General features: G+C 42.5%; 2 protein-coding genes across 5 annotated transcripts in view; one reads left to right on the top strand and one right to left on the bottom strand.

The window, feature by feature from the left end:
• Nucleotides 1-22,551: 22,551 nt before the first annotated feature.
• Nucleotides 22,552-47,633, bottom strand: fam81b (family with sequence similarity 81 member B). The gene is made up of 9 exons (XM_014160867.3): nucleotides 47,563-47,633; nucleotides 47,199-47,272; nucleotides 42,948-43,155; nucleotides 41,534-41,652; nucleotides 30,818-30,947; nucleotides 29,688-29,794; nucleotides 26,810-26,945; nucleotides 26,537-26,732; nucleotides 22,552-23,892 (listed from the first exon to the last, which is right to left on the bottom strand). The coding sequence occupies exons 2-9, from the start codon at nucleotides 47,240-47,242 to the stop codon at nucleotides 23,759-23,761; spliced, it is 1,074 nt and encodes a 357-aa protein (XP_014016342.2). The 5' UTR covers nucleotides 47,243-47,272; nucleotides 47,563-47,633; the 3' UTR covers nucleotides 22,552-23,758.
• A 3,204-nt stretch (nucleotides 47,634-50,837) lies between these two features.
• The window catches only part of LOC106580145 (multiple C2 and transmembrane domain-containing protein 1-like), a 225,241-nt gene continuing 203,989 nt past the window's right edge, over nucleotides 50,838-72,089 (top strand). For 2 of the 4 annotated variants that reach the window (XM_045704317.2, XM_014160868.3), the window contains exon 1: nucleotides 50,839-51,741. In XM_045704317.2, coding sequence (XP_045560273.2) covers nucleotides 51,229-51,741 — 513 coding nt within the window. In that variant the 5' untranslated portion in view covers nucleotides 50,839-51,228. Of the gene's footprint in view, nucleotides 51,742-72,089 lie in introns of all 4 variants that reach the window. The other 2 variants (XM_014160872.3, XM_014160870.3) reach the window with 2 other exon arrangements.

The raw sequence follows: 72,089 nt of genomic DNA, 5'->3' as shown, positions 1-72,089 counted from the left end.
GGGCTACAAGCCAGTTCGTGACAAGTGGGAGCGTTTCGTGACAAGTGAGAGCTCGTCCGGGATATTGAAGGTAGGTTTCTCACGTTGTGGTACGAGTCATCCGGGATCATAAGGTTGGTTCCTAGACATTTTGGTGTTTAGTATTTTGTTGCATTATGATGGGTTAATGCTTAATGGAATGCGCTTTGGTTGGTATTCACGGCATATTCGTATTAGTGTTTGGTATAGTGCCTTAGATACGTATCAGTGATTTTGGTTGTCTGGTGACATCATCAACAAAGGCATTGCCTGGTAGAGTATGGCAGTGGGCCTAATACTAGTGCCGTTGGGCTTACTGGTATGGGTATTGTGTTTGGGAGAAAACGTGGAGTTAATGTTTGAAAACTCAGTAGGTGCTTTGTTTGCATCTTTTGTTACAGCTTTTTTCTGTTGTAAGGTATGGTAGGCCCAGTGTTGGTCGCCTTTGTTTGGTAAACGTGCCACAATGATGGATAGTTGGTTGTGTGTTGCATTGGAGAGTACATTGGTTAGTTTCCAGGCCCCTGCACAGGCTGCAAACTCTTGCTCTACTAGCTGTTGGGACATCGGTCTGAGGTGAATACAATCTGCTGTGTACCTCAGTGGGAGATATGAGTAGGGTAGTGCCATTTGCTACCTGGAGCTTTAGCCTTTCTTTTTTTCCCTTGATAGGCTTATCGAGGTGTTTCCCTTTGGAATACGTTGGGCATGGTTATTTTTGTGTGGTGTCCATGGACTGAGCAGTTGTCTCGGTGGCACATCCGTGGCTTGGGGGGAATCTGCCAGCGTGCTGGGGGGTTTTTCCTTGCCAGCGGGCTACAGTGCGTAATTACCCACCCCCACCGCGAATCCACACAACGACTAGGGTTGAGTTATTGTAGGATTTGGGGAAGGCTCCATTGATATCATCTCTCTTCTGTGGTGTCCAGTGTGATTGGCATTTCTCTTTTTGTGGTCTGGTGTGCTCAGCAGAGGGAAAGAGCGAGATAATGTTTTGGGGGTATTTACTTGTGACTATGGTGTCTAATGTAGACGAGATCATCCGCTTTCCATCAGAGGAACTGTTAGAATTATGTGCTAAGGAACAACTGTTGAAGATCGCTGATCACTACCAGGTTGAACGTCCCAAAAATTCTGTTAGGTTGATATTGAAGGCCAATCTGATGGAGAGTGGTATTCTTGAAGTTACCTCTGGGGCAGCCTCTGTCGAGGACTCGCCATCTCCCAGTTTCGTTTCAATCTGTTAGCCCTAGTAGTCTTTATTTTGAACAACAGAAATAATTGCTTCTGTTAAAACTGGAGCATGATCGTGAGAATGCTTGTGTTAAGCTGGAGATAGAGCATGATCGTGTAAAGTATGAAAAATAATTGGTATTTAAACAGGATTTGAAATCAAGTTGTAACAAAAGCGGCTAGAGTTGGTTAGGGAAGGAAAGCTCTCAGGGGAGAGTTTGCTCTCAGAAGGTGACCCAGATTTACCTAGGGGTCGCTCCTCTCTCAGTCGTGCCCCAGACTCATTTGATATTGTTTGAAACTTACGGTTGTCGCCAAACTTTTATAAAAATGACCCTGAGACGTTCTCTTCATTGTTTGAGCATGTTGCTGATGCTAGCAGTTGGCCTGATACTGACCGCGCTTTAAAATTGTCTTACTCCTCTGTGCAACAAGATCCTGCAATAGACCTGAACACCAGATTATTAAAGGTTAGATACCCTATGATAATTTACAGTAAATGTAGACTTCAAACCGTATTTCCATAAGCCAATGTCACACAAGCAAATGACCGCACAGGATGACCAATGAACCGTCTACATCAACACACTGTATTACATGTTTCTCATTTGAGAAGTTTTGCACAACAACAGATTTTTTGACTTGGTGTTTGTAACTTATGGGATATGTATCATTTGATATCCATCAAGGCTTAAAAGAGAACACACTCAAGGGGGCACTTCTACACTCTTAGAAAAAAGGGTTATTTGGCTCTCCCCAACTTTTTGATTCCAGGTAGAACCCTTTTGGGTTCCATGTAGCCCCCTCTGTGAAAAGGGTTCTACATGAAACCCAAAAGGGTTCTACCTGGAACCAAAACACTTCTACCTGGAACCAAGAAGGGTTATTGAAAGGGTTCTCCTATGGGGACAGCCGAAGAACCCTTTTAGCTTCTCGATACACTCTTATATCTAAAAACAAGTGCTAAGACTCTCCTACTGCAGAAATAGCCTATCCCAGAATATAAAGGCTTTCTTTTTCCAGGAGGAAACCCTTACCCTTATTTATGATTCTTGTATGCTAGTCCCCATTTGACCTCCCTCGTGGGAAGAAAAAAGACATGCAAAAGGTAGGTTGTGTAGTCCTACAGTAGGGATCAAATAACTCTCTCCTTAATGACAAACAGCCTCTACCAACCACTTACCCATTGGAAGTCTTGTTTGACATTTGTTTGAAATAAATACAGCAATGTGAACAGATGTATAATTCAAGCTGTAAACCTCTCACTCTCTTTAAACCAGGCTGTCAGTAAATCGGTTATTTTGTTTATTCAGGACATTATGGACTGTTTAGCTTGACATTTTCAAATCTGTCCATTAGTTTATTCTACTGAAGTGAGTCATGTTAACCTCTGTCATGAGATCTGGCGAGGATGTTGAGTACTGATGGAGGATTGTATATTACATCTTCTTTTTGTATTGCTCTAGTCATAAAATAGAAAATGTTAGTATACTGCTCAAAAAAATAAAGGGAACACTTAAACAACACATCCTAGATCTGAATGAAAGAAATAATCTTATTAAATACTTTTTTCTTTACATAGTTGAATGTGCTGACAACAAAATCATACAAAAATAATCAATGGAAATCCAATTTATCAACCCATGGAGGTCTGGGTTTGGAGTCACACTCAAAATTAAAGTGGAAAACCACACTACAGGCTGATCCAACTTTGATGTAATGTCCTTAAAACAAGTCAAAATGAGGCTCAGTAGTGTGTGGCCTCCATGTGCCTGTATGACCTCCCTACAACGCCTGGGCATGCTCCTGATGAGGTGGCGGATGGTCTTCTGAGGGATCTCCTCCCAGACCTGGACTAAAGCATCTGCCAAATCCTGGACAGTCTGTGGTGCAACGTGGCGTTGGTGGATGGAGCGAGACATGATGTCCCAGATGTGCTCAATTGGATTCAGGTCTGGGGAACGGGCGGGCCAGTCCATAGCATCAATGCCTTCCTCTTGCAGGAACTGCTGACACACTCCAGCCACATGAGGTCTAGCATTGTCTTGCATTAGGAGGAACCCAGGGCCAACCGCACCAGCATATGGTCTCACAAGGGGTCTGAGGATCTCATCTCGGTACCTAATGGCAGTCAGGCTACCTCTGGCGAGCACATGGAGGGCTGTGCGGCCCCCCAAAGAAATGCCACCCCACACCATGACTGACCCACCGCCAAACCGGTCATGCTGGAGGATGTTGCAGGCAGCAGAACGTTCTCCACGGCGTCTCCAGACTCTGTCACGTCTGTCACATGTGCTCAGTGTGAACCTGCTTTCATCTGTGAAGAGCACAGTGTGCCAGTGGCGAATTTGCCAATCTTGGTGTTCTCTGGCAAATGCCAAACGTCCTGCACGGTGTTGGGCTGTAAGCACAACCCCCACCTGTGGACATCGGGCCCTCATACCACCCTCATGGAGTCTGTTTCTGACCATTTGAGCAGACACATGCACATTTGTGGCATTTTGCAGGGCTCTGGCAGTGCTCCTCCTGCTCCTCCTTGCACAAAGGCGGAGGTAGCGGTCCTGCTGCTGGGTTGTTGCCACCTATTGTCTATTCCATTTGCACAACGGCATGTGAAATGTTTTGTCAATCAGTGCTGCTTCCTAAGTGGACAGTTTGATTTCACAGAAGCGTGATTGACTTGGAGTTACATTGTGTTGTTTAAGTGTTCCCTTTATTTTTTTGAGCAGTGTATTTTATTCAAGGCGTATCAATACTACCGCACTGCATCCCATCTATACACAGTCCCAAAATTAAATAAGTTTGGTCAGATAGAGTAGCATTACGCTTTTGGAGAGAACTATCACTCACGGATTGGACCAGTAGGTCTTTGTTGACCGTGTCTTTCCATCTTCCCCATGTCGCTCTGTGACATATCGTGTGCGCAAGCCCATGGAACAGTACCAAGGTCCATGACAGCGGCAGGAAGCCGAGAGAGAGGGATCAAATCAATCCCTCAAATAATCTCACAAATTATTCCCATTTGCTGGGTTCAAAGGTGCCTGTCACTACCATTAGAAACTACTAGATATGTGTTTCATGTGACAAATATTTCTCGTAATTTTAGCTTGCTTATCTTTTCATTACAAATTTTTATGGCATAGGACTCAATTCAATCCGTAATGCATAAGATCTGTGCTGTCGCATGGTTTACATTTTAAAGGTAATTTCCGATTGACCCGACGTATGCTGCGTTTACTGTAAGGACCGACGCTGGAGTAGATGAGCAGGTACAGAAAGTCAAACATTTAATTGGAACAGACATCGAAACAAGACAGGAACAGTGTCAGCACACGGGTATACAAGGACATATGACAATCAATGCTGAAGTGGGGGAACAGACAGATTTAGGGGAGGTAATGACAGAAGTGATTGAGTCCAGGTGAGTCCAATAATCGCTGCTGCGGGTGACGGGGGAAGGCAGGTGTGCGTAATGATTGTGTCAGGAGTGCATAATGCTGGGGAGCAGGGGAAGAGCGGGAGCAGGAGTGACAGTACCGGCTTGTCCAGCGCCCGTGCCTCGGCCAGGTGGGACGCCGAGTGGTGCCCCTAGAGGGGGGGTACTGTCAGAGGTGATTGAGTCCAGGTGAGTCCAATAATGATGGGGAAGGCAGGTGTGTGTAATGATGGCGACAGGTGTGCATAATGTTGGGAAGCAGGCATGACAGTACCCCCCCCCCCCCCCCCCCCCCCCCTACCTGGGCGAGCCTGACGGGCCAGACGAGGCACGGGTGCTGGACAAGCCGGCTGGGCGTGAAATCCCGATGAACCGGCAGAGGTGTGAGAGCCTGGCGAGCCGGCTGAGGCATAGGAGCCTGACGATTCAGCTGAGGCATGAAGGCCTGTCGATCCCGCTGAGGCGTGGGAGCCCGATGATCCGGCGGAGGTGTAGCAGCCTGACGAGCCGGCTGGGTGTAAAAACCTGACGATCCAGCTGAGGCCTGACGTGGGATGGGCGCCTTCTGAGCCAACCGGGGCAAGAAACCTCTCGAGCCAGTTATGGCGTGACAGCCCGACGAGCTGGCTTAGGCACCCCCGGTTCCCCCAGACCCGACGTCACCGCCAACCGGAAAGCCAGCACTCCCCAATGCTTCGTTTGGTGCCTTCTGCATTCTGTAAGGACCGACGCTGGAGTAGAGAAACAGGTATGGGGAGTCAGACATTTAATTGGAACAGACATGGAAACAAGACAGGAACCGCATCAGCACACGGGTATACAAGGACATATGATAATCAATGCTGAAGTGGGGAACTGAGTGGGGAACAGACAGATATAGGGGAGGTAATGACAGAGGTGATTGAGTCCAATAATCACTGATACGCGTGACGGGGGAAGGCAGGTGTGCGTAATGCTGGGAAGACTGGTGCCCTCAAGTGCCAGGGGGGAAGAGCGAGAGCAGGCGTGACAGTTTACCATGAATGCACAAACTCAGAAACATTGCCTTTAAATGTCAATTGCGCTATAACTGCTGATCTTCTGCGCTACGGATTGAATCGACCCCTAATACTTTATTTGTATTTTTATCACTAACAATATCAGAAGCATTTCAGGAGGAGAAATCTATGAATCTACAATTGGACTGTTGGATCTGTGTGTAGGAGAGTGGTGGATCTGAACTTTTCTCCTCAATCATAACCGCATAGCATCGAGCAGTTAGGTTAGGGTGGGCCGAAGTACTGTAAATGCAAATACCTTACAAAATCAACTGTCTGTAAAGATCAGAGGTACTATGATCTCTCCAGACTAGCAGATGAACAACTTGTACAGGCGAAACAACCAGAACCACTTTGATATTCTGTTCATATCATAGGTAATGTTCTGTCTCACAATAATCCTTCCTACAAAAGGTGAGCAAAACGGTCACTGATAAAGGACATGTTGAGGTTTATTGCTGATTCAAAGCAGGCCTATCCGTAAATTAGCAACTTGTGGATTTCTTTTTTATCTGTGAGTCAGTCAACATAAAATAGCTAGGCCTGCAATGCTTCACCTTGGCAAAACAAGGCCAAGAGGATTTCTAATAAACTATATGTGACGACCGGCTCAAATCGGTCTTATGTAGCAAAATTTGAAATGATGTTTTTTACATTGGATAAAAGTGGAGACTCAAAATGGTATATAATACACTACAGTTGAGGAACAGTGGGAAAGTAATTTTGCTTTGAAAGTTGATAAACTTGAAACTCACTTTTGAATGTTTTGGTACTACCACTGGAGAGCCCTTCTTTGTCTACACCCATTCAGCATCGTTCACACTCTCTTAAGCTTTAGCCCCACCCATCTCTTTAAGGGTTGATCCGAGCATTCTGTACTAACAACTGCAGCCAAGCACCACTTGCTAGCTACTTCCAGACACACATTTTTATATTTTTTATTTAACTAGATAAGTCAGTTAAGAACAAATTCTTATTTACAATGATAGCCTACCAATAGGTGGGGGCTGGGATTAAAAATAAAATTAAAATAAAAAACTACAACTATCAGTGAGAGTGTTCATGATTGAGTCTTAGAATGAAGAGACGGAGATTAAACTGTCCAGTTTGAGTGTTTGTTGCAGCTCGTTCCAGTCGCTAGCTGCAGTGAACTGAAAAGAGGAGTGACCCAGGGATGTGTGTGCTTTGGGGACCTTTAACAGAAAGTGACTGGCAGACCAGGTGTTGGATGTGAAGGATGAGGGCTGCAGTAGGTATCTCAGATAGGGGTGAGAGGGTTTATAAATAAGCATCAACCAGTGGGTCTTGCGATGGGTATACAGAGATGACCAGTTTGGTAAAGAACATCTAGCCGCTCTGTAATCTAGCATGGGTAAAATGGTCATCTGAATCAAGGTTGGTTTGGCAGCTGGGGTGAAAGAGGAGCGATTACGATAGAGTAAACCAAGTCTAGATTTAACCTTAGCCTGCAGCTTTGATATGTGCTGAGAGAAGGACAGTGTACCGTCTAGCCATACTCCCAAGTACTTGTATGAGGTGACTACCTCAAGCTCTAAACCCTCAGAGGTAGTAATCACACCTGTGGGGAGAGGGCCATTATTCTTACCAAACCACATGACCTTTGCTTTGGAGGTGTTCAGAACAATGTTAAGGGCAGAGAAAGCTTGTTGGACACTGAGAAAGCTTTGTTGTAGAGCGTTTAACCCAAAATCTGGGGAGGGGCCAGTATAAGACTGTATCATCTGCATATAAATGGATGAGAGAGCTTCCTACTGCCTGAGCTATGTTGTTAATGTAAATTTGAGAAGCGCATCGGGCCTAGGATTGAGCCTAGGGTTACATTATCAAAAGCTTTGGCCAAGTCAATAAAAATAGCAGCACAACATTGCTTAGAATCAAGGGCAATGCTGACATCATTGATGACCTTTAAGGTTGCAGTGACATATCCATAACCTGAGCGGACGCCAGATTGCATACCAGAGAGAATACTATAGACATCAAGAAAGCCAGTCAGTTATTATTGACAAGTTATCCAACAATTTTGATAAACAGGGCAAAATAGAAATTGGCCTATAATAGTTAGGATCAGCTTGATCTCCCCTTTTAATAAAAGGACACACTGTGGCAGCCTTCCAAGCAATGGGAACCTTCCCAAAGAGGAGAGACAGGCTTGGCGATGATAGGGGCAGCAACCTTAAAGAAGAAAGGGTCTAAACCATCTGACCCAGATGTTTTTTGGGGGTCAAGTTTAGGGAGCATCTTTAGCACCTCGGACTCAGTGACCGCCTGCGGGGAGAAACTTTGTAGCACCGGCAGGGGAAAAAGAGTGAAGAGCAATTGGGCTAGTCACATTAGAAGGGCTGGGAGATGAGGAAATGTTGGAGGTGCAAGGAGGCATGGCTGAGTCAAATAGGAATCTGACTTAATGAAATGGTGATTAAAGAGCTCAGCCATTTGCTCCTTGTCATAAACAACCATCAACATGAAGTCACTAACTTTAGCCTTCCAGATAGCCTGAGTGCACGTATTTCTCATTTGCCTGAACGAGAGCCAGTCAGCCTGAGTATGCATGTGCCGAGCCTTTTGGCAAATGGAATTCTTGAGGTGGAGTAACTCTGCAAGATCACGGTCGAATCAGGGGCTGAACCTGTTTTTAAATGTCATTTTCTTTATGGGGGCATGTTTGTACATCTCCTTAGCCCCTTCAAGACTGTTGGAAGAGCATTCCAGGGGAAGTTGATTGAGAGAATGACAAGAGTGTGCAACGCTGTCATCAAGGCATAGGCTGGCTATTTGAATAATCTCAAAAATAAAATATATTTTGATTTGTTTAACACTTTTTGGGTTACTACATGATTCCATATGTTTTATTACATTGTTTTGACGTATTCACGATTATTCTACAATGTTGGAAATAGTAAAAATAAAGAAAGACACTGAGTAAGTGTTCTAAAACAGTAGTGACCAGTCGTGTATGTTAACATGGGTAATGGCATTTTAATTAGCCAGTGATTTTCTTTTCATTAGGCTGGATTTACTCAGAGAGGAATTCAGGACAGCCTGCTAAGGCTGGGTCCAGGAAGAGTCAGCACAAAACACCAGGAGAAACTAGGAGCCTCTCTTTTTCTTTATTTTTAAGCCTTGAGACAAAAGAGAGATGGATTGTGTATGTGTGCCATTCCTAGGGTGAATTGGCAAGACAATGTATTTATGTGCCTTTGGATGGGGTATGGTAGTAGGTGCCAAGCACACTGGTTTGACTGTGTCAAGAACTGCAACGCTGCTGGGTTTTTCACACTTAACAGCTTCCTGTGTGTATCAAGAATGGTTCACCACCCAATGGACATCCAGCCAACTTGACACAACTGTGGGAAGCATTGGAGTCAACATGGGCCAGCATCCTGTGGAACGCTTTCGACACCTTGTAGAGTCCATGCACAAATTAATTAAGGCTGCTGGGAGGTTAAAAGGGGGTGCAACTCAATATTAATATTTTGTACACTCACTGTACGCAGCAATTTCTTTGCATCGAATTTCATTTCCTGAACAAAGGCAGTGACAGAAATGAATAATGACCACAGTACAAAATGGAGAGGCAGAGTCAAAAGGCTAATAGGGATAAATTGCTCAGGCAATTACGATTAGTCACTGGTCAGATCCTAGCCAAAGCCACTCTGGCCCAGTCCATCAGCAGAATGGCCATAATGTGAAACACATTTAAATATCAACAATACTGCCACAGCAGAATATATTTTGAGTAGCACTTGATATACATCATCAATATTCGATCTGGTTGGCAGAGAGAGGCAGAAAGAAATAGAGAGGAGCGGCTGCATCAACGATACTCCGACTCACCTTCATGCTTGCTTCAACCGAGAGTTGCACATGTGTCAGGGCAGCAGCAACACAGGTAGTCTAAACCTTAGCTAACCACCATATACTAAAATATCCACACAAGCCACTAGCCAGGAAACCATATATTAGTTAAAGGATTATGAATATGATTTAAGAGCATTGAAAATCACCATTTTGAGCAGCTGCACCCTGAAAGGTCTGTGCACAACCCTGGTCTGGACTGATATAAATTAAGTCATTTTGACCAAAGTTTACCTCATGAAAGCCAATGCTTTATCGCCATCCAGTGGTTTTGTTGGGAACCTCAGTCTGTCCCCATCTCCATGTCAATGCAGTTGTGGACACTGCTATATCAAAGATGGTTTAGTAAGAAGATATGTAGAAACAGTTTTTAGGATGTCATACCAAGCATCCTTTTGATATTTGATTTTTCATTTTAAGACCCCTAAGTATTACAATAATATATGAAACAATTATTAGTATTATTACATATTTTGTATCTATATTTTTTTACCCAATTTCATGATATCTGTAGTTACATCACTGAAACTCCCGAACGGACTCAGGGGAGGCGAAGGTCGAGAGCCATGCGTCCTCCGAAACACGACCCAAGCCACACTGCTTCTTGACACACTGCTCGCTTAACTCGGAAGCCAGTCGCACCAATGTTTCAGAGGAAACACTGTACAACTGGCGACAAGTGTGCATGCGCCCCGCCCACAACAAGGAGTTGCTAGAGCGTGATGGGACAAGGACATCCCGGCTGTCCAAACCCTCCCCTAACCCGGACGACACTGGGCAAATGGTGAGCCGGCTGCGACAGCCTGGGATCGAACCCGGATCTGTCGTGACGCATCTAGCACTGTGATGCAGTGCCTTAGATCGCTGCGCCACTCAGGAGTCATAAAACAATTATTCGATGAAAAATAATGATTTTTGTCACTAAACAGTGTCCGTATATACACTACCGTTCAAAAGTTTGGGGTCACTTAGAAATGTCCTTGTTTTTGAAAGAAAAGCACATTTTTTGTCCATTAAAATAACATCAAATTGATCAGAAATACAGTGTAGACATTGTTAATGTTGTAAATGACTATTGTAGCTGGAAACATCTGATATACTCCCCATTATAGCTACTGTTGTATCAATATGTTTTGACCATGACAGGTCAGTTTGCTCAATTTCCACATTATTTCTTACAATATTTAATTGAGGTTTAGGGTTTAGTGAAGGATTTGTCCCAAATACAATGCTTTTAGTTTTTGAAATATTTATGACTATCTTATTCCTTGCCACCCACTCTGAAACTAACTGCAACTCTTTGTTAAGTGTTGCAGTCATTTCAGTCGCTGTCGTAGCTGACATGTATAGAGTTGAGTCATCCGCATGTCATTAGTAAAGATTGAAAAAGTGATAGGCCTACACAGCAGCCCTGGGGATTTCCTGAATCTACCTGGATTATGTTGGAAAGCCTTCCATGAAATAACACCCTTTGTGTTCTGTTAGACAGGTACCTCTTTATCCACAATATAGCAGGGGGTGTAAAGCCATAACACATATGTTTTTCCAGCAGCAGACTATTATCAATAATGTCAAAAGCCGCACTGAAGTCTAACAAAACAGCCCCCACAATCTTTCTTTCATCAATTTCTCTTAGCCAATCATCAGTCATTTGTGTAAATTCTGTGCTTGCTGAATGTCCTTCCCTATAAGCATGCTGAAAGTTTGTTGTCAGTTTGTTTACTGTAAAATAGCATTGTATCTGGTGAAACACATTTTTTTCCAAAAGTTTACTAAGGGTTGGTAACAGGCTGATTGGTTGGCTATTTGTTTTACCCTTTATTTAACTAGGCAAGTCAGTTAAGAACAAATTCTTATTTTCAATGACACTCTAACCACTAGGCTACCTGCTGCCTCAGGTAGCCTATTTGAGCCAGTAAAGGGGGTTTTACTATTCTTGGGTAGCGGAATGACTTTTGCTTCCCTCCAAGCCTGGGGGCACACACATTCTAGTAGGCTTAAATAAAAAATATGTCAAATAGGAGTGGCAATATCGGTCGCTATTATCCTCAGTAATTTTCCATCCAAGTTGTCAGACCAGACCCCGGTGGCTTGTCATTGTTGATAGACACCAATCATTTTCTCACCTCTTCCACAATCACTTTACGGAATGCAAAATTACAATGCTTGTTTTTCATAATTTGGTCAGATATACTTGGATGTGTAGTGTCAGCGTTTGTTGATGGCATGGCATGCCTAAGTTTGCTAATCTTGTCAATGAAAAAATCATTTAAGTAGTTGGCAATATCAGTTGGTTTTGTGATGAATGAGCCATCTGATTCAATGAATGATGGAGCTGAGTTTGCCTTTTTTCCCAAAATGTAATTTAAGGTGCTACAAAGCTATTTACTATTGTTCTTTATGTCATTTATCTTTGTTTCATAGTGTAGTTTCTTCTTCTTTTTATTCAGTTTTGTCACATGAATTCTCAAATTTCAGTATGTTTGCCAATCAGTTGTGCAGCCAGACTTATTAGCCAGTCCTTTTGCCTCATCCCTCTCAACCATACGATTTTTCAATTCCTCATCAATCCAAGGGGATTCAACAGTTTTTACAGCAATTTTCTTAATGGGTGCATGAGTATTAGTAACTGGAATAAGCAATTTAATAAATGTGTCAAGAACATTGTCTGTTTGCTCCTCTTTACACACCACGGACCAACAAATATTCTTTACATCAACAACATAGGAATCATTACAAAACGTATTGTATGACCTCTTATACACTATATTAGGCCCAGCCTTTGGATCTTTGGTTTTCCTAGATATGGCTACTACATTGTGATCACTGCGTCCGATGGATTTGGATACTGCTTTCAAACAAATCTCTGCAGCATTAGTAAAGATATGATCAATACATGTTGATGATTTCATTCCTGTGATGTTCATAACTACCCTGGTAGGTTGACTGTTAAGCTGATGTCACAGGTCAGGGTTTCTTCCTGGAATGTACTATCTGTGGTTGCCACTAGAGAGCACCGTTGGGTTTCCTCTAGTATCCAGGTGATCCTGATTTGGGCTTATTGGGATCACCTGCTGGATGACTATTTAGGTTCCTCTGTGGACTGGGCCAGTTGCTCAGGTCTCATGTTTTGGTCAGTGTTCTCGTGTGCCCTTGTGTTGTTGTTTTGCTATGAAAACCTTAATTAAATATTCTGGATTTACCCTTACCGCTGTGTTTCTCTGCGCCTGGGTCCAAGTTCGTGCTAGCACTATTGTCACACCTGAACCACGTCGCAAGCACTAGTTACAGTTTGAAGCTTTCTTTTGAGTGGGCAGCCTGATGAAAGCCAGTCAATATTTAAATCACCCAGAAAGTAAACCTCTTTATTGACATCACAAACATTATCAATGTTATCCAGATACTGACTGTTAGCACTTGGTGGTCTATAGCAGCTTCCCACCAGAATGGGCTTTAGGTGAGGCAGATGAACCTGCAGCCATATTGCTTCAACAGTATTTAACATGATATCCTCTCTAATCTTTACTGGTGCTGAATATATACACTGCTCAAAAAAATAAAGGGAACACTTAAACAACACATCCTAGATCTGAATGAAATAAATGCTCTTATTAAATACTTTTTTCATTACAAAGTTGACTGTGCTGACAACAAAATCACACACATATAATCAATGGAAATCCAATTTATCAACCCATGGAGGTCTAGATTGGGAGTCACACTCAAAATTAAAGTGGAAAACCACACTACAGGCTGATTCAACTTTGATGTAATGTCCTTAAAACAAGTCAAAATGAGGCTCAGTAGTGTGTGTGGCCTCCACGTGCCTGTATGACCTCCCTACAACGCCTGGGCATGCTCCTGATGAGGTGGCGGATGGTCTTCTGAGGGATCTCCTCCCAGACCTGGACTAAAGCATCCGCCAACTCCTGGACAGTCTGTGGTGCAACGTGACGTTGGTGGATGGAGCAAGACATGATGTCCCAGATGTGCTCAATTGGATTCAGGTCTGGGGAACGGGCGGGCCAGTCTATAGCATCAATGCCTTCCTCTTGCAGGAACTGCTGACACACTCCAGCCACATGAGGTCTAGCATTGTCTTGCATTAGGAGGAACCCAGGGCCAACCGCACCAGCATATGGTCTCACAAGGGGTCTGAGGATCTCATCTCGGTACCTAATGGCAGTCAGGCTACCTCTGGCGAGCACACGGAGGGCTGTGCGGCCCCCCAAAGAAATGCCACCCCACACCATGACTGACCCACCGCCAAACCGGTCATGCTGGAAGATGTTGCAGGCAGCAGAAAGTTCTCCACGGCGTCTCCAGACTCTGTCACGTCTGTCACGTGCTCAGTGTGGACCTGCTTTCATCTGTGAAGAGCACAGGGCGCCAGTGGCGAATTTTCCAATCTTGGTGTGCTCTGGCAAATGCCAAACGTCCTGCACGGTGTTGGGCTGTAAGCACAACCCCCACCTGTGGACGTCGGGCCCTCATACCACCCTCATGGAGTCTGTTTCTGACCATTTGAGCAGACATATGCACATTTGTGGCCTGCTGGAGGTCATTTTGCAGGGCTCTGGCAGTGCTCCTCCTGCTCCTCCTTGCACAAAGGCGGAGGTAGCGGTCCTGCTGCTGGGTTGTTGCCCTCCTACGGCCTCCTCCATGTCTCCTGATGTACTGGCCTGTCTCCTGGTAGCGCCTCCATGCTCTAGACACTACGCTGACAGACACAGCAAACCTTCTTGCCACAGCTCGCATTGATGTGCCATCCTGGATGAGCTGCACTACCTGAGCCACTTGTGTGGGTTGTAGACTCTGTCTCATGCTACCACTAGAGTGAAAGCACCGCCAGTATTCAAAAGTGACCAAAACATCAGCCAGGAAGCATAGGAACTGAGAAGTGGTCTGTGGTCACCACCTGCTGAACCACTCCTTTATTGGGGGTGTCTTGCTTATTGCCTACAATTTCCACCTGTTGTCTATTCCATTTGCACAACAGCATGTGAAATGTATTGTCAATCAGTGTTGCTTCCTAAGTGGACAGTGTGATTTCACAGAAGTGTGATTGACTTGGAGTTACATTGTGTTGTTTAAGTGTTCCCTTTATTTTTTTGAGTAGTGTATAAAGCAACACATCCACCATTGGCATTTATATGTTTTCTGTAAATGTTATAACCTTGCATTGCTACCACTGTATCATCAAATGTATTATCTAAGTGAGTTTCAGAGATAGTCAGAATATGAATGTCATCTGTTACTAGCAAATTATTGTTTTCATGAACCTTTTCATGAACCATGAACATATCACTTTTCTTCTGGGTTGCTTACTTGTTTTTATTGCTTTACTCGGACACTTAGCAGCAGTAGATGTGCTCATGTTCTTTTTGCTAGTGCAGGGTGAGCTGCACACAGTGGACTTCCTCCTAGGGCACACCAGCTCAGTGCTAACAGTATAAATCGGGTTCGTAGGCACATGATTACTGCATACAATAGATGTAAGATCAGCAGAGGCATTCAGAGCAGCTAAAGGGACATAAATTATGTTACTTATATTGTGTTTACCGACACCCCAGGTGTAATAATTTTGGTTTTGACATTTACTTTCGCTCCTGGATAGGACATTGTTTTTACACTAGTAACGGTCACCTTTCTTACCATGGAGCTGTCCAAAATCACGGCTGGCGAGAAGGACGAGGAAAGCCGCCCACTCCCACGCTTCACAAGATTCAGGCCTCCGACAGATGGAAAGGCCCCATCTCGATCCAGAGCAGGGACGGAAGGTTGCCAATGTCGACTTCGAAATCATAGTAGTAGGCACTGCGGCCGCAGACACAGGCAACCCCAGCGACGAAGGTGCAGGAAGTTCAGGCTCCAGGACGGCGAAACTATTCGTTGTTAGTATCCCCTCCTGGCCTCTCGTTGGGAGTGTAGACTGCTTTGCGGGAGGTCGCTGTCTTTGGCTTTGTGCTCCTTCGACTCCGCTATCAGAAGGAAGCGCTCCGGGCAACACAGGCCAGTCATATAATGACAAACTACAAAGCAGAGATGCATCCAACGAGGGCGAACACCGTCCAGCCACCGGCGTAGAAAATGTAAACATTCCATTCTGCGTTTTCCCGTTTCTTACGTAGGCTGACGACCTGTGTGATCAAGGAAGCCACCTCAAGCCTATAATCCTTGCCGCATTGGAACTCTGAGTGATCCGGTTTGTCCCGAAACAAGGCGTAATAGATACAGCTCCTACAGCGCTGGAACCGTTCATTTATTTCTGCAGACAAAGAGGGCTGCATTGCAAAACTCATCAGGTACCAACTTCGTTAGCTTGATGGCTAGCAGCTTGGCGTCTCTGTCAAGCAGGCTTCCGGGACAAGAAATAGCAGTCCTAGCTCTTAAAGCTAACAGTGTCGTGGAATCTACGCAAAAACAAGTTCTGTATTTGTATTTAATGAACAGCGGTTTTGTTTTAATAAAAAAAAATCTCAAACTGAGTGTTTTCCAGCATACAATGTTCAGCTGCGCACTCTGATGGTGAACAGTGGTTGCTCAACCAAACGTTTTGAGATTATGCAGACCAGCGCAAGGGGGAGTTAGATTACTCATTATGCTTTTGGGTCCCAAGGCGCTAATTTGTCTCTAACTGACCATGTATGGGCGACATCAACCAAATAGAAACTGAAAATTGTGTACGAACTGAATGATGAGGATGAAGAAGGTGAATGAATTTAGAACAATAGTCTAAGAATTGCTATTCCTCTGTCCTACACGCGCACAACCCGGAAAAATACTTATTTTTTTGTTACTACTCGTCAGTATTACTAAAACTGTTGTTACACTAAGGTTTTTATTCTAAGAGAAACAAAAATGTTCAATTATATTCCATGATATTCTTAAGATATATATGTTGACTGAATATAAGCAAGTGATGTCTGCTAAATAATCAAGTTGGTGGCATAGTCATATAGCCTCGGCACCTACATAAAGCTGAGTGACTCACTCATTCATGGCTTTGGATCAAAATAAATAAGTACCAACATTCTTTCTGTTAGACATGTTTTGGTTATCCTGACTTGTACACCATGTATTATAGTCTCTAAAATGAAAAATATTACCACCGTCTCTTGCGCATGTCATTTTCCATATGGATCCATAACAAATTACTATGGCAATAAATATCATTGAATGACAGAAATATTGGAACAAAGTAGGCCAATGAAGGTAAACAAATTGTATTTTACTGGAAAATACTCTTTCAAAATTAATGGAAGAGGCAAGTGGAAGGGGAAAAAGAGGTGAAGACAACGCTGCTCTGAGACAAGAATGGGGGCTGGTCTTGATAAATCAATGAGACTTTTTATTTTCACTGAATCTCCGTTTGGATATTGGTTAGACTACAATTAGGGTGTGGAAATGTTAGGATTATTTTGCTCTTACTGCAATACATTATGAGCCGGAAATGAGAGGATCACCAAAAATAAAGGTATTTTGGTTTCACTGCATTTTCTTAAAAACAAAATGATGTATATAGCTTACTGTATAATAAAATTGATAATTGTGTACTAAAAACTTGAATGTTGAACACCAGGGTTGTGGGTTCGTTTCCCATGGGGGGCCAGCACAGAAAAAAATTTATGAAATTGTATGAAATGTATGCATTCACTACTGTAAGTCGCTCTGGATAAGAGCGTCTGCTAAATGACTAAAATGTAAATGTAATGTAAATGTAATGTGTTTTTGTAGAGTATACAACCATGCCAACAACCATCCGTGGAGATCAGTGGACAAGGGCTGGACAACGAGCCGCACCGGAAAAAACGCATGGATCCACAGAATACCAACAGGGATGAATCCCAAGGCAAATGTGACTTCTTCATCAACATCTTTATGCTTTCGTTAATAAAATTATGCAAATACTCTCGCCAGCTTTGACCCATGCCTGGGCCTGCAAGACGCAAATTTGTTTGTCAGACAAATCATTGGGTCGAAACTACAGAACACACATGGTTAATGTTCTGGAAAAAACACACACACGTTGATCAATTGCCTGTGAATCTAAAGCCACAGATAATCTTGTGCCATTCTAAGGTAGGCTATATTTTCCATAAAATCTTATCAGGCCTACTTATTGCATCTGTTTTCTAGCAATAAAGTAAATGATCAAGTTTAATATTCATTAAGTCACAGCATAAAATAAACGTGAGCCTACACAAATGTGGACTATATAATCAAATTAAATAAGCTAGTCAAAACCCTGTCTTTATTCTTCTCCATAATTACTTTTATTCAAGACAAAATACAACCAGTTCTCACATTTTCCGACAGGAAAAACAGACTTGGTCAGAAACAGTAACTAATTGTAGCTGACTGATTCTCAAGACCCAGCCAAACAAATGCAGAATAACATTCAATACACAAACTTAGGCTACATAAAATAACCTGGTAGGCCTACCCTGTAGCAAACAAAATTATTTGCATAGGCCATAACTGTTTAACTTGTAGCTTCAAAACCGGCTGAATTCAGTTCAGCATAAATGAGTAAAGCTTTGCCACAGACATTTTTTTGTATGAATTAAATCAGGTAGGCCTACCCGTAGCTCAAAAGTTTGAGCCAATTTTGTTACTGTATTAACTGCATTTCAAGGTTGTGTGTACATGCGCTTTGAATTCATGGCGACTATAAATACGGTTGGCTACAACTGTAATGGTTGTCGTATATACTGGACCAAGGCGCAGCGGGTTGAGTGCTCATTATAACGTTTATTAGAGACACGTAAGAAACAAAACAAGAAAACGATTGAACGCACAGTATTGCAGGCTACAAACACAGCAGTGCAAAAACAACTTCCCACAAAACCCATTACAAAAACACCCCTCTATATAGGACCTTCAATCAGAGGCAACGAAGAACAGCTGCCTCCAATTGAAGGTCAAACCAATAACCCTAAACATAGAACTAGAAAGACTATACCAGAACATAGAAATATACTAACATAGAACATAACCAACAACCCCGGAACACTAAACAAACACCCCTCTACATAAACACATAGCCCAACAAACCCCGAAACACTCTAAACAAATACCCCCTGCCACGTCCTGACCAAACTACAATAACAAATAACCCCTTATACTGGTCAGGACGTGACAACGACGCACACCCTGAGCATTCATCATGCCGATAGAGAAGGCCTGTATGAACAGACATTTCATTTAGCTGTTTCTCGCAATGATTTATCCCATTTATAATGGAGTGGGTGGGAAATCCTCTTCCCTCCCTCAAACCCTAGGTTAGAGGTGCTACAAGCAACTCTGGGAGAGCTAGGACCAGATAGCAGCCTGCCAGCTAAGACAGGTTAACATTGACTTAATGTAAAAGTTTGGATTTTCACTGGCATATGAAGACTAACCCCCAAAACGATGGGTTAATGATACTAGAGCTGGTTTCACATGTAAGCATTCACTAATAGGAAACCAAGTCAGTTAGGAGACTCAAGACTAGTATACACCCAGCAGAGTAATTTACATGCAAGTTGACAACTGTGATATGTTAGCACTGACACCATTATCCCCAATTCTAGCGACATTCTCATGTACCAACCCCAAACACTCAGTTCTACAACCAGAACCCATTGCACATAATTTGATGCTAAAACAAGTAGGATGCTACTAGCATAAATTGACCTTCACTGAGCAAACGTAGCTTGAATCAAATGGTCATTTAAACACCTTGACCCCTTTGTCTAAACTGGTTAAAGTAAACTCAGCAAAAAAAGAAACGTCCTCTCACTGTCAATGCGTTTCTTTTCAGCAAACTTAACGTGTAAATATTTGTATGAACATAAGATTCAACAACTGAGACATAAAATGAACAAGTTCCACAGACATGTGACTAACAGAAATTGAATAATGTGTCCCTGAACAAAGGGGGGGGGGGGGGTCAAAATCAAAGTATCAGTCAGTTTCTGGTGTGGCCACCAGCTGCATTAAGTACTGCAGTGCAGCTCCTCCTCATGGACTGCACCAGATTTGCCAGTTATTGCTGTGAGATGTTACCCCACTCTTCCACCAAGGCACCTGCAAGTTCCTGGACATTTCTGGGGGGAATGGCCCTAGCCCTCACCCTCCGATCCAACAGGTCCCAGACGTGCTCAATGGGATTGAGATCCGGGCTCTTTGCTGGCCATGGCAGAATACTGACATTCTTGTCTTGCAGGAAATCATGCACAGAACGAGCAGTATGGCTGGTGTCATTGTCATGCTGGAGGGTCATGTCAGGATGAGCCTGCAGGAAGGGTACCACATGCGGGAGGAAGATGCCTTCCCTGTAACGCACAGCATTGAGATTGCCTGCAATGACAAGCTCAGTCCGATGATGCTGGGACACACCGCCCCACACCAAAAAAGTGGTCAGATGAAGGAGATGCTGAGCTACAGGACTGTTTTGCTAGCAGACTGGATTCTTCCGATGGCATTGAGGAGTACACCACATCATACGTACATACCACAACCAGAAGTCATGGATTACAGGCAACATCCGCACTGAGCTAAAGGGTAGAGCTGCCGCTTACAAGGAGTAGGACTCTAACCCGGAAGCTTATAAGAAATCCCGCTATGCCCTCCAACGAACTATCAAACAGCCAAAGCATCAATATAGGACTAAGATCAAATCACGGCAAGTGGTAGCGGAGCGCCAAGTCTTGGTTCAAAAGGCTCCTTATAACAGCTTCTACCCCCAAGCCATAAGACCGCTGAACAATTCATCAAATGGCCAGCCGAACTATTTACATTGACCCCCCTCCCCCCATTTGTTTTTACACTGCTGCTACTCACTGTTTATTATCTATGCATAGTCACTTTACCCCTACCTACATGTACAAATTACCTCGACTACTCTTTACCCCCACACATTGACTCGGTACCGGTACCCCCTGTACACATGTTATTTTGTTTTTTATTACATTTTTTACTTTAGTTTATTTGGTAAATATTTTCTTAACTCCATTTCTTGAACTGCATTGTTGGTTAAGGGCTTGTAAGTAAGCATTTCACGGTAAGGTCTACACCTGTTGTATTCGTCGCATGTGCCAAATACAATTTGATTTGATTTCAAACTGAAGCGCAGCAAGACAATGATCCAAAACACACAATCAAGTCTACATGAAAATGGCTAATAAAAGTTATGGAATGGCCCAGTCAAAGTCCAGACCTAATCCCAATTGAGATGTTGTTGCAGGACTTGAAATGAGCAGTTCATGCTTGAAAATTCACACTGAGCTAAAGCAGTTCTGCATGGAAAAGTGGGCCAAAGTTCCTTCACAGCGACATGAGAGACTGATCAACAACAAAGGTGGCACAACCAGTTATTGAGTGTAAGGGGGCATGCACCAAGTACAACAGGTGTAGACCTTACCGTGAAATGCTGACTTACAAGCCCTTAACCAACAATAGTTTAAAAAAATTGAGTTAAGAAAATATTTACTAAATACACTAAAGTTTAAAAAAAGTAACACGATAAAATTGTCACACCCTGATCTGCGTCACCTGTCTTTGTGATTGATTCCTCCCCCTTCCAGGTCTCGCCCATCTTCCCCATTATCCCCTGTGTATTTATACCTGTGTTCTCTGTTTGTCTGTTGCCAGTTCATTTTGTTCATTCATACCTATCAGCGTTTTTACCCTTGTTTCTGTCTTGTCTATAGTGCTTGTTTTTAAGTTTTCCCGGTTTTGACCTTTCTACCAGCCCTTACCCTGACCTGCCTACCGCCCCATACCTTTGCCCCACTAATCTGGATTACCAACCTCTGCCTGCCCTGACCCTGAGCCTGTCTACCGTCCTGTACCTTTGCCCTGCTACTCTGGATTACCAACCTCTGCCTGACCTGACTCTGAGCCTGCCTGTCGTCCTGTACCTTGGACTGCCCGTGTTCGAATGAATAAACTTTTGTTACTTCGACATTGTCTGCACCTGGGTCTTAGCTTCAAATGTGTTAAAAAATAACAATAACATTAAATAAATTAAATAAGTACAGTACCAGTAAAAGGTCTGGACTCCTACTTATTCTAGGGTTTTTCTTTGTAATATAATAGTGAAGACATCAAAACTTTGAAATAACACATGGAATCATGTAGTAACCAAAAAAGTGTTAAACAAATACAAATATATTTTATATTTGAGATTCTTCAAAGTAGCCACCCGTTGCCTTGATGACAGCTTTGCACATTCTTGGCATTCTCTAAACCAGCTTTATGAGGAATGCTTTTCCAACAGTCTTGAAGGAGTTCCTACATATGCTGAGCACTTGTTGGCTGCTTTACCTTCACTCTGCGGTCCAACTCATCCCAAACCTTCTCATTTGGGTTGAGGTCGGGTGATTGAAGAGGCCAGGTCATCTGATGCAGCACTCCATCACTCTCCTTCTTGGTCAAATAGCCCTTACGCAGCCTGGATGTGTATTTTTGGTCATTGTACTGTTGAAAAACAAATGATAGTCCCACTAAGCGCAAACCAGATGGGATGCTGTATTGCTGTAGAATGTTGTGGTAGCCATGCTGGTTAAGTGTGCCATGAATTCTAAATAAATCACTGACAGTATCTCCCACAAAGCATCACCAAATACTTATTTCCCTCATTAAAATGCAAATCATTTTATAAAATTTTTTGACATGCGTTTTTCTGGATTTTTTTGTTGTTATTCTGTCTCTCACTGTTCAAAGAAACCTACCATTAAAATTATAGACTGATCATTTCTTTGTCAGTGGACAAACGTACAAAATCAGCAGGGGATCAAATACTTTTTTCCCTCACTGTATGTGTTATTTAATAGTTTTGATGTCTTCACTATTATTCTACAATGTTGAAAATAGTACATCTAAAGAAAACCCCGTAATTGAGTAGGTGTGTGTCACGGTTGTCGTCGGTGCAGGAGGACCAAAACACAGCAGGTAAGTGCAGGCTCATCTTGACGTTTATTTATTTTCAAAATTAATACCAAAATAACAAAACACTAGAATGAACGAACAACAACAAACAGTCTGGCAAAGCATAAGGCTCAACACAGAACAATCACCCACAAATAACAAACAAACACACCCTCATATATGGGACTCTCAATCAAAGGCAGATAGACAACACCTGCCTTCAACTGAGAGTCCCAACCCCAATTAACCAAACATAGAAACAGACATACTAGACTAAACATAGAATACCTGAAAACCAAATAGTGCCCAAAAACCCCGGAATACTTAAACCAAATGCCCCTTCAACAAAACACACCACCCCGAACCACATAAAATGAATACCCTCTGCCACGTCCTGACCAAACTACAATACCAATTAACCTTATACTGGCCAGGACGTGACAGTGTGCCCAAACTTTTGACTGGTACTGTATGTCATTGTTGTGTCATTTGTTCACTCAGGTTCCCTTTATCTAATATTAGGTTTTGGTTGAAGATCTTGGAATATTCAGTATTAAAAATATGCAAAATTAGAGATTTGACAGGGGGCAAATACTTTTGCACAGCACTGTACATCCTGAAATGCAAGATACACAGCAGTGAAAACTTGAACCAGTTGCATTTACAACTAGAGCAGGCTAGACGTTTGTGCAGGTGATTCCCAGAGACAATTCGTAGACAACAATAGATTGTTGCAACAGTTGCAACTAGGCTTGCGACTGTAACAACTCTTTCCTTGACATAGGAGCTGGAAGTGAGATGCATTATGCTGAAATATAGTGCTGTAATAATATGAAATACTATACCCTTCAGCTCTTGACACAGTACCTGAACAAGAAATTCTGGCATTTTGAGATGACAGGTGGATTTGGAAATAAATTCTCATGCTTGATTGTGTCAATATTAATTACTAAGTTGTACTTTCATGATGAACTTTATTAATTTCAGATGAGATATAATAACATCAAGATTTTCTTCAGATTAACTACATTCTATTTTTGATATTAAATCAGTGATTTGAAAAGGTTTCAAAGTGAAAGCATTCCATAATAATTCCTGATGTGTAGCACACTTTAATATACCATGTGGATCTCAGTAATCATGGACTTCTGTGTCATTCAAGATCATATACAATTTTGAGTGTGAAATTTCATTACTGGTCTGTGTAACGATGCAGTACCATACTCCAGTATGACCTGTGGTGTCACACATCTCTCAGCTCCACCATCTTCCTGCGGATTTGTTTGATGTCCTTTTGCAGCTTCTCCTTGTCCAGCCGGGCTTTGGTGTCACCGATCTGCCTCAGCGAGTCTATGGCATCATGGATAGACTGGAACCCTGGCCGTCAGAGAGGAGGGGGATAAGGAGAGTCAATCCCTGCAACTTCACTTACAGCCTTGTAGACTCTCCTATAGGCTCTGCTTTACTGCTGCTGCTGCTGTGTGTTGAACATTAAGAACCTTGTCAATTATGCACTGTCCTCCCCTCTCTTTTCTCTTCCTTTCCTCTGAAGACAGAGTGAACGATTGAGGGGTCTGAAGCGCTAGCCTTGCAGCCTTATTAAAGCTGAGACTGAGGCGTGATTCATCCCTGGGTTTATTGCTAGTTTTATTTACTGAGCTGTCCCCTCGCCTTTTTCACGAGGGTTTCAGAAGCCCTGCAGAGTGAAGGCCTTAGAGCCAACATCAGCTCCTTGGGGAAATTAACTAGAAATTGGAATCAGAAAATTGGCATTAGATGTCAACCCAACAACAGACTGCCGTGCTTACGTCCGCCCCATGACTTATTAACGGAGAGATAGGGACATAGATAACATCGCCAACTCCATGCTTGAAGGCTTGGTGGAAGGGCCTGTTGTTACATTTTCATTTGTTTACTTCCATTGGTTTCTTTTTATTTTGTTGTCATGTCACATCGAGTGGATCGATTTGACTAGACCCTGTTTATGGAAACCCCAATAAATCAATAAATATTTCACGTTTGACTTGTCTCATGAAAGACGATGTTTGTCACTGCTGTAACTATGCTTCAATAGTGGGCTCATTATCTACAGTGGGGGAAAAAAGTATTTGATCCCCTGCTGATTTTGTACGTTTGCCCACTGACAAAGAAAGGATCAGTCTATAATTTTAATGGTAGGTTTATTTGAACAGTGAGAGACAGAATAACAACAAAAATATCCAGAAGAACGCATGTCAGAAATGTTATAAATTGATTTGCATTTTAATGAGGGAAATAAGTATTTGACCCCCTCTCAATCAGAAAGATTTCTGGCTCCCAGGTGTCTTTTATAAAGGTAACGAGCTGAGATTAGGAGCACACTCTTAAAGGGAGTGCTCCTAACCACAGCTTAATACCTGTAAAAAAGACACCTGTCCACAGAAGCAATCAATCAACCAGATTCCAAACTCTCCACCATGGCCAAGACCAAAGAGCTCTCCAAGGATGTCAGGGACAAGATTGTAGACCTACACAAGGCTGGAATGGGCTACAAGACCATCGCCAAGCAGCTTGGTGAGAAGGTGACAACATTTGGTGTGATTATTCGCAAATGGAAGAAACACAAAAGAACTGTCAATCTCCCTCGGCCTGGGGCTCCATGCAAGAGCTCACCTCGTGGAGTTGCAATGATCATGAGAACGGTGAGGAATCAGCCCAGAACTACACGGGAGGATCTTGTCAATGATCTCAAGGCAGCTGGGACCATAGTCACCAAGAAAACAATTGGTAACACACTACGCCGTGAAGGACTGAAATCCTGCAGCGCCCGCAAGGTCCCCCTGCTCAAGAATACATATACATGCCCGTCTGAAGTTTGCCAATGAACATCTGAATGACTCAGAGGACAACTGGTGAAAGTCTTGTGGTCAGATGAGACCAAAATGGAGCTCTTTGACATCAACTCAACTCGCCGTGTTTGGAGGAGGAGGAATGCTGCCTATGACCCCAAGAACACCATATCCACCGTCAAACATGGAGGTGGAAACATTATGCTTTGGGGGTGTTTTTCTGCTAAGGGGACAGGACAACTTCACCGCATCAAAGGGACGATGGACAGGGCCATGTACCATCAAATCTTGGGTGAGAACCTCATTCCCTCAGCCAGGGCATTGAAAATGGGTCGTGGATGGGTATTCCAGCATGACAATGACCCAAAACACACGGCCAAGGCAACAAAGGAGTGGCTCAAGAAGAAGCACATTAAGGTCCTGGAGTGACCTAGCCAGTCTCCAGACCTTAAACCCATAGAAAATCTGTGGAGGGAGCTGAAGGTTCGTGTTGCCAAACACCAGCCTTGAAACCTTTATGACTTGGAGAAGATCTGCAAAGAGGAGTGGGACAAAATCCATCCTGAGATGTGTGCAAACCTGGTGGCCAACTACAAGAAACGTCTGACCTCTGTGATTGCCAACAAGGGTTTGGCCACCAAGTACTAAGTCATGTTTTGCAGAGGGGTCAAATACTTATTTCCCTCATTAAAATACAAATCATTTTATAACATTTTTGACATGCGTTTTTCTGGATTTTTTTGTTGTTATTCTGTCTCTCACTGTTCAAATAAACCTACTATTAAAATTATAGACTGATAATTTCTTTAAGTGGGCAAACGTACAAAATCAGCAGGGGATCAAATACTTTTTTCCCCCATTGTATCTGCTCCAAAAGGCACCATTCTCAATTAGTTTCTGAGCTCAGGTGGCACTTATCAAGCTTACTTAATTAGAACAGGCCCAAACAACTGTGAGGGGTGTAATTTAAATTTGCCAAAGAAATACAAGCTGAGAGCTCATTGCGAATGTAGGCCATTGGATCTAGGTCTTTAATGCACCTGCCCAGTTGTCCTATTTATCGTTCCTTCGCTGATCCCTATTGTGACAGTCATCCACGCCTTATATAAGTTATACCGAATACCCAGAGATTTTCCTGGTAAAGGTCTACTGTCTCTGGTATTGACAGTGTTAGTGAGGGTGTAAGTAGCGACCTGACTGGTAGTCCTGTTTGATCAGCTGCAGCTCTTCCCAGAGGCTGGTCTCCAATGTGTTGATCCTACTGTGGAGTTTACTCTTCGAGTGCTTCACCCTGTCTGCCTGGTGCTCCTGTTCCAGCTGGATCTCTGCTCTCTCCACACGGACTGACAGCAGCCTGAACTGCTCACTGAGCCTCCCATCCGCCTCCACCTGCACACACCGACATGCCTTACCATACTCCAGCATACAAACTGACACACACACACACACACATATATGCATTCTACCATTTTGTCCTGCAGTAGCGACCGTAGCACCTCACTGCCATGTCTATGTGTCTGTGCTGAGCTGCTTAGCTGTTGCTCTGTCCACATCCTGAGTCTGTCTGTGTCCTCCCTCGCCTCCCTTACCACACCAGAGCTCCTGTAGGAGGAATATATATGTTATTGATCTTATATCCACATGCAACTGGGTAGAGATTGTTGAGGATTGTGAACTATCATATACACCTCACAAGAGTCACCTCTGACAGTCTGGTTAAGGATGGAGTACTGAGAAATTTACCTAAACGTTTGCACAACTATCTCAATAGTCTATCTCAGATTCAGGGTGTCAAGAATGTTCAGCATCTCACTTCTTATTAACTGAGTATGTTTCTATAGCAGGCCCTGCAGTCAGATGGGAGGAGGAGGTACCCTAAACTATATTCTCTTGGGTAGTAATGCCAGTGACCTTCTCAGCAACAGCACACTCTGTTTTGTTTGGTCTGCAAGCCAAGCACTTCTCTACCGCACTCAAATGCTGCCTCTCCATTAGAAGTCCACAGCCAGGCTTTCCCCATTGGAGAGGAGAGACTCGAGACAGCCATCTGTCCACACTAATCTTAAATAGCAGAGGAAAGTCCCAAAAACAGCGCGGTGAAAGTTGCCACCTTGGATATGCCGAGTTAGCTTCCCACAAAGACTTTCTGCAAGTTTTAGCACAATATACTCGATTACTCATTAATAATTGCCTCAAGGGTGTGACGTTATGTCTTAACCCCTTAGCTTCTCAAATACAGCATTTCCTCTTGACAGAGTTTCAGTGAGGCAGCATCTAGGGTGGGTATTAGCGCTCTGTGGTTTGTGTACCTGCGTGTGTGTGTGGGTGCTGCATGCTTGTAGCAACACACATGCCACGCCCACTTGACGATCTCTCCTTTTCAACCATCTAGTTCCTGTGTTTGAGGAGTGCAAAATCCACTTGCCACTTACATTTCACTGGATTGTTTGCGTTCATTTTACTCTGGCTACTCTTTCCCACTCTTGCTTGTGCCGTTTGTTTCCATTAACGTAATGACCGAGGAAACGTTTGTAATGACCTGTCAAACGCACTTAGGTAATGGCTGAAATGGGATCAATTAAATACATTGGCTTTCCATTGCATCTATAAGAGCGCTGATGCTTGTCAGCGATTTAACACATTGTCTAGAGACATTTTCTGCACAATTTAAAAAAGTAATGATTTAATACAGTTGTAATGTTTACAAATTAGATGCGCTGAAATATGTATTAATTTATTCATGTATGCAACTACACCTAGTGTATATATGTGCAATTCCACGGGCCAGCATCCTTGTGGAACGCTTTCGACACCTTGTAGAGTCCATACCCCGATGAATTGAGGCTGTCCTTACCAAAAGAGTGTACAAGTCAATATTAGGAAGGTGTTCCTAATATTCGGATGGGGCCACAGTGTCTTCTGATCCTTCCTGTCTCAGCCTCCAGTATTTATGCTGCAGTAGTTTATGTGTCGGGGGGCTAGGGTCAGTCTGTTACATCTGGAGTATTTCTCTTGTCTTATCCGGTGTCCTGTGTGAATTTAAATATGCTCTCTCTAATTCTCTCTTTCTTTCTTTCTTTCTCTCGGAGGACCTGAGCCCTAGGACCATGCCTCAGGACTACCTGGCATGATGACTCCTTGCTGTCCCCAGTCCACCTGGCCATGCTGCTGCTCCAGTTTCAACTGTTCTGCCTGCGGCTATGGAACCCTGACCTGTTCACCGGACGTGCTTGTTGCACCCTCGACAACTACTATGATTATTCTTATTTGACCATGCTGGTCATTTATGAACATTTTAACATCTTGACCATGTTCTGTTATAATATCCACCCGGCACAGCCAGAAGAGGACTGGCCACCCCTCATAGCCTGGTTCCTCTCTAGGTTTCTTCCTAGGTTTTTGGCCTTTCTAGGGAGTTTTTCCTAGGGAGTTTTTCCTAGCCACCATGCTTCTTTCACATGCATTGCTTGCTGTTTGGGGTTTTAGGCTGGGTTTCTGTACAGCACTTTGAGATATCAGCTGATGTACGAAGGGCTATATAAATAAATTTGATTTGATTTGATTCCTAATGTTTTGTACACTCAGTGGATTTGAGCGCATTATAAGAAAAAAGTAACATTATACAATAAATGTAATACCTGAATTCCCACCAAAATGCCTGAACTTCATTCATTATTTGTCCTTGCCAGTAAAATGTTTTGTGCTATACTGTAATTTAGCCATCTGATGGATTATAGTTTGGAGTATCTTTATCCACTGTACAACTTGCATTCATTAAAATTGTAATTTTTTTTACCTCTTACAACTCTCAATGACCGTTGTTAGTGCGTGTGTGTGTCTGTGTGTCTGTTTGTGTGCATGCGTGTGTGTGGTTTGAAGGGGCTAGGCTGTGCAACAGGATGTGCTTAAACTATTCATTACCTGTTCCTGGGGCCAGGCCATGATGGATTAGATACAGATTGATTACCTGCTTGGGTCAGATCTTAGTGTTTCCATTGTAAAAAACAGGTGGATTCAACATTGAATAATGATTTTGCCTCACCACTTACAATGGCAAAGGTAGTGCATTTCACAAGGAAAGAAGAGAGCTATCTCTTATATTGCCTATGAACAATAAGCATGTAGGACCAAGCTCCCTTGATGTAGGGGCTTTGACCTAGTACCTTCATGGTGCTACTACATGATGTACTGTTATATTCTGTGGCATAGAATACAGCATAGGTACTAGTATTCGTACCCCCTCCCCCCACAAATAGTATGATTAAGTTGTCTCTCTACAGACTTTTAAAGGTCAGTGTCTAGGTTGTGTGTTAAAGGGGGTTACTGTAATAGCACAAGACACACTTGGCCTCCAGGAGCTTGATTTGGCTGTGCAGGTCAGTCCAGCTGTTTCTCTGGCCGTGGGTCTGCTCCACCAGCAACACCTCCAGTCTGCTAACTGCCTGAGACAGCTGCACACACACACACACACACACACACACACACACACACACACACACACACACACACACACACACACACACACACACACACACACACACACACACATATTTTAAATACTTGATTTGAATCCACCAATCAAATTTACATTAAAAAAGGATCCATACATTTAAAGGTCCTTGTATGCATGGACACTCCAGACACACAGGAAGGCAGGCAAACAGACAGGCAGTGTAAACAGTCAACTCAGCCTCAAACCTGGCCCCTGTGTGACATACACATGAAGAGTTTATTTCCAAAATGCTATATTCCATATTCGCTATATTCTGTGTTGATGTGTGTGAAAAATATTACTGTTCTCAGATTTTTTGTTCATAGATTTTAGATGTGTACGAAAACAAAAAAAATGATAAAGGTTATACATCCATTGTTTAGCTGGACATCAAAACTAAATGTTTTACATAAAGATCTCATATTACTGTATTGAATTAATATTATAATCGGTTTTTATATTGATGTCACAAATGTATCATTTGTAGAAGAAAAAAAATATGATGTAGTAATTTGTTACCTTTGACTGTGTAAAACCTAGCAGTACTACTTATTTATCTGAGAGTGAGGCGGATATACTGTATAGCAAAAAAACATTATTAAAATGAACACAACTTGATCAACACAATGTGCAATTCACTGGCTAGATGCAATCATAACTGAGGCTGTTTTTGGCTCTAAAGCCTTCACGTGTTTGTCAACCCCAGGCCCCAATTCTCTAATACACTTATTTTATGAGAATTAGAGAATTGTGGCCTGGAGTAATATCCTTTTTCACTCTTCGTCAATTACAAAAGTCCAATCAGTTTTAACTGCAGCTGTCATACCTACTATCTACTGTATGTATTCAGCGAGAGGCAATGTTGGTTCCATCAGTAAAGGAAGCTAAAATGAAAGTGAGATTCCTTTATGCATCTTGTTGTGAAGTGCTTGGTCAGGTTGAGTCTGACCAAAAAGCAGTCCAGTTGTTCAGAACCCCTAACCTTGATGTCCATCTCTCTCAGTCGCTCTCCCAGACCTGACTTGACCTCTGACAGCTCTTGTTGGAGCCTGGCGATTTCATGTGCCCTGTCGCTCACGTCACCTGACAGCTTGGCAATGCTGGCGTCACACCTGAGAGTGAGACAGGGAAAGATGGCTGTCTTTACCATTACAGTACAACACACTTCCACCTGGCTTGACCATCTCTGGGAAGTTTGGGTGTGAAATTGGGTGTCAAATGAAAGCTAAAAGTCTATATTTTTGAGAAATTAAGTTATATATGCAGTACAAGTCAAAGGTTTGGACACACCTACTCATTCAAGGGTTTTCTTTATTTGTACTATTTTCTACATTGTAGAATAATAGCGAAGACATCAAAACTATGAAATAACACATATGGAATCATGTAGAAACAAAAAAGTATTAAACAAATCAAAATGTATTTCATATTTGAGATTCTTCAAAGTAGCCACCATTTGCCTTGATGACAGCTTTTCACACTCTTGGCATTCTCTCAACCAGCTTCATGAGTTAGTCACCTAGAATGCATTTCAATTAACAGGTGTGCCTTGTTAAAAGTTAATTTGTGTAATTTCTTTGCTTCTTAATTCATTTGAGCCAATCAGTTGGTTGTGACAAGGTAGGGGTGCTATACAGAAGATAGCCCTATTTGGTAAAAGACCAATTCCATATTATGACAAGAATAGCTCAAACAAGCAAAGAGAAACAACACTCCATCATTACTTTAAGACATGAAGGTCAGTCAATATGGAACATTTCAAGAACTTTGAAGGTTTCTTCAGAGGAGACTGCGTGAATCAGGCCTTCATGGTTTTCTTCTGCAAAGAAACCACTACTTAAGGACACCAATACGAAGAAGAGACTTTCTTGGGCCAAGAAATACGAGCAATGGACATTAGACCGGTGGAAATATGTCCTTTGGTCTGATGAGTCATAATTTGAGATTTCTGGTTCCAACCGCCGTGTCTTTGTGAGACGCAGAGTAGGTGAACGGATGATCTCCGCATGTGTAGTTCCACCGTGAAGCATGGAAGAGGAGGTGTGATGTGTGGGGGTGCTTAGCTGGTGACACTGTCTGTGATTTATTTAGAATTCAAGACACACTTAACCAGCAAGTTAATAACCTGTTAATTCATATGCCTTGCGACAGCGAAAAAAAAAATGTATGAAATGTATGCATTCACTACTGTAAGTCTCTCAGGATAAGAGCGTCTGTTAAATGACTAAAATGTAAATGTAAAATGTGATATATAGTCCTAAAGGCCGAGACAATAAGACACAGTTGCAGAATAAATTCAACCACACCTTTCATTATCACAAAACCAGATAGCAACCTCTGTCCAGTGAAGTCCACAAAGCATATTACATGTACAGTAACAGACCAATAGCATGGTCAAGCAAGTTAATGTTTCTGCCATTTTTAGACGACTAAACAACTATTGATTTAAAACAACAAAGAGGTACCGCAAGTCACAAAGTAAATATGAACTGCCTCCACTATTCCAGCAACATTTCAACATCAAATCACCTCTGCTTAGTCTAATACAGTGACAACTAAAAGATACCAAAAACAATTTAGTCCAATCAACGTAAGCTAAATATGATGTGGCTGTTCATGGTTCTTATTTCTGTGTGCGTGTGTGTGCGTGTGCGTTCCTGCAAATAGAATAACATGTTGACTCACCCTACTTGTAGAGAAACACCAATGTCATCCTCCTCTCTTTCATGTTGACGAAACGGTCTACCACTCTGTCATTCAGTACACGCTTTTATTTTTTGTTGTCCTAGGCTACCTGGCTAAAAAAATCTTGCTCTCTAGCCTAACTTCCATTCATGAGCAACGTTAGTGTCACATCTGCTCCTGCAATGCCCTCTACTGCTAATTCTGTGTCTCCTTGAACTGCCGCCACTCCCCCAGTACTCTCTCCCTCTTCCTCTCGCTCGCTCGCTCTCTGTGTATGTGTGATTGTGTGGGAAGAGACAGGTGTGCTGGAGTCAGAGCAGATCCCCACCAGCTGCAACATGTTCCATAATCAAGACCTCTACTCAGCCCTGCCACTGCCACTTCCACACTGCCAGATCGTAATCTCTGCTCAGTCAGTCTACGTTTCGAGCCGGTTGTTACTATTCAGATCCTGTTGTGCCCGTTTCCCTGCCTGACGCTGTTTTCCTCTCCGCTACAGTTCTGCCCGCTCTGACTCTGGTCCCTGTCTCCTGTCCCACATCTTGTCATCCTGCTACTCTGTCCTGGATTCCCCACTCTACTACTCCCTTGGATTCCCCCCCGGACCTGCTTACCCTGTCTCAACCCCTCTCGCTCCAGCCTAAGCCTCAGCACCTGGTTTCCAGAAACCCGCCCGAGCTTCCCCTGACCTGCACTCAATCTTCCCCCTGTGTTCCAATAAATACCTTGGTTACTTCATCCCCGTCTCCTCTTCTCGTCTGCTCTTGGGTTCACCTGTTCCACTCCGCATAACAGTTAGCTAGTTAACATTAGCCTTCTACGTCTAGATACATATTGGACTTCCATCCTCTCAGGCCAGGGGCACAACAATGTATGAATCAATGGTTGGATCAGAATCGCAGTTATAATCATTGGCCAGTACAGAGAATTATGTAAAACCACAAGTCCAAATCCCTATCTCCATCCATGGCTAATTTAGGAAAGGGCCAATTTTAGATAGCTGGCTAGCTAGCCACCGGAAGACGACAACACAACGAGATGCAACAATTCAAGTTTTTCTGTCAATGAAGTATGCTCTCAATGGGATTTGATAGTGACACCAAATCCAAGCTGGCTTCCCTTGACACTTTTTTGGGGTGCGCCAGGACCATTCACAGTTGAGCTCGCTCAGTTTAGCTCAACACCGATTGGCACATTTTTTTTAATACTTTTTGTCAAGGAAGGCCAGATGCTCATTGGCTTCCCTTGCCTTAAATGCTTCAGGTAGCAACAATGTCAGAGAAAGCAGAAAAGGCGGAATGATCCAAGATGCCGTATTGAACACAGCAGTGTAGATCACCTCAAGATAAAAAGTAATATTCAATATCAGTAAGACTAAATATTAGCACTTCACAAACTGGTGGGTAATAACCTTCAATCTGGATAACAACACAAAACAACTCATAAGACTAGAGAAATCTATCAACAATATTACAAAAACAAGTAACACCCAAACATGGACAGTAAAACAGGGGAACCAATCTCAAAACAAAAATGTGAATCTTCTACAGACACAGACGAATTCATCTTTTCACCACCGGGAATGGTAAAGGTCGAAACCGATCTGTTAAAATCACTAAATGACAAACTGGGCATACTTGAACTAGTCAGTAAGGAGATAAAAGAGTTGAAGTCAAGCTTCGAGATGAGTGACGAAAAATCTTCGACATTGGAGAAAGATACAAACAAGCTAAGAGGGACAGTCAATAAGATTGAAACCGATGTTAATGAACTTAAAAAGGAGAACATCATTCTGAGAGAAGCCTTACTTGACATACAGACTACAGTAGATCCATGAGAGAAAATCTGGTACTTACAGGTATCCAAGGGAAAGAAGGAGAAGTTCCTGAATGTGTAGTTAGAGAGTTCCTCCTTACAGCGCTTCAGATCCCAACCAAAGCTATCGACAAAATCCAACTTGAACGTGTACACCGTTTCGGACAGCGAGGGCAGAGTTATGAACGCCCAATCGTTGCCAAATGTGCTTTCTTTAAAGATAAAATAATGGTTAAAAGCAAGGGTAAAAGACTTGCTGGCACGAAAATAGACATGAATGCTCAGTTCCCGAAGGAAATTGCAGAACTTTGCAAAGTTCTATTCTAAAAATTACAAAGTTCTCATAGAGGAAGCGAATAATGGAACACACAATACTAGCCATGGTAGGGATTGTAATAGTACAAAAAAACAGATAGAAAAGCAATCTTCAAATATAACTAATTAGAACACAAAAGTACTAATTCAACATGGTGTAGATAGAAACACAGTAGACAAGGCACAGTATGTAGGTATGTGTGGATGTATTGTGATGGTAGGTGTTGTGTGTTTTTTGGTGCTTGGGAAAGTGTGGCGTTAAGTGAGTGAGAAAGAAAATGGTATGTACATATGTATGTCTGTGAGCAGGGGCTGTGAGTGAGCTTTCAATTTTGTGCAGATGAAGGATATACATTTTAGAATGATTTATACATCTAATTTATTTATTTATTGTCCTATCATGGTGGAATTGCATTTGAAAATAAATTATACATTTAATTTATTTATTTACTGTCCTATCAGGGTGGACCGACATTTTTAAAATAAATTATACATCTAATTTATTTATTTATGATCCTGTCTTGATGGAACGGTCCACAACCCTATACTAAAGAGAAGTCCTTATCTGTTTTATGGGCCTGCTGTAAGCTGCCTGTGTGCAGCCAAAATGCGGTCAGAGACCTAGAGCAGCACTGCCCCCTCAAGATTCTGAACCTGCCTGGCAGGGTTGGTCCTGCAAAGCCAGAGCCCCCTGATGGGAGAGCATAATATACAAGTCAATTCTCAAAGCTGCTAATGAGAACCTTGACGACCTTGTACGATTCTGGTGGGGTGCCCCCACCCAGGCAGTGGCAGTGCTGGCAACACTAACTGTAGTAACCCATGGGGGGGGGGTCACACTCTGACATTCAGAGAGGGGGCATATTATTAGAGGTAACATAAACTGCCTACATTACCACAAATATTAATTGATAATTATGTAACTTAAGATAAACAGGATTTTTTAAATATATATATATATATATTTTTAATAGATATATATAATACAAATCGAGGTGAGGGCGATGGATCTGCTTCTGTTCTGTGGGTGGCACTATGTGCTCTTTTCGAAGGATGGGTCCCGGAGAGATGAGATCCAGGCCATGGGATCCAATGGGTGGTCTGCCGGCCATTGGGATGACAACCCAACTCGGGATGAGTAGGGGTTTTAACGAGTGGAATAGTGGGGAGCAATTGGAGGATTACTTAGTAGCAATGCAAATATCATGGTACAGCTATATAGACACTCAATCATCATGTTACTTTTTAATGGTACATTTACAAACATACACTACCGTTCAAAAGTTTGGGGTCACTTAGAAATGTCCTTGTTTTCCATGAAAACATAAATGAAATGAGTTGCAAAACAAATAGGAAATATAGTCAAGACGTTGACAAGGTCATAAATAATGATTTTTAATTGAAATAATAATTGTTCCTTCAAACTTTGCTTCGTCAAAGAATCCTCCATTTGCAGCAATAACAGCCTTTCAGACCTTTGGCATGTCAATTTGTTGAGGTAATCTGAATAGATTTCACTCCATGCTTCCTGAAGCACCTCCCGCAAATTGGATTGGCTTGATGGGCACTTCTTACATACCATACGGTCAAGCTTCTCCCACAACAGCTCTATAGGGTTGAGATCCGATAACCGTGCTGGCCACTCCATTATTGACAGAATACCAGCTGACTGCTTCTTCCCTAAAGAGTTGTTGCATAGTTTGAGCTGTGTTTTGTGTCATTGTCCTGTTGTAGGAGGAAATTGGCTCCATTTAAGCGCCGTCCACAGGGTATGGCATGGCGTTACAAAATGGAGTGATAGCCTTCCTTCTTCAAGATCCCTTTTACCCTGTACAAATATCACACTTTACCACCACAAAAGCACCCCCAGACCATCACATTGCCTCCACCATGCTTGACAGATGGTGTCAAGCACTCCTCCAGCATCTTTTCATTTTTTTTGACCAGTCTGAGAAATGGCTTTTTCTTTGCAACTCTGCCTAAAAGGCTAGCAACCCGGAGTCGCCTCTTCACTGTTGATGTTGAGACTGGTGTTTTGCAGGTACTATTTAATGAAGCTGCCAATTGAGGACTTGTGAGGCGTCTATTTCTCAAACTAGACATTAAAATGTAATTGTACTCTTGCTCAGTTGTGCATCAGGGCCTCTCACTGCTCTTTCTATTCTGGTTAGAGCCAGTTTGCGCTGTTCTGTGAAGGGAGTAATACACAGCGTTGTACGAGATCTTCAGTTTCTTGGCAATTTCTCGCATGGAATAGCCTTCATTTCTCAGAACAAGAATAGACTGACAAATTTCAGAAGAAAGGTCTTTGTTTGCTGATGCTCCGGGTACTCAACTAGTCTAAAGAAGGCCAGTTTTATTGCTTCTTTAATCAGTACAACAGTTTTAAGCTGTGCTAACATAATTGCAAAAGGGTTTTCTAATGATCAATTAGCCTTTTAAAATGATAAACTTGGATTAGCTAACACAACGTGCCATTGGAACACAGGAGTGATGGTTGCTGTTAATGGTCCTCTGTACACCGATGTAGATATTCCATAAAAAATCTGCCGTTTCCAGCAACAATAGTCATTTACAACATTAACAATGTCTACACTGTATTTCTGATCAATTTGATGTTATTTTAATGGACAATAAATGTTATTTTCTTTCAAAAACAAGGACATTTCTAAGTGAGCCCAAACTTTTGAACGGTAGTGTATATATATATATAGATATATATATTTACAAAAAATATATATGGGGATTGGAAATGATGCAGACAATTACATTGAAAAAACTATGTCATACTTGTTTGGGCCAGACAGCATCAGATAGATGGCACTGTTTCCCTTGCTCGGATGCTTTCTCCTGTGTGACACATTCAGCGTCTTGCTAATCGATGGAACATTATGAAACACAGAGAGACGAAATATCAATATAATTTTTTTTTACTTCTTGGTACATTGTTTGGGGAAGCCTAGCTTTCCTTGGTATCCATGAATACATGCCACTGAAAGTCTATGTTTCAGTAAAGTAAAGTAATAATACGTTGAGTAAAGTTCAGTACAGTCCTGTGCTGTACTGTACAGTAGAATAGAGTAGAATACAGTATAAGGTACTGTATTGTATTGAACAATACTCTACTGTACTCTACTCTACTATTCTGTACTATACTGTACTGTACTCTATTGAGCTGTACTTTGATGTCCAAACTTGTGAACTATAGACGTCTATGATTGGTTCAGATTTGGTCCGGTGCGGACCAACCAATTTTGGTATTTTGTGGGTGGAGTTCAGTAAAATAATAGCCAGTGTGTAGAATAATACTCAAATATGCAAATGAGGATATCGCATATTTCATGTTTTGAATACACATTTCAGAATGGATAACCCCAAGTGTTTCACCATGCGACAGATAATAATCAACAACGCGGGGGAAAACATTGAATTGTTCACATGAATCTTTATGTTCACAAGGCACCTTTTGAACACTGATGTAAAGCCAACTCAAATTGACTCACAGCAGCTCCTTTACAGTAGTGTCTGACTCAGTGGAGGCTCCTCAGAGGAGGAAGGGAGGGACCATCCATCCACCTCAGTGAATTTAATAAAAATAACAATTGTGAAACATAAAAAAGTTATATTTTTTAGATAAAACTATACTAAATATATTCACGTCACCAAATAATTGATTTAATCACACTGTTTTGCAATGAAGGTCTACAGTAGCCTCAACAGCACTCTGTAGGGTAGCACCATGGTGTAGCCGGAGGACAGCTAGCTTCCGTCCTCTGGGTACATTGACTACAATACAAAAGGAGCCTTGTGGTTCTCACCCCCTTCCACAGACTTCCACAGTAATTATGATAACTTCCAGAGTACGTCCTCCAACCTATTAGTGTCACGTCCTGACCCTAGTAAGATGTAATTTTCTATAGTAGAGTAGGTCAGGGCGTGACAGGGGGTGTTTTGGGTTGTTCTATGTTTTCTATTTCTATGTTTAAGTTCTAGTTTTTCAATTTCTATGTTGGGGTTGTTTGGGTTGATCTCCAATTGGAGGCAGATGATCCTCGTTGCCTCTGATTGGAGATCATATTTAAGTAGGGGTTTTTCTTCCTGGGTTTTGTGGGTAGTTGTTTTCTGTTTAATGTATGTCACCTGACGGAACCGTTGTCGGTCATTTTGTTGTTTTGTTAAAAAGTATATTAATTAAAAGTAAATATGTGCACTCTACACGCTGCGCCTTGGTCCCCTTAATACGACCCGCGTTACAGAACTACCCACCATGATTGGATCAAGCGGCGTGCCCGGGCAGAAATGGACACCTGGTCACATAAGGAGTGGATTGAGAGGAGAGACTGGACTTGGGGCCAGGTAATCGAGCGATATCAGAGCCTACCTGGGAAGAACGAGAGGCAGCCCCCAAAAATGTTTTGGGGGGGCACATGGGTAGTTTGGCTGGGCCAGGACTGGGACCTGAGCCAATTCCCCATGCTTTTTGTGGTAAGCATGTGCATGCCTCTCGCACTCTCTCTCCAGTGTGCCTCCATAGCACAGTACGTCCTGTGCCTGCTTTGAGCACTCGGTCCTCAGTGCGTCTCCTCAGTCCGGTGAGACCGGTTCCTGCTCCACGTAGAAAGCCTCCAGTGATAATCGATGGTCCGACGCCTGTAGAGATGATCCATGGCACTAAGCCTCTAGTGATGATCCATGGTCCGGAGCCTGTAGGGATATTCCATGGCACGAAGCCTGAAGAGGTAATCCATGGCCCGGAACCTGAAGAAATAATCATAGGCAAAAAGCCTGTAGGGATTATAAATGGTCCGGAGCCTGTAGGGATAAACCATGGCACGAAGCCTGTAGGAATTATCCATGGCCCGGCACCTGTTGAGATAATCCATGGTAAGAAGCCTCCAGTGATGATCCTTGGCGCGGAACCTGTAGAGATGATCCATGGCATGGAGCTAGCAGCAACGGTCACTAGTCCGGAACCTATTATGACGCCTCCCAGTCCGGAGCCTCCGGCGACGCTTTTCCGTCCAGAGCCTCCGGCGACGCTCTTCAGCCCGGAGCCTCCGGCGACGCTCTGCAGCCCGACGCTCTGCAGCCCGGAGCCTCCGGCAACGGTCTGCAGCCCGGAGCCTCCGGCAGCGGCCTGCAGCCCGATTTCTATGTTGGGGTTGTTTGGGTTGATGTCCAATTGGAGGCAGCTGATCCTCGTTGCCTCTGATTGGAGATCATATTTAAGTAGGGGTTTTTCTTCCTGGGTTTTGTGGGTAGTTGTTTTCTGTTTAGTATATGTCACCTGACGGAACCGTTGTCGGTCGTTTTGTTTAAAAGTATATTCATTAAAAGTAAATATGAGCACTCTACACTCTGCGCCTTGGTCCCCTTTATACGACCCGCGTTACAATTAAACCTTTCAGCATGAACTGACATGCTGTCCACCCAATCAAAGGATTAGAGAATGAATCTAGTAAAAGCGGGGATAAACATATCTGAATTTGTCCAATAGAAACTCTAGTTTGCAACTGTTAGACTAATGATTACACCCTAGATCAGCTAGATGCAGGCAAGAGTGTGCAGGGCGGTATTGAATATGTCAATGTCTGTCACCTTGATTACTCAAATTTCTCTTGACCTGTATACCTATGTTTTAAACTTTCATTCATAGGCTAGGTTATAGCAACCTCATGATGGGTACAGGAAAAATGTGAGTATCACATAGTAGCCTAAACCTATCAATGTTACATTGAACTGGGTGAATGTATTATGAATGACAGTCATCCAATATGCTGTAATAGAAATAGAAGGCCATGCTCATTAAAAAAATTATCGTTCGTTCATATTAAACGGCACCGACACCACTGGTCTGACTGCACTGTATATCTCTATGGTTCTTTAATTGATCTGGTCCAGTAGTTCGCAACCTTTTTCGGTTACTGTACAACCAACTGAATTTTGCTCTGTCTGGAGTACATCTGAAGTACCCCCTCATGTACATTTTACCAGTAAGCCTATGATTTCATTAGTCTTCTCAAGTACCCCCTGTGGATAGGCCGAGTACCCCCAGTGGTCCTATTACCCCTGGTTGGGAACCAGTGGTCAATGCCTTTTATCAACACAAACAGTGCTTCAGGCAAATGTATTGTGTCATCACCTACTGTAGCTCCCGCTTTGCTTTGTTACAAAGCACATTGTGGAAAGCAACAATGTATGAGGATACTTTTTACTGGTACTCTACACTTAGTTTTACTTATTTACAAGAACAGCAGACAACCTGATTATTAATGAATTGCCCAAAAGAGGTAAATAGTTCAATTTGGAGAGCTTTAGACAACCTTGGTAGACACTAAATCAACACAGCACTGAGCAGCCGCTTCTCTCCCTCCCTTGACTGCCCTCCCCAACCTCCATGCATGACGCCATCTATAATCTAGGCTTGGCTAACCTGCTGTGACCCACACACTGATCCTCATTTCCTATCAGAGAGATTCATCTGACCAGCCTGGAACTCATATATTCCTCCTGATTACAAATCTATATTCACACCTCTATGTTCGGTTTGCCAGATTTTGATAGCAGATATGGAATTCTAGATGATCAATCAAATATGATGAAGGGAGATGCTTCCTAGCAATTGTTCTACTTGGACGAGTATCAAATACACAAACACTCAACACACGCACGCACGCACGGACACACACACACACACACTTTTAAGAATGGGAGCAATATAATTTCCATATTGCAAATTGTAAAGTTCTGCTTTGCCAGGTATGGAAATGAAACAGACTTTCATGCAACCCATCATAACACTGAGTGTTATGAGTGTGTGAGTGTATGAGTGTGTGAGAGTATGTGTGTGAGAGACAGTGACTCAGTTATAATAAATGCATACCTGGCCACCCTGCCTCTGAGGTCTCCAAAACCAGCCAGGTTTTTGTGATCCAGACTCTGCATAGCAAAAGAGGTCCCAGAGGTGATACTGTCCCGCTGGGCTATCTGACTCTTCAGAACCTGCGGGAAACACAGATAGAGGCACTGTCAGGTGGTATAGGCCTGTTGCTAGAGATCATCATCCCTCACGCACTACTCTCCTTTTGCATGGACAATCACTCGCAGAACCATTCAAATTAGTTAAGCTCCACTCACCCTATATCACACGACTGTGCCCTTGCAGATAAACCAAAAGAATATTGAGCTACTGTATGACAGGTGTATTAACTTTATCACATCTCTTGTTCCATGTAGAGGAGTAAATTCCTCGCTCTGCCTATTGCTTCTCTCGCTCTCTCACACACACTAATTACCTCATAATTTATCGTTTTCATTTCAGATGCAGTAACCGTGAATGGCGAACATTTTGTCAAAACAAATACCCACATTTTGCCATGTTCCCTGTGTTTGTGAGGTCATTATTTCTGTGGAGGAAAATATGACTCCAGATACGGATCTATTTGATCTATCTATTTCATGTGCCACTGTTATTACGCAACCCCTCTTTTAAGTGGCCCTGTTGGCAACCGTTCCAGAACTCGCTGAGGTTTATTGGATGTCGTTAAAATTTCTGCTTACTTATGAGGAATACGCCATGAGCCTGAATGAGATTCAGTGAGGCTTTGCTCAGTGCAGCATAATCAAATCAGCCTGATCCGGCAGAGAGAGACTCACACAGAGACACTCACAGATGTAGGATCTTAATTTGAGACAGTTTTCTACAGCAGTAAAATAATCCTGCAGCAACAGGAAATTTGAATTATTATGTAGATTATAATTAATGGACATTTTTGTAGGGTTGATACATTTTACGTTAGGGCAAATCAAGTTTGAAATCTCAAAGTGGAAATTACAAACTTCAGAAGCCTTTTTAAAACACAAATATACAAATAAGTTTGCACTTCCTAAAAATTCTCAGCATTCTCAGGTGATCAAATTAAGATCCTACATCTGTAACACTCTCTCGTCACTCTGACCTCGCGCTCCTATACTGACCGCTCTCAGGTTTCTACACTACCATATGTATTAAATGTACTCCTTCCATTACAATAGTGTTTATTTATTTTCTGTTATGCGCTTGTGTCTTGTGCATTTAGATTTTCATTGAACTTGTCTACACAGAACAGTAATACCACGATTATGATGAACATGATTACATGAACCACTTTTGTAGTTCTCTATGTACTGTTTACTGGCTGTTATTATAGAGTTTATTATCAATGTCAACTGAAAACAGAACACATTTATATATGTCCTGTATGTATGCTACATGATGACAACAATGGAGAGAGACACGTGATGCTACAGGCCACTACCTGTATGTCAGTGCTGAGCTGTTTGACAATGTGCGTGATGGTGTGGATGTGGCTCTCCAGCAGCCTGCGAGAGGAGGTCTCTGACTGGACAGAGCCCTGGGTGAAGTGCAGACTGGCCACCACCTCCTCCTTGATCCTCAACGCCTGCTCAAGCAGCACGCTCATCGTACGCTCCTGATTGGTCAGACGGCCTTCTATGACATCAGACCTTGGGGGAAAAGAAGGAAGATTTAGATTCCTCTGGTAGCACTTGATGTGCATTCTGACGTTTTGGTTTGGGCTTGACATAGTATTGTGCTACGACCAGTTATGTGTCTTACTAATGTGATTCATCTGTATCCGATGAAGCTACAGATATAGGATCTATATTTTTTTTCACTCTTTTGTTGCTGAGAATTTTCCTGCACAGCAGTAAATGCAAACATGTAGTATATTGGAGGTTAAAAAGGCTGCTGAAGTTTATAATTTCCACTTCAACATTTCAGACTTGATTTTCCTTAACAAAACATGTATCAACCCCTACCAAAGATATCCACTAATCCACATAATACACTGCTCAAAAAAATAAAGGGAACACTTAAACAACACAATGTAACTCCAAGTCAATCACACTTCTGTGAAATCAAACTGTCCACTTAGGAAGCAACACTGATTGACAATACATTTCACATGCTGTTGTGCAAATGGAATAGACAACAGGTGGAAATTATAGGCAATTAGCAAGACACCCCCAATAAAGGAGTGGTTCTGCAGGTGGTGACCACAGACCACTTCTCAGTTCCTATGCTTCCTGGCTGATGTTTTGGTCACTTTTGAATGCTGGCGGTGCTTTCACTCTAGTGGTAGCATGAGACGGAGTCTACAACCCACACAAGTGGCTCAGGTAGTGCAGCTCATCCAGGATGGCACATCAATGCGAGCTGTTGTAAGAAGGTTTGCTGTGTCTGTCAGCGTAGTGTCCAGAGCATGGAGGCGCTACCAGGAGACAGGCCAGTACATCAGGAGACGTGGAGGAGGCCGTAGGAGGGCAACAACCCAGCAGCAGGACCGCTACCTCCACCTTTGTGCAAGGAGGAGCAGGAGGAGCACTGCCAGAGCCCTGCAAAATGACCTCCAGCAGGCCACAAATGTGCATGTGTCTGCTCAAACGGTCAGAAACAGACTCCATGAGGGTGGTATAAGGGCCCGACGTCCACAGGTGGGGGATGTGCTTACAGCCCAACACCGTGCAGGACGTTTGGCATTTGCCAGAGAACACTAAGATTGGCAAATTCGCCACTGGCGCCCTGTGCTCTTCACAGATGAAAGTAGGTTCACACTGAGCACGTGACAGAGTCTGGAGACGCCGTGGAGAACGTTCTGCTGCCTGCAACATCCTCCAGCATGACCGGTTTGGCGGCGGGTCAGTCATGGTGTGGGGTGGCATTTCTTTGGGGGGCTGCACAGCCCTCCATGTGCTCGCCAGAGGTAGCCTGACTGCCATTAGGTACCGAGATGAGATCCTCAGACCCCTTATGAGACCATATGCTGGTGCGGTTGGCCCTGGGTTCCTCCTAATGCAAGACAATGCTAGACCTCATGTGGCTGGAGTGTGTCAGCAGTTCCTGCAAGAGGAAGGCATTGATGCTATGGACTGGCCCGCCCGTTCCCCAGACCTGAATCCAATTGAGCACATCTGGGACATCATGTCTCGCTCCATCCACCAATGCCACGTTGCACCACAGACTGTCCAGGAGTTGGCGGATGCTTTAGTCCAGGTCTGGGAGGAGATCCCTCAGGAGACCATCCGCCACCTCATCAGGAGCATGCCCAGGCGTTGTAGGGAGGTCATACGGGCACGTGGAGGCCACACACACTACTGAGCCTCATTTTGACTTGTTTTAAGGACATTACATCAAAGTTGGATCAGCCTGTAGTGTGGTTTTCCACTTTAATTTTGAGTGTGACTCCAAATCCAGACCTCCATGGGTTGATAAATTGGATTTCCATTGATTATTTTTGTGTGATTTTGTTGTCAGCACATTCAACTATGTAAAGAAAAAAGTATTTAATAAGATTATTTCTTTCATTCAGATCTAGGATGTGTTGTTTAAGTGTTCCCTTTTTTTTTGAGCAGTATAGTTCACATTTCCAGTATAGTTCACATTTCCACATTTGCAGGATTAGTTTCCTGCTGTAGCAAACTGGCTCAAATGAAGATCCTACATCTGTAAACTGTAAGGCTGCTTGCTTTCTTCAAACAATGAATTTACCCTGTAGCATTGCATGGAGATATGTATATCAACAGATCTGACTTGGTTGACATTGCACCTTGGCAGAGAAAATCAAGGTAAATTCAGTCTACCCTCCAAGAGGATTAGAAACACCTCTATCAAATCTGAAACATTGTCAATCTCTGTATATCCACCCGGCGTATCCGTGGGAAAGCTGCATGGCACTGTGTTTGTTACCGTATCCTCGGCCCTTTCACAAATCATATTTCCCATTGACTAAGTGTCTGTGGGTTTTCTGACACACTATGGTGCAAACTCAACGTCTCCACTGCACTGATTGAATGAGGGTTGCTAATGAAAGGAATTGTGAGAGACTTTTTGAAGGTCAGTTTTGAAACACTTACAGTGCATTCCGGAAAAGTATTCAGACCCCATCCCGTTTTCTACATTTTGTTACGTTACAGCCTTATTAAAAAATGTATTCCATCGTTATATCCCCCTCATCAATCTACACACAATACGCCATAATGACAAAGCGAAATCAGGTTTAGGCATTTTTTTCGCATTTGTTAAAAATGAAAACATTTTTTTTTTTACACATTTACATGAGTATTCAAACCCTTCAGTACTTTGTTGAAGCACCTTTGGCAGCAATTACAACCTAATATCTTCTTGGCTATGACACTACAAGCTTGACACAACTGTATTTGGGTTGTTTCTCCCATTCTTCTCTGCAGATCCTCTCAAGCTATGTCAAGTTAGATGGGGAGCGTCGTCGCACAGCTATTTTCAGGTCTCTACAGAGATGTTAGATCGGGTTCAAGTCCGGGCTCTGGCTGGGCCACTCAAGGACATTCAGAGACTTGTCCCGAAGCTACTCCTGTGTTGTCTTGGCTGTGTGCTTAGGGTCGTTGTCCTGTTGGAAGGTGAACCTTCGGCCCAGTCTGAGGTCCTGAGCCCTCTGGATCAGGTTTTCATCAAGGATCTCTCTACACTTTGCTCCGTTCATCTTTCCCTCAATCCTGACTAGTCTCCCACTCCCTGCAGCTGAAAAACATCCCCACAGCATGATGCTGCCACCACCATGCTTCACTGTAGGGGTGGTGCCAGGTTTCCTCCAGACGTGACGCTTGGCATTCACGCCAAAGAGTTCAATCTTGGTTTCATCAGACCAGATAATCTTGTTTTTCATGGTCAGAGTCCTTTAGGTGCCTTTTGGCAAACTCAAAGCGGGATGTCATGTGCCTATTACTGAGGAGTGGCTTCCGTCTATCCATTCTACAATAAAGGCCTGATTGGGGTGAGTGCTGCAGAGATGGTTGTACTTCTGGAAGGTTCTCCCATCTCCACAGAGGAACTATGGAGCTCTGTCAGAGTGACCATCGGGTTTTTGGTCACCTCCCTGACCAAGGCCCTTCTCCCCCGATTGCTCAGTTTGGCTGGGTGGCCAGCTCTAGGAAGAGTCTTGGTGGTTCCAAACTTCTTCCATTTAAGAATGATGGAGGCCACTGTGTTCTTGGGGACCTTCAATGCTGCAGAAATGTTTTGGTACCCTTCCCCAGATCTGTGCCTCAACACAATTCTGTCTCAGAGCTCTACGGCCAATTCCTTCGACCTCATAGCTCGGTTTTTGCTCTGACATGCATTGTCAACTGTGGGACCTTATATAAACAGGTGTGTGCCTTTCCAAATCATGTCCAATCAATTGAATTTAACACAGATGGACTCCAATCAAGTTGTAGAAACATCTCAAGGATGATCGATGGAAACACAATGCACATGAGCTCAATTTTGAGTCTCATAGCAAAGGGTCTGAATACTGATGTAAATGTGTTATTTATGGGTTTTAAGTTTTATACATTTGCAAACATTTCTAAAAACCTGTTTTCGGTTTGTCATTATGGGGTATTGTGTGTAGATTGATGCAATTTTTTTTGGTATAAATTAATTTTTAGAATAAGGCTGTAACGTCATAACAAAATGTGGAGAAAGGGAAGCGGTCTGAATACTTTCCGAATGCACTGTAGGTTTAACTCACTTGTCATAAGGCTGGTACGGCTGTAACATTGACTCATGTGACATGATTCCTCTTCATAACAGTTTTCTGTTTCCCTGAAAAGAACATATAACATTTTGTTAAGCATGCAAAACAACTTTCACCTTGACAGATAAGATGAATTCCATTCGCTGTCACAGTAAATGGAAATGGGGTCACGGGAGGTTGCTCTTCAATTCAAACACAAAGATACAAGTAATGTTATTTCCATGAACCTTATCTCAACTCCCTTACGTAACATCATACTTATTAACCAGTCTAGGAAGTCCATTATCCTCTGTAGTATATCATTTTATTACGTTTTATTCATCAAGTAAACTTACAAAAGAAAATGCAGGATACTTACAAACCAATGTCTGGTCTACAGTATGTCGTGCTTAATGTGTTTGTGCTGTTCACTTGGTTACTGCAGTAAAGCTGAATGGGGTGTGCCAGTGTGGACTTGGCAACGTGATAATGAGGGATTGATGTTGTGTTAGTACTGAGCTCAGCAAGCAAACCATCTTAACTTTCTCTATTACTTGGCTAAAGTATTTTGACAATAGAGTGTAGTATTTCCAGTATTTGTGTGGTGGTAGACCAACAATACCTTTCAACGTGGATTTTTATTGAGGCTGGATTGTTCTGGAGTGCTTGTTTCACAGCAATTCAATTTGGATATGTATTCGGTCTGTTTGATTAGTTTCCATATCTGCTAGCTCTCAACTATGGCCATCTCCTTCATTGAAAACTGCTGCTCTAGCAGAGCCTCATTAACATCTGTAAAAAGCCAATTACATATTTACAAACCTGTGCTAAAATGTCCCTTTCCCAGACTAAATGTTAATATCTACTCAGGGGAAATACTTTTAATTGCCCCAGCTGAAATGGTAGTGATTATGTTAAGTGATTAAATTGGAACATTCTTATTTGAAGATAACTTTCTTCTGCCCGTATAATTATGTCATAGAGAAAGGGATTAGATGAACATACGAACCCATCCCTAAACCCAGTCAAACACCTCTGTCTCATGGCAGAAAGTTCTAGTGGAAGATGGTCTCAAAACCAGTACACACAACGCAGTGCAGATTTAAAAGATGACCTGGTGTCTCATTCCCTTGCCCTCCAATCCATGCCATGCTCATTAAAGTAAGACGACTAGTGCTGTGATTGATTTAGCCTATCATCCAAATGAATCCGTCTAAGAGCTTCTCTTAATCCAAGTTTTGGCCTGTACTTTTTTTTTCCATTTTCTTTAATTATTTACCCCTTTCCAAGTCTAAATTACTGTGTTGAAAAAATATCTACCTTCCTAAGTCATTTTTTCCCCCCCTTCTCATTTACCCTATACATATGTATGTTACAAGGGTGGAGGTACTGTACATCTATTCAGTGAATTACAGTAGTCATGTGATTTGGAACTGTGAGCTTATTTGTCTGTTTGAATGAATTGCTTGTGTGCTCTGATTGGTTGCAGTTGTGACCATGAAGAATGCACCTCCACCTGTTTCCTTAAAGATGGTGGTTGATTTTCCAGAGGGAGAAGGGGAAAGACAGGGACTGAGCTGCTATTGTCTCCAAGTCCCTGCACCATTCATAGTCTGACAAACAACATTTACATGTGAGTTGAAGTTGTTCATTTAGACGTGGAGTTTGTATTAAGTATTTGGGGTGTGTTTGACTTTCAGGTGTCATGAGTTGTTTCATGAATGAATTGTGAGAGGGGTTGATAGGTGAAGTGCTTTAGCAGTTTATCAGATCATCTTATAGGGATCATGACCTACATAAATGTACATCCTGGTCCTTGGCCTGTCCCTCATTTACTGTCAGTCAGATTGCACCATATACAATATTCATGCTCACAATCCCCATTTTAATGCCATCATCTAGGTGTAATGGCAATGGTTGTGTGTGTGAGTGTGTGTGTGTGCATGTGTGTGTGTGTGTGTGTGTGTGCATGTGTGCGTGAGTGTGTGTGCCTAAGATAGGCCTAAGCTTGTCTCCTTTAATATTACTTTTTTGAATATGAATTTCTTTCTCTCTCGGATCTGAACAGGTCTCTCGGATCCAAACCACAGACCTTTCCACTGACCTTTTCAAAACGGGCAGGTCTGACTGTCCTCGGGTCCATTGTGAATAGGTCTCTGTTTTTTGAAAATGTATTTATACATATCGGGTCAAGTGGGAAAGCCACAGATCCAACTTTTTGGACCTGAGTCCTGCTTCCTCACATCAGACAAACCCACAGGATTGCACTGTCAGTGTCTCTTTTTACCTTAGTTCGCATTCACACACACACTGAACTAACACAAAGCAGATGCACTTGTTAAACATCTGCTTGCTCCAGCTGATATTTATGGTAAACTTGACCTTAAACATGCTTAAAGGCCCAATGCAGCCATTTTTATATCAATAACAAATCCTTTCTGGGAAACAATGAATTACCTCCCTGTAATAGATTTCCATTAGATTTCCATCAATGGACAAAAATAGCTTTTTAGCAAAAAACTCTTTCTCAAGCAATAATTTAGGACTGGGAGTGGTCTGAACCACTTGCGTACAACACTCCCCCGCAGCTTCCGCAAGATGGGGGGGGGGGGGGGGGGGGGGAAATGGGCTCTTGGGGCCCCCTGGAGGTCGCCCTAATTGAATTAGGAATTAGAATATTAAAATGGACATGAACCTTCTTATGATGGAATAAAGGTCAGCAATTTTGGTCAGGGAGTTGGTCAACCATGGTTTGCCAGTGCTGTGATCAGATATTGTGTAAAATAATGAATTTGAAGAATGTATCTGCACTGTATGTTTGTTAAGTAGCTAGCCAGACAGTTTTAGAGGAATGATTCCATACATTTTTCAAATTAACTGCCAATATGGCAACATTCCATTCAAACAATGGAGTCAATCCACAGCCATATACTGGTTGAAATCAGTAGATGATAGGACTTAGGCAAGTTGTAAATGTAACAAGTACTGATATTGTATGATATAATAGCAATCACAGCTTTCCAAGAAAACAACATTTAAGACATATTTTAGAGACTATTTATACCGAAAAATGTGTACACAACCCATTTAAACTGTATTTATGATTATATGACAATATTTTAGGTTAACAATCATTCTATTATATTAATTGTTTTATTTTCTTGCATGAGTAAAAATCTGGATTCAGTCTGCCATTCATTCCAATGAGAGTGCTTTGGATTTCTTCCTGACGAATATGTCTGCTATTTTCAGCCCATTTTGGAACTTCAAGGGTTTTGACATAGACCCTCTAGTAATTTAATAGGATTTCTAGAGGCACCCAAAATGGTCATCCTCTGAGTGTGCTCCCTTCTCTCAGAGAGAAAGTGCATTCATTCACAACAGAGGGAAGGCATCAAAAGGACTAATTTATTCGGCTAACATTCATTAAACGCACGCATGCAAACGCACACCCCTCTTGCAAAATGAAAACAAAATCTACTAGCCTTTGTCAATGGCATAAAATTCATTATGAAACGCAATCAGAACATGTGATAATTTGAACCCACTGGCATGGGTTGACCAGGGGGAGGCGCATTGAATATTTTAATATGTTAAGTCAGTCTTACGTTCAGTTCTCTACTCTATCTCTATTGGAAATGTATATTGTAACTACTAACTACCAACGCATACGTTATTAAGCGCTGTCTGTTTAAGTATGTGTTGCCATCTGTTCAAGTATGTGTTTCCATCTGATTCTGACTCCAATAAGTGTGATGGTTTTTCTGCCCATGCAGCCTGTGTGAACTTCACATTTAATGCAAGCGCAACGCTTCCGCTCCATAATTTTACCGTTTGACCGCAACACACCACGTTTGTCATGAAATTCACACTTCAGGCGCGTGCATTCGCGGATGACGAAGATCCAGAAGATCTACACGAACCCATTCGTCTTGTGCGGCTCATTGGCGCTGGAAATTGATCATAGTGGAAGTGCAGTATCTTCAGCCAACGGTGACATTCACGACGCCGTGCGCGCAGACTGGCAGGCTGCTGTACCGGCACTATGGAAGAGAAAAACAAGGACGATAACGCCACGAAGGGACAGGAATCGATGTCCTATCAACGGAGGATGTGGAAGAATTTTCAAGAAAAAACCAAACCGTTTTTGAGTCCCAAATTGGTCTCTGAACGTCGCAATCCCGACAGTAAAAAGGAGACGGGATTATGGATGTTTAAAAGGAAAAAGAAACAGTTGGACCGCGTCTTTTCGTCCTCACAGCCCAATCTCTGCTCCTCTACCCCGTCGACTTTCCCAGGCGACCTGTCACTCGGCTGTACAGCGGACCCTGGGAACAGCAGCACGGGGCAACCTATGCAACAGCTGTTGGGGGCGGATGGAGTGTCGGCAAGCAAGCCAGAGCTAACGGGACACGAGTGCCCGAAGCTCATCGTCTCCCATTTAATCATGTCCCACCAGAAGAGCTCCTCTCTCGGCTCTGCATGCTTCGAGAAGCTGGTAGTAAAATCTGCGGACGTTGGAGAGGAGGAACAGCTCCGCAAAAACGCCAGTGATTCTGTGAGTAACCTGAAAGTAAACAAACGTGCCACACGTCTCCAAAAGCACCCCTTAATGATATGTGTGAATACATATTAGCAGGTTGTTTATATATTTTGAGAAAATTGAAGAGGCTGTAGAAGTGGCAGTTTACGGACAATGACATCATGGTATGATGGACTTTCCATTTTGTGTGACCGTGAAAGTTACTAGATGTCCATAAATTGCATTCAAATCCCATCTCATTACTACACTTACACAAAATCTCAATTACTGTAGACCTACAAATTCACTGTCTGTAGCTATGGGGGAGCAGGGTTTGAACCAGAAACCCTACAAAACAAGACAAGTGTGCGCCCTGTGCCATAAGGGTCCTGACCTCTGGGCAGAGCCTGTAGTAGGAAACATCCTCAATTGTAACACCAAGCTTATTAAATATATTTTAAAATGTTCTACATGGGATGCAAATTATTAACATTCAAATGTACAAGTGGAGTCAGCTATGAATGCTACAGCACTCAAATCTAATTCTAATGTACAGAGACAAGTTCAACATATAGGCCATCTACTGTGGTGCAAGGTAGTGGCATTATCTGCATGATCTCTTGCAGTGCAAAAACTTGCCTGGAAAAGTCGACCCTAGGCAGCTATAGGGTTGAATTGTAAAATACATTTGCCATCAAAAGGTTGCAATAGTAAACTCAACATCCAAGAGGAAAACAATTAGCCAGTTAGCCACTCCAGCAAAGTTAGCAAGTAAGTGCATTAATGTTTATTTGGCTGTAGGTTAATCACGCAAGCAATGCGTGTGTGGATCTATCTGTATACTAGCCATCTAAATTAGCTAACTAGCTACCTTCACTTAACAGAAGTAGCTTAGACAGAGCTGACCTTTTTTTTGTTTTATTATTCTCCAGTGTCCAGCATGCTGGCACTGGTCATGCTGAGGAGTCTAAAATATGGTTCCACGAGCAAGACAATATTCTCAATCCCTTGCTGAATGAAAATCCCCCACAATTCCAGTTTTCATCCAGAAGCTCAAAGTAGCAACATCAAAGCAACTTTGTAACAAGACCTGCCAGTGTTTTCAAAAATATGTTCTCCTGCACATCAGCTGCTGTTGCACACAGACAGACACACTGACTGACAGCCAGGAGCCAATATTATTAACCGTTAACGACATGCATTTGTCAGCTAAATTACACTTTTATTCTGTATCACTCAACTCTAATTTATAATGAGTATTGTTAGTAATGAGGGGGTTATAGCTAGATATACACAACTGTTCAAAAAGTTTTACGGTCGCTTTGAAATGTCCTTGTTTTTGAAAGAAAAGCAGCATCCTGAAGGCCAGCATCCCGGAGTCCCCTCTTCACTGTTGACGTTGAGACTGGTGTTTTGCGGGTACTATTTAATGAAGCTGCCAGTTGAGGACTTGTGAGGCGTCTGTTTCTCAAACTAGATACTCTAATGTACTTGTCCTCTTGCTCAGTTGTGCACCAGGGCCTCCCACTCCTCTTTCTATTCTGGTTAGAGCCAGTTTGCTCTGTTCTGTAAAGGGAGTAGTACACAGCGTTGTACGAGATCTTGAGTTTCTTGTCAATTTCTCACATGGAATAGCCATCATTTCTTAGAACAAGAATAGACTGACGAATTTCAGAAGAAATTCTTTGTTTCTGGCCAATCTTGAGCCTGTAATCGAACCCACAAATGCTGATGCTCCAGATACTCAACTAGTCTAAAGAAGGCCAGTTTTATTGCTTCTTTAATCAGCACCACAGTTTTCAGCTGTGCTAACATAATTGCAAGAGGGTTTTCTACTGATCGATTAGCCTTTTAAAATTATAAACTTGGATTAGCTAACACAACGTGCCATTGGAACACAGGAGTGATGGTTGCTGATAACGGGTCTCTATACGCCTATGTAGATATTCCATTAAAAATCAGCCGTTTCCAGCTACAATAATAATTTACAACTTTAACAATGTCTACACTGTATTTCTGATCAATTTGATGTTATTTAGATGGACAAAAAATGTTATTTTCTTTCAAAAACAAGGACATTTCTAAGTGACCCCAAACCCCTGAACGGTGGTGTATGTATTGTTGATGTGTTGCTGTAGTCGTGGATGGATCAAAGAAACACACAGAATGTGGCCAAGAAAAAGTATCAGTAGGCCTATTGCGTCATAACTGCCTGGAGAAAATCTGACCAGTACATTTGTAAACGAAGCTGCTGTGCTTATAATTATTAAAACCTTCATTTGTATCACTTTGAAGTGATCCAAATCGCAAATTAGTATTTTATCTATATATTTCGAAATATATAAAACCAGAAAAAAAAGTGTCATTTTATTTGGAACTTACTTAGTCAGGCTTTAACATTCTACACACGTGTCATACTGTCAAGGGTGTGTACGGAGGTGAAGTCAGGTGCCTGGAGATCAGAATGTAGTAAATAGGCGCACTTTAATTCCGGTGATAAAATGACAGCACATAAAAACATAAGCCCGCCAAAACACGGAATGTAACAAAAGTAAAGCGCCTGACAATACTCACTTGACAAGAAACAATTACACAGAAAGACATGGAGGGGAACAGAGGACTACTAAATACATGCAGTGTGATTATGGAATGAAAACCAGGTGTGTATGGAACAAGACAAAACAAATGGACATATGAGAAATGGATTGGCGATGGCTAAAAAGCCGGTGATGCCGAACGCCGCCCGAACAAGGAGAGGAAGTCGTGACACATACAGCAATTAGATGCTACGCACCAGCTTAGCACGGGGAGGAACAAACTAGTTTAGTTTCAATGTCAAGTCAAACAGCAGTTACCTTGCCATCTACACAGCCATATTCCATCTCTGCACTGTTCTGAGATAAAAGTCATGCTGTTCACTCTTCACAGCAGCTGCCTCGACGCGCTGCCCAGAGGTCCTAAAACACTCTCTCTTCTACCGCTAAACACGGCTCTTAGCTATCCGCATGGTCCTAAATCCAGCCCCTAGTACGGCTACACTGCATTTCCCTTTTATCGGGATTGGAATGATTTTGGTAGCCTATTTGAAATTGTTGGTGTTGAGCTAGGGCAGTGGTTCTTAACCTTGTTGGAGGTACTGACCCCCACCAGTTTCATATGCGCATTCACCGAACCCTTCTTAATTGGAAAAATAAAATTCAAAACATAGGTATATATTTTACTGGTGCACAAAATGAACCGTGCATCAACATCAGTGTTCAAAGAACAAAACCATTAAAACATGATTTTCACACAAAAACAAAAACATAATTAATATTTACTGCAAATCAGTGTGACTTCTGCTGTTGCCTTTCAGAGACCAGTTCAGAAATGCGCGGCTTCACCTTGGCAAGTGCCACTCTCATGTCATTTTCGCAACAAAGTCTGTTCCTTTTCTTCGTTTTTATGTCCAGCATCCTCGAAAAGGATTGCTTGCAAAGATATGTTGTAACAAACGGTATGAAAATCTCCAGAGCTTTCTTAGCAATAACAGGGTACGTTACCATTTGTTGACACCAAAACGTTGAGAGCGTTGTTGTTCTGAAGAGTTGCTGTTGAACCTGGCTCTGCTGAATTTCAATGATTTCATCGAGGTATTCATCATTGACATCTGTTGTCTCAACACTAAACGTGAACGGCTGTCTCACCCATGCTGGATATGACTCTCTTGTAGGGAAGTATCCGTCGAGAGACTTTGCAAGCTCATCTAAGTGCGTGGCAATTGCTTGCTTCAGTTCCGCGGGTAGAGAAATGTCTCCGATTCCAGATACATCTTCGATCTTACTTACACAGTCGTCCAGCAGGGGAAAGTTTGCGAAGTTATCGTTCTCTGTTCGTCGTTTCCATAACGGTAGCTTTTTTTTGAAAAGCCTTCAGGTTTTCTTCCACTTCGATGATGTTGACTCCATGCCTGTGCAGAATACAATGCGTAACAATGATGTGTGGTGCATCGGCTTTCACTAGCGCACCAAAACCAGACTTTCTTCCCAGCATGACTGGAGCTCCGTCCGAACAAACTGCAGAAACCATATCCCACGAAAGATTGTTGTCTTTGAAGAAGTCATCCACAAGTTTCTTCACATCGGCTGCCTTAGTTGTTGTCGTAAGAGGCTTACAAAATAAAAAATCTTCCTTTATCACGTCGTCTTTCACATAGCGCACAAATACAGCAAGCTGGCTTAGATTGGAAACGTCTGTGGTCTCGTCGAGTTGAAGGCTGAATTTTGCCGGGCTTGAAATCAGATCTGCAACTACTTGAGCCAAGATGTCTTTGCTCATGTCCTCTATTCTGTCGCTAATGGTGTCATTTGAAAGAGGAATTTGGGATAACTTAACTTCAGCCGCTTTTCCCAGCATGATATTCGCCATCTTCAACACAGCTGGTTTTATGAGTGTTTCACCAATGGTGTGTGGTTTGCCCTGCTTTGCGATCAGGTAAGCAACTTCGTACGATGCTGTGAGGATCGGTTTGTTGATGGGTACAAAGCCGAGAACAGCCAGAGTAACCTTTTCATCGAATCTGGCTCTCTTCACCTTGAATTCAGCGAGTGTTGTGTTCTTGTATTGTCCATAAGGAAGTGTTCTCTTAGTTTTGCCGGTGCTAGACTAGAATTGCTCAACTTGGCATTGCAAATCATGCAGTTAGGACGCTGACTCTCATCACGTTCCGTTATACATGTGAATCCATATTGTACATATTCGTCCGACCACTTTATTTTTTTGCTCGACATAGTTAGTATGAAGGGATTAAAATATTAAGAAAGAAATCACACGACGTACCATCACGACAGTCACAATTCGACTACTGAGCGCGCCAAATTCCCTGCAGCACAGATAGGCCAAGCGATGTTGCGTGATCACCTGCAGCCAATGATGGCCAAGCGGGGCGTGTCATCACGAATCATGAGTCGGGTGTGTGTCTTGACCTCCGCCGAACCCCTGAGACTGACTCACCGAACCCCTGGGGTTCGATCGAACCCAGGTTAAGAACCACTGAGCTAGGGTATGGCAAATGCCATACTCTGCCATACACAATGATAGCCATGTTACGCTTACTTGGTTAAAAAAAAAATCGAACCCTGCTGTAGTCAAGATCCATTCAGCCTTCAGTACTTTTAGATAAACTAAATTGACTCCCACTCCTTCCCCAGTGTTTCTGGCTTTAGCCTCCACAGTACAACAGCTCCGTCTGACATCCAGGTGCTTGTGTAAGCAATTTGGCACACATACTTACTCAAGTGCACTTTTCCCCTGTGCCAAGGACCTCTTATCCATTTAATATTTGCGACACCTGCATTCAGGTGACATGGTGAAGGGTACTTCAATAAAAAATTATCTGTGAACACTATGTGTACACTATGAGATATGCCTACTGTATAACCAGGGTTGCCAAATAAGCATTTCTCATTTCTAAAATGCCCCTCGGAGCTCAGGATTAAGCCTACACTTTCTAAATGAAATGAGAGTTTATGGGAAATAACGAGCCACTGCATTACATGCTCATAATTTCACAATCTAATTTGGAGAGTGAGCGGTGGTGATTAATTGTAACTTCTGAGAGTCAGTTAAACATTTATTATTCAATGAAAGGGGCATACAACTGGACATTCTAGGATGCCCTAGTTTGTTATTGAACTAGTAACTACACAGTGTATATTGTCCATTGGAAGTGGGTGTATGTCATAGGGTGTATATTCCTACGAGTCCCAATTCCTTTCAGAACTTTGCATACCTCACTAATGCATTGAGGCATCAAAAACATATCTGATGATGTGTGTGTGTGTGTGTGTGTGTGTGTGTGTGTGTGTGTGTGTGTGTGTGTGTGTGTGTGTGTCAGCAAGGCTGAATGGTTTCTTGATGTCACAGAAAATTCCTATTGTCATGCAGTATCTATTTTTTTTTGTACCCCATATCATTTAATTTGATCATGGGAAATGGGCAGATAGACAAACTGAAGGAGAACTGTCATGCGTTTCCTCATTATCTGTCATAATCAGCATGTGTCATATTCCATGAACACTCTGCGTTGCATGACATTGATGTTGCTATTTAACAGATGCTTCTTGCCAGGGTGACAAGGGTTTCAATAGGACCTCTGTGTATTGAAATAAATCAGCTGGAGTCACAGCTATGTTCATCTTTTGCGTTCAGATCATGAGGCTCTCCACTTAACCCCAGCTCTACTGATGTCCACTTGATGAATGGCCACTCCCAGACACAATTACCTCCAGCTCATGTGAAAGTGACTGTGGGTCTGCTCTGTTTGAGTATAGATCTTGGCTAGCGTCGCACACCACAGACTCTTGTGTTTTGGTTTTGGTGACACTGACACGTGATGTTTCTGATTGGCTGGATAGTGTGCACATAGTGTGCACACTTTTCCAGGTAGAAATCAGCCTCTGCTCCCTAGCTAAAAAGCAAGGTTAGAATCATCCCAGGAAGATTAAATCCCCTCATATCTCTCTCTCTCTTCATTTGTCTCTCTCACTCTTCACCTCATGCATAGCCCCCCCCTCGCCCCAGAGTGCTTATCAGTCACCCTGCCTCTGTGCCCAGCTGTTATGGGCCATTTGTGAAATATTTAGCAGTCAGGAAGGAGGAAGGCCATCTTGTATGCAGGACACACCACATTCAAATTTTGTCAGTCAACTCACAGACTGTTTAGTACAAGAGCTGTCATACTGACTGGTTTCCTGGGCCGGAACCATGGATGAAAAAGTGGCTGATATGCGTGGGCCTCTGGGTTGTGGGGGCGTGGAAACATGGCCGTCATCTTCCAGTTGCAGCGCCTGGCTTGATCTTAATGGGAGTTCCCTTGATGGAAGAATCAGAATCACTTTATTCAGAAAGTACATTTACATATATTTGAGGTTCTTTATCTGCTGCTTGCCAGAGAATGACTGATGTTGAGATCCTGAAAGTGTCTGTGCACCATGATTCAGAGAAAAACCCACTATAACATTTGTGCAGGTTTGAGCAACAAATGCTCAAGAAATAGAGGCGTGTAGCTCTCGCCTCTGATAGATTGCAATATTACCCTATTTCTTCCGGACTCCCACCTGCTACTCAGGTGTGCTCAAGGTCTAGTGAAGGATACTGAGGATAATGGAGGAAATCCTTTCACTTGTGTCTGACTGAGCATGTTGGGCAAATGCAGACAGACAGTCAACTCCAGACAGTTTAAGCCTATCAACAATACTCACTTTATTTCCACCACATCCAAGCATCCCAGTGTGTATCTCCCCTACCTCTCTGATGGACTGATCTCAATCTGGGTGTATGAATGAATGTACAACAGACACCTCACCTAAGGAAGAAAGGGAGGATTCTCTGCTCTGAGGACACATATGCATAACCTCTAAAAACAGGAGAGAACAGGGAGAACAAACAAGGTGGTGTGAGGAAAGAGAGAACCCCAATGCATGACATTATTTCCCTGAGGCTTTGTTCTCTAGATTCTGCCTCTTCTCTTGGGGCAACAGAGTTGCGTGTTAAACCACCGCATGACTCAGTAGTGCTCTACAGCTCTCTTCATGAGCAGCACAATCAGAGATGTGAATCTCACATCGTAATGTCAGATCACAGAGCACTGCTCTGTCCCCCTGACATACACAGCAGAAATGCACCGTAAGGCTTACTAAGGTTGTCTTCTCTTCATCTTTTGTGTTGACACACATTAAAAACTAAAATGAACTATAAACTACTGTAGTACTTACTGTGTAACTCTGTAAACTGTATAATACTATACTACACGCTGTAGTATCCCTCAGTCGTGTGTAGTACTTACTATAGAATGTTGTTGTATACTGTAGAATACTATAGTAAATACTACAGTTTTATGATGAAAAAAAATACTTTAGTTAATACTACAGTAATGTACGCAAAAACATTACAGTCCGCAAAACACAATTTAACTATAGTAAATAGTACAGAATTTAATTTGCATATACCCTGCCCATTCCCCTCTCCATATCCCAATTTGTGCCACCCATAAGTGAGAAACCCACATGCCAAGTATGACCATATATTGTGTTCCCTACAGGTTATAGAAAAGAGCAGGAGCTCCCCAGTCCTTCCTTCAGGTTATGGAACATTTGAAAAAGCCTCCACTTCTATGTCCAAGATAATGAAACAAAAACAGTGCAATTAGGAGAACAAAAGGGATGGTTTAGCTTGACAATCAACACATGAATCAAAGGAGTATTACACATGGAACGGAACCCTTAACTGTGGTATTTTATGCTGACATGTAAAATCCTTATTGAACTGGATCTCAGAAACACGGGCAGTGGCTGCATGAGGAAAGATTATATCAAGCGTGAAAGGGATCATCAGGCCAATTACAGAACAGGATATATTAGCGAATTAGATATGCCGTTTGTAGTTAACTTACATGAATTGATGTTGGAATTAAGGTCAACATGCTGGTTATTTGAGTTTACATTTTCTTAGTCCTCTTAATAGCTACTCTACCCTAAGAGCCTTATAAGCAGTAGCAATCCGCCAACAGCTCAAAAGTTGTAAGCAACCGCCTAAATGTTTCTTTTAAGTTTTTGGGAGTGTTGGATTCTAAAATACTTCACATACTGACGGACACTGCTGAATGTATCTATATTGGCAGAGCAGAAATGTTGAGTTTATTTTTGTCATCAAGATAATAAAATGTCCCAGTCCGATAATAAAATGTTTCAGTCTGTTTGAAAGGTTTACAAGCTAATATAGGGTTTCATTTCAAAATCTCTTGCACACGCAACACACCACTTCAAAACATCTCCACTTAAAATTGAACAGCCTCACAATGATAGGACAACAGCAGACATTATTAGCTGTTGTCATGTGTAAAACCAGACAACACGGACAAGGGAACAAGACACAGGTGGGCAGTAAACATTCAGCAGACAAACGGGCCGCAGAACCTTCACTGTTCACAAATGCTAATCATACATAAGCCATTTGCAGCTCAATGAACACAGCTCCACTCACCAGAGGAGTATCGAATGCATTTGCAAATGAGGCCCCCAAAGAGGAAACCTGCAGTCCTAATAACCAATGATGCATACGTTGTTTGCTTTCATTTATGATCTAATCTGGTCTCGGTATGAATGATAACCATGAGACACTGTCTCTTCCAGTTTGGAGTGACAGTTTCTGTTCTGTGCTCTACCTCATTGGAAAAGCCCATTATCCATTCTCAGAATTAGATAAAAAAACAGGAATTCCAATTCTGTATAAAGAAGCAGAGTTTGTATTGTGATTGCCAGGTGTTGCAGATGGACTGTCTGCACCTGGAATAGAACAACGGTGTGTTCTCGGGCTGTCCCCAAATAAAAAAAGTATTGGTTGACCGAAAGTTGTCTGTTCGTTTGACCAATTGATTGGTCAACATTTTCTTAAGTGTATTTTTCCATTCATAGACACACCATAAGTGTTTTAATAAAAGCAACTATATGCATTGAGCTTGTCTGATGCTTTAAGCTTACTGTTTGATGAAATAACACACAAATAACTCAAGAGGGAGCCAGAGATCTAGATTACCAGAAGGAAAAAAACTCTCCTGACGTTGCCGGTAGTAGCGTACACAAGGACCCGGCAACCTTTCTCATATGAAATGCCAATTTATCTTAACAATTCTACCAATCTGCATGCCAGTTATGGTTTTCATATGTACATTTTTGTGGATCAGTTTAATTTAATTTATAATAACGTCTTAATATCTAAAAATCCTTGTTAAGTGGTTAATCAAAATTCTATCCAAATCTAACGCAAAATGAGTTCCAGAACCTATTTCATTCCAAGTCAAGCACTGACAAGAAGTAATCAGGTAGGCTTATTTTATGAGGTTTTCACTGGATCAGAGGATGACAATTTTCCCCTTCACACTGAGTGGTTGTCGAAGGGCGAGAGCTGTATATTTTTTTAAATACCGTAATTTCCGGACTATTAAGCGCACCTGAATATAAGCCGCACCCACTGAATTAAAAAAATATATATTATTTTGAACATAAATAAGCCTCGTCTATAAGCCACAGGTGCCTACCGGTACATTGAAACAAATGAACTTTACACAGGCTTTAACGAAACACGGCTTGTAACAAAAATAAATAGGCTTTAACGAAACACGGCTTGTAAAAAAATAAATAGGCTTTAACGAAACACGGCTTGTAACAAAAAATAAAAAATTAGCAGTAAGCTTTAGTTGTCTTTTTGCACTGAGTCAATTCCTGATGCTACTGTTTCCAACGTCTTATCATCGACTCATTAAGACCAAGCTCCCGTGCAGCAGCTCTATTTCCTTTTCCAACAGCCAGATAATCGCCTTCAACTTGAAAGCTGCATCATATGCATTTCTCCGTGTCTTTGCCATGATGAGGGTGACAAAATGACTACCGTAATAAGTTTGAGAGCGCTCGATTTAATCTAAACAGTAAACAAAAAAGTTGTTTGACCTTAACCCGTTCGGCAATTTCATTGGTCTAATGAAAGCTTCATGCCGCCAAAAAACTGAGCACGTCACAGAATGTGTTTTTTTGGGAGAAAATAAATTGAAAGCGGGAAAAATCCATATATTAGCCGCGTCATTGTTTAAGCCGCGAGGTTCAAAGTGTGAGAAAAAAGTTGTGGCTTATAGTCCGGAATTGACGGTACATTGAGGAACTATTGTCATTATCGACGGATGTAAAAAGAGACTTTGTTTGCTTGCTGTTTGAGGTGAACAAAATATTACTTTGAGAAGCTCTACAGCTTAGTGGTGGTGCGTTAAGCCAGTCAGAAATACTATCAGATCCCCAAATGGGCATATTTATATGCCCATTTATATATTTGCACACAGGCCAGGTAGCCTATATAGTTCTATGTCTTCATTTTTTATTTACATTTTTGTCATTTAGCAGACACTCTTATCCAGAGCGACTTACAGTAGTGAATGCATACATTTTTTTTTTTTTTTCTATATTATTATTATTTTTTTCCCGTGGGAATCGAACCCACAACCCTGGCGTTGCAAACAGCATGCTCTACCAACTGAGCTACAGGGAAGGCTAATGAATCAGGTGCGCATCCTTACTCAACATTGATAGGAGTGCTCCAAATGAAAGACTATGACTAAATAGAATTGACAAAACTTGTATTTTACCTTTATTTAACTAGGCAAGTGAGTAAAGAACAATTTATTATTTTCAATGATGGCCTAGGAACAGTGGGTTAACTGCCTGTTCAAGGGCAGAACGACAAATTTGTACCTTATCAGCTCAGGGATTTGAACCTGCAACCTTACTAGTCCAATGCTCTAACCACCAGGTTACCCTGCCGCCCCAGGAATGAAGTAAACAACAACGTGTTTCTCAAATCAAATCAAACTTTATTTGTCACATGCGCCGAATACAAGTGTAGACCTTACCGTGAAATGCTTACTTAAAAGCCCTTAACCAACAGTGCAGTTCAAGAAGAGTTAAGAAAGTAAAAAATTATAAAAAGTAACACAATAACATAACAATAACGACGCTATATACAGGGGGTACGGGTACCGAGTCAGTGTGCGGGGGTACAGGTTAGAGGTAATTTCTACATTTAAGTAGGGGTGAAGTGACTATGCATAGATAATAAACAGCAGGTAGCAGCAGTGTACAAAACAAATGGAGGGGGGGGGGGTCAATGTAATAGTCTGGTGGCCATTTCATTAATTGTTCAGCAGTCTTACGGCTTGGGGGTAGAAACTGTTAAGGAGCCTTTTGGTCATAGACTTGGTGCTCCAGTACTGTTTTCCGTGCAGTGGCAGAGAAAACAGTCTATGACTTGGGTGACTGAAGTCTCTGACAATTTCATGGGCTTTCCTCTGACACCGCCTATTATATAGGTCCTGGATTGCAGGAAGCTTGGCCCCAGTGATGTACTGGGCCGTACGCACTACCCTCTGTAGTGCCTTACGGTCAGATGCCGAGCACTTGTCATACCAGGCGGTGATGCAACCGGTCAGGATGCTCTCGATGGTGCAGCTGTAGAACATTTTGAGGATCTGGGGACCCATGCCAAATCTTTTCAGTCACCTGAGGGGGAAAAGGTTTTGTCGTGCCCTCTTCACGACTGTCTTGGCGTGTTTGGACCATGATAGATCGTTGGTGATGTGGACACCAAGGAACTTGAAACTCTGAGACCCACTCCACTACAGCCCCGTTGATGTTAATGGGGCCCTGTTTGGCCGGCCTTTTCCTGTAGTCCACGATCAGCTCCTTTGTCTTGCTCACATTAGTTGTTGTCCTGGCACCACACTGCCAGTTCTCTGACCACCTCCCTATAGGCTGTCTCATTGTTGTCGGTGATCACGCCTACCACTGTTGTGTCGTCAGGATGGGACTAAGCATACACCCCTGAGGGGCCCCCGTGTTGAGGATCAGCGTGGCAGGTGTGTTGTTGCCTACCCTTACCACCTGGGTGCGGCCCGTCAGGAAGTCCAGGATCCTGTTGCAGAAGGAGGTGTTTAGTCCCAGGGTCCTTAGTTTAGTGATGCGCTTTGTGGGCACTATGGTGTTGAACTCTGAGCTGTAGTCAATGAACAGCATTCTCACACACAGTAGGTGTTCCTTTTTCCAGGTTGAAAAGGGCAATGTGGAGTGCGATTGAGATTGCGTCTTATGTGGATCTGTTGGGGCGATATGCGATTGGGAGTGGGTCTGTGGTATCCGGGAGGATGCTGTTGATGTGAGCCATGACCAGCCTTTCAAAGCACTTCATGGCTACCGACGTTTGTGTTACAGGGTGGTAATAATTTAGGCAGGTTACCTTCGCTTCCTTGGGCACAGGGACTATGGTGGTCTGCTTGAGACATGTAGGTATTACAGACAGAGGTTGAAAATGTCAGTGAAGACATTTGCCAGCATGCTTTGAGTACACGTCCTGGTAATCCATCTGGCCCCACGGCTTTGTGAATGTTGACCTGTTTAAAGGTCTTGCTCACATCGGTTACTCAAAGCGTTATCACACAGTCATCCAGAACAGCTGGTGCTCTCATGCATGCTTCAGTGTTGCTTGGGAGCATAAAAGGCATTTAGCTCGTCTGGTAGGCTCGCGTCGCGGGGCAGCTCGCGTCTGGGTTTCCCTTTGTAGTCCGTAGTTTTCAAGCCCTGCAACATCTGATGAGCATCAGAGCCATTGTAGAAGGATTCAATCTTAATCCTGTATTGACGCTTTGCTTGTTTGATGGTTCGTCGGAGGGCATAGCGGGATTTCTTATAGGCGTCCGGATTAGTGTCCCGCTCCTTGAAAGTGACAGCTCTAGCCTTTAGCTCGATGCAGATGTTGCCTGTAATCCATGGCGTCTGCTTGGGATATGTACATACGGTCACTGTGTGGACGACATCGTCGATGCACTTATTGATGAAGCCGATGACTGAGGTGGTATACTCCTCAATGCCATTGGATGAATCCCGGAACATATTTCAGTCTGTGCTAGCAAAACAGTCCTGTAGCGTAGCATCCTCGTCATCTGACCACTTTCGTATTGAGTGAGTCACTGGTACTTCTTGCTTTAGTTTTTGCTTGTAAGCAGGAATCAGGAGGATAGAATTATGGTCAGATTTTCCAAATGGAGGGTGAGGGAGAGGTTTGTATGCATCTCTGTGTGTGGATTAAAGGTGGTCTAGAGTTTTTTTTCCTCTGGTTGCACATGTGACATGCTGGTAAAAATTTTGTAAAACTGATTTAATTTGCCTACATTAACCTGTTAGGGCTAGGGGGCAGTATTGACACGGCCGGATAAAAAACGTACCCGATTTAATCTGGTTACTACTCCTGCCCAGTAACTAGAATATGCATATAATTATTGGCTTTGGATAGAAAACACCCTAAAGTTTCTAAAACTGTTTGAATGGTGTCTGTGAGTATAACAGAACTCATATGGCAGGCCAAAACCTGAGAAGATTCCATGCAGGAAGTGGCCTGTCTGACAAGTTGTTGTTCATCTTGGCTCTTTTTATTGAAGACTGAGGATCTTTGCTATAACGTGACACTTCCTACGGCTCCCATAGGCTCTCAGAGCCCGGGAAAAAGCGGAATGATATCGAGGCAGCCTCTGGCTGAAACACATTATCGCGTTTGGCAAGTGGCCGATCAGAGTACTATGGGTTTAGGCGCATGCCCGAGTCGACCCCATGCTTTATTTTCTTTCGTCTGTTTACCTAAACGCAGATTCCCGGTCGGAATATTATATAATATATATAATATTATAAAAATGGCATAAAAAATTGATTTTAAACAGCGGTTGACATGCTTCGAAGTACGGTAATGGAATATTTCGATTTTTTTTGTCACGAAATGCGCCATGCTCGTCACCCTTATTTACCCTTTCGGATAGTGTCTTGAACGCACGAACAAAACGCCGCTATTTGGATATAACAATGGATTATTTGGGACCAAACCAACATTTGTTATTGAAGTAGAAGTCCTGGGAGTGCATTCTGACGAAGAACAGCAAAGGTAATAACATTTTTCTTATAGTAAATCTGACTTTGGTGAGTGCTAAACTTGCTGGGTGTCTAAATAGCTAGCCCTGTGATGCCGGGCTATCTACTGAGAATATTGCAAAATGTGCTTTCACCGAAAAGCTATTTTAAAATCGGACATATCGAGTGCATAGAGGAGTTCTGTATCTATAATTCTTTAAATAATTGTTATGTTTTTTGTGAACGTTTATCGTGAGTAATTTAGTAAATTCACCGGAAGTTGAATTTACGTTGTATAACATAAATCTTTAGGGCCTTTCTCAACCAGAGCTCCAATAAGATTCAAGGGGGACGATTGCATTGTCTTTCTAAACGTTTCGAAAGGGGAGGGTAGCCAGGGGCACCGGCGTCATAATGGTGATGGCCCTCCTCATGTGACCACTTTCCACAGTGTCTCATTCAGTCAGTTTTCACAGTAGGAGACTCAAACCACTTTGTAAAGACTGGGGACATCTAGTGGAAGCAATAGGAAGTGCTCAATGAACCATTGCTCACGGTGTGATTTATAGGCAAAGTGATGAAGTTGAGTCCGCAATTCAGAATTCCACATCCTGTTACAATCGGTCTCGGGGTTTTGACTGCCATATGAGTTCTGTTATACTCACAGACACCATTCAAACAGTTTTAGAAACTTTAGGGTGTTTTCTATCCACAAGTATTAATTATATGCATATCCTAGCTTCTGAGTTTGAGTAGGAGGCCGTTTAAAATGGGCACGAATTCTTTTCAAAAATCGCTGTAGCGCCCCCTATCCTAGGCGACCGTCAAGAGGTTAATCCTTGTCATATGAAGAGAAATAATGAAGAGAAATGATAGATAACGTATCGGTGCTCATCGGCCATTGGACATAAACATTACGCAACAAGATGGAAATTGCAAATTTAACAATGAGTGATTTGGAAGGAATCGTGACAGTGGCTAACTTGCAAGCATTGCAACTGGGAAGTCGGAAATAAATTAGCTCAAACTAGGAAAATATGTTTTGTAAATCCGGTCTCTGTCTTTGATGACAAAATTTGCCCAGGAAGGTCCGCCGCGCCACCTTCCTGTTCAAGTGAGCACATCACAACAAGGTGAGCCTAAAAATGTCTTAAATGCTGCTGCTAAAATTATGTAATATGCCAGGGAGATATGTATACTGTAGCTAAGAAAGTAATACTAAGTGTATGTTGTGTAGCACATGTAGCCTGTAGCCTGTTTTTGAGAAATATAATCATTGAATATCGTAAGAGCTTTCATTGTCTGCTTATATGCCCCCTTTATTTGTCCTACGGTTCTGACTTGCTGTACAGGGAGAACACTGTAAGAATGGCCCATGTTCTGAATTCTGTCGCTGTACTTTTCAAAAGTGCTGAACAAATAGTTATATTGACTACGTCCGTCCCGGCTTGCTCATTATTGTCTTAATCGAAATTACGGATTGCCTCTTTTCCGCTTGTCATCCCCTTATGCCATAGTTTGTACATCTCAATTGTCAGTAGATTCCACATTTGTTTAAGCACGTCAGCCATGTTTTTTTAAAAGGCAGTAAATGAGGCTGAATGAACTGTTTCGCTGCCAGACAAGGCTCCGCTGATAGCCAGGTGTAGCAGTGGTAAGGTGTTGGGACTGCTGTTGGGACTCAGCTGTTGGGACAGCTTTATGTAGGCCCTAACAGTTTGTGGGCACCGTTTGTCACCATTACAGTGCAATTAATGTATTGTTTAGTGTTGTGTATATTTGCCTACCAAGATTTACATGCTAATTTCGCCACTGTGAATGCATTAACAGAAATGACCGTAACCAAACAGATTAGAAATTATAGGAATTAAAGGTGAATGTACTACTAGTGGTATATGTAATCATGAAGTGATATACACTAACAATCAAACACAAACAATTCACACAATGAAGTTATGAATAGTTAATGTGCACAAATTGGCTATTCCCATTTTCCACCCTATCCTGATGGGTCATGTTATCAGTCTAGTTTACCTAGTATTGCAACCCAGTGTTTCCTTCTTTCCTTCCTTCCTCCTTATCCTTACTCTAATATGACACTTCCTCACCACCTCCTCTCCCTTCCCAGAGTGGCAATCTGGAGAGGAGAGATTAAAATGAGAGACGGACGCAGGGAGGGACAGCAGCGGTTCCATAAATCGCCTGTGGGTTATTAAGGCGACTATAGAGTCGGAAATTACTTCAATCTCATTGTGCCTAGTGTGAATTAGATGGAGGCTAGCTGAGGACAGGGTTAGCACTACTAGCAGCACTCCACAGAGGCAGAGATAATTCAGCTTTCAGGGAGGTTGGACATCAATTCCAAATCCTGTGGAAAAGATGCGTCGCTCGAACCCAGCCGACAACATGATTCCTCACGCATGTGCTTGTTTATCATAGCTGTGTCCTTCACAGGCATTATAATGCCAGGGATGTACCATATAAAAGCCTACAGGTTGGTTGTCACATGGACACTCATTGGAGAAGTCCCATGTCAGCATTTACATACGCCATGATGTTTGAGATATGTTTTGTGTTCCTAGAATGGCAATTGCATGAAATATGCTTGTTTAGTCTGGCTTGGCTGGATCCCTTGGTGGGCCCCCGTGAAGAAGACTGCTGAGTGTCACACAGACAACAGTTGTTTATACTAGAGGTCGACCGATTAATCGGAATGGCCGATTAATTAGGGCCGATTTCAAGTTTTCATAACAATCGGACATCGGTATTATTGGACACCGATTTGGCCGATTTATTATTTTTATTTTAATAAATTTTTTACACCTTTATTTAACTAGGCAAGTCAGTTAAGAACACATTCTTATTTTCAATGACGGCCTAGGAACGGTGGGTTAACTGCCTTGTTCAGGGGCAGAACGACAGATTTTGACCTTGTCAGCTCGGGGATTCAATCTTGCAACCTTACGGTTAACTAGTCCAACGCTCTAACCACCTTCCTTACTGTCACGTCCTGACCAGTAGAGGGAGTATTTGTATTATATATTTGGTCAGGACGTGGCAGAGGGGTATTTGTTTCATATGGTTCGGGTTGTGTGCGTTATTAAAGGGGTGTTTGGTTTATGTAGTCTGGGGTTTGAGTAATTGTTCTAGTGTTGGTTTTCTATGGTTTTCTTGTATGTCTATTTCTGTGTGGCTCCCGATCAGGAACAGCTGTACGTCGTTGTTCCTGATTGGGAGTCATATATCAGATGCATGTTTTCACCTGGGGATTTTGTGGGTAGTTATCTTTAGCACTGCTGTTACTTTAGCCTGTTAAACTGTCTTCTGTCGTTCTTCGTTTTTGTTGTTTTTGGTGTTCACTTTATTTAATAAATTAATCAAGATGAGCATCCACATTCCTGCTGCGTTTTGGTCGTCTCTACCCAACGACAACCGTGACACTTACATTGCACTCCACGAGGAGCCTGCCTGTTACGCGAATGCAGTAAGAATCCAAGATAAGTTGCTGGCTAGCATTAAACTTATCTTATAAAAAACAATCAATCAATCAATCATAATCACTAGTTAACTACAGATGGTTGATGATATTACTAGTTTATCTAGCATGTCCTGCGTTGCATATAATCGATGCAGTGCGCATTCACGAAAAAGGACTGTCGTTGCTCCAACGTGTACCTAACCATAAACATCAATGCCTTTCTTAAAATCAATACACAAGTATATATTTTTAAACCTGCATATTTAGTTAATATTGCCTGCTAACATGAATTTCCTTTAACTAGGAAAATTGTGTCACTTCTCTTGCAACAGAGTCAGGGTATATGCAGCAGTTTGGGCCGCCTGGCTCATTGCGAACACTATTTCTTCCTAACAAAGACAGCCAACTTCGCCAAACGGGGGATGATTTAACAAAAGCGCATTTGTGAAAAAAGCACAATCGTTGCACGACTGTACCTAACCATAAACATCAATGTGTGCAATGAATGCTAGAGAAGTGACACAATTTCACCTGGTTAATATTGCCTGCTAACATGAATTTCTTTTAACTAGGAAAATTGTGTCACTTCTCTTGCAACAGAGTCAGGGTATATGCAACAGTTTGGGCCGCCTGCCTCGTTGCGAACTCATTTGCCAGAATGTTACGTAATTATGACATAACATTGAAGGTTGTGCAATGTAACAGGAATATTTAGACTTATGGATGCCACCCGTTAGATAAAATACGGAACGGTTCCGTATTTCACTGAAAGAATAAACATTTTGTTTTCGAGATGATAGTTTCTGTATTTGACCATATTAATGACCTAAGGCTCTTATTTCTGTGTGTTATTATGTTATAATTAAGTCTATGATTTGATAGAGCAGTCTGACTGAGCGATGGTAGGCACCAGCAGGCTCGTAAGCATTCATTCAAACAGCACTTTCGTGCGTTTTTCCAGCAGCTCTTTGCAATGCTTCAAGCATTGCGCTGTTTATGACTTCAAGCCTATCAACTCCCGAGATTAGGCTGGTGTAACCGATGTGAAATGGCTAGCTAGTTAGCGGGGTGCGAGCTAATAGCGTTTCAAACGTCACTCGCTCTGAGACTTGGAGTAGTTGTTCCCCTTGCTCTGCATGGGTAATGCTGCTTCAAGGGTGGCTGTTGTCGATGTGTTCCTGGTTCGAGCCCAGGTAGGAGCGAGGAGAGGGACGGAAGCTATACTGTTAACCTGGCAATACTAAAGTGCCTATAAGAACATCCAATAGTCAAAGGTACATGAAATACAAATCGTATAGAGAGAAATAGTCCTATAATTCCTATAATAATATAATAACTACAACCTAAAACTTCTTACCTAGGAATATTGAAGACTCATGTTAAAAGGAACCACTAGCTTTCATATGTTCCCATGTTCTGAGCAAGGCACTTAAACATTAGCTTTCTTACATGGCACATATTGCACTTTTACTTTCTTCTCCAACACTTTGTTTTGCATTATTTAAACCAAATTGAACATGTTTCATTATTTATTTGAGGCTAAATTGATTTTATTGATGTATTATATTAAGGTAAAATAAGTGTTCATTCAGTATTGTTGTAATTGTCATTATTACAAATAAATAAAATAAAAATCGTCCGATTAATGGTATCGTCTTTTTTGGCCCTCCAATAATCAGTATCGGCGTTGAAAAATCATAATCGGTCGACCTCTAGTTTATATCCCAGGAATCATTCTGTGTTTCTGCATGAACAGGCCCCAGCCCAGCACTTCACAGCCTACACCCTCTGCTATAGCATCGTCTCTCATCACAGTGCTGTGGTTTGTGGCTCTGCTGCTCTCTGTACTCGTATTGTTATTGGCTATCTACTGTGGTTGTGTGTGGTTGTGTGTGTGTGTGTGCGTGTGTGCGTGTGCATGTGGTATTTAGTTTGTTTCCGTTTCTTCTACCAAATCCGAAAGTAAAACAGCAAGCAGTGTGTGTGGGCTAACATAACCCATCTAGTATACCAAGCTTTTCCCACACACTGTTTGGTATGTATTGACACGAGAATAGGAAATATCATTAACCTGGATTCATTCCTCTTTAAGCAACACATTTGAACCATTATCCCTCTGCTCTGTCTGATCATCTGGGTGAATGCACTTACACTGTTAGTGAATACAGCCTCTTGAGTTAGTACAGTTTCAAATACCGTCCACCCTCTGTGTCCTTTGCTCTGCTGTTACCACTCAAAGATTGGAGGGAGGAATGATGATAACCTGTAATTAGACCTGTTTTACTGAGGAGAGAGAGAGAGAGAGAGAAGCTGCTAATGAGTGTCGTGACTGCTAGCCTGCAGAGTTATTTACTGGGACAGAGTTATGCAGTGCTTTCAAAATTTTCACACCCTTTGACTGGCCTACACACAATAATACCCCATAATGTGGAATT

The sequence above is a fragment of the Salmo salar genome, chromosome 20 (genome assembly GCF_965601325.2).
Source record: "Salmo salar chromosome 20, fSalSal1, whole genome shotgun sequence".
In the NCBI taxonomy this organism is placed as follows: domain Eukaryota; kingdom Metazoa; phylum Chordata; class Actinopteri; order Salmoniformes; family Salmonidae; genus Salmo; species Salmo salar.
This window is presented reverse-complemented; position numbering and strand designations above follow the sequence as displayed.

What these genes read in the sequence shown, in the direction of transcription:
- fam81b (XM_014160867.3), bottom strand. Translation starts at nt 47,242, where the DNA reads ATGTCACATGAGTCAATGTTACAGCCGTACCAGCCTTATGACAA. An exon ending in TGAGAGAGATGGACATCAAG is followed by an intron (nt 29,795 to 30,817) that starts GTTAGGGGTTCT and finishes GTGTGTGTGCAG; the next exon opens with CTGTCTCAGGCAGTTAGCAG. An exon ending in CGCTACTGCAGGACAAAATG is followed by an intron (nt 26,733 to 26,809) that starts GTAGAATGCATA and finishes CGGTGTGTGCAG; the next exon opens with GTGGAGGCGGATGGGAGGCT.